Source organism: Girardinichthys multiradiatus, chromosome 1, assembly GCF_021462225.1.
Source record: "Girardinichthys multiradiatus isolate DD_20200921_A chromosome 1, DD_fGirMul_XY1, whole genome shotgun sequence".
Taxonomy (NCBI): Eukaryota; Metazoa; Chordata; class Actinopteri; order Cyprinodontiformes; family Goodeidae; genus Girardinichthys; species Girardinichthys multiradiatus.
Window position 1 is genome coordinate 27,145,357 of NC_061794.1, and position 72,089 is coordinate 27,217,445.

The 72,089-nt window shown below is 38.1% G+C and overlaps 3 protein-coding genes across 3 annotated transcripts; 1 reads left to right on the forward strand and 2 right to left on the reverse strand.

Annotated features, from left to right (window-relative positions):
* Positions 1 to 7,399: 7,399 nt before the first annotated feature.
* On the reverse strand, positions 7,400 to 18,040 carry kcna10a (potassium voltage-gated channel, shaker-related subfamily, member 10a). The gene is made up of 2 exons (XM_047360739.1): positions 17,913 to 18,040; positions 7,400 to 9,560 (listed from the first exon to the last, which is right to left on the reverse strand). The coding sequence occupies exon 2, from the start codon at positions 9,373 to 9,375 to the stop codon at positions 7,651 to 7,653; it is 1,725 nt and encodes a 574-aa protein (XP_047216695.1). The 5' UTR covers positions 9,376 to 9,560; positions 17,913 to 18,040; the 3' UTR covers positions 7,400 to 7,650.
* LOC124865409 (skin secretory protein xP2-like) lies at positions 17,493 to 38,343 on the forward strand. The gene is made up of 3 exons (XM_047360447.1): positions 17,493 to 17,613; positions 36,444 to 37,174; positions 38,338 to 38,343. Exons 1-3 carry the CDS (start codon positions 17,493 to 17,495, stop codon positions 38,341 to 38,343), a joined length of 858 nt encoding a protein of 285 aa, XP_047216403.1.
* Positions 38,344 to 51,820: 13,477 nt separating this feature from the next.
* kcna2b (potassium voltage-gated channel, shaker-related subfamily, member 2b) lies at positions 51,821 to 61,398 on the reverse strand. The gene is made up of 3 exons (XM_047360849.1): positions 61,105 to 61,398; positions 60,155 to 60,278; positions 51,821 to 58,184 (listed from the first exon to the last, which is right to left on the reverse strand). Exon 3 carries the CDS (start codon positions 58,065 to 58,067, stop codon positions 56,565 to 56,567), a length of 1,503 nt encoding a protein of 500 aa, XP_047216805.1. The 5' UTR covers positions 58,068 to 58,184; positions 60,155 to 60,278; positions 61,105 to 61,398; the 3' UTR covers positions 51,821 to 56,564.
* Positions 61,399 to 72,089: the final 10,691 nt, after the last annotated feature.

The following is a 72,089-nucleotide window of genomic DNA, read 5'->3' on the forward strand; positions in this document are numbered from 1 at the left end:
GGATGAAATGATCTAAATGTTTTTCATTTTATGAAGTTTGGTTTTGTTGTGTAAAACTCAGCTATCTTGGTGCTAGCAGGCTATCTGATCACCACTTGCTCAGTTTTGTGTTCTGTGTTTGTGTGTTTTTAAAGTTAAGACAAACTTTATTTAAAGGTGTGTGTTTGATTCTGGTGCTAAGCTATCAGCTTCTTTTGTTAGCTTTAACTGCTAACAGCTAAGAACACGTGCTTGCCTGCTAAAGAATATTTACCCAGAAAGGTTGTTAGTTTTCAATCCAGTAAATAATAGTTCCCTAAACATTATTTTACTAAACTTGATAACTAAGTAAACACCATTAAGCCCAATTTCTCCAGAGAGATTTGACTCTTTTCCAAAATATTTCCTTGAATATTTTACCACTTCCTTAATATTTCTTTGCATATTATTTTAATAAGTAAAGGCAGCTAATGAGACACCGTTGAGAATCAGTCATCCAGAAGGTTGGTTTTATTCAGCAAATCATTCTTTAAAACATTATTTTAATAAAATAATATTTTATCTGATCTTGCATTGTGAATGCTTGTCTAAAGGTATGCTGATTATTGCCTAAATTGGTTCCAAGACTAAATTAACTTCATTTCCAGATTCTTCAAGATAATCCTTGGTTCTCAAACATAAACATTGCATGGTAATGTTGCATCACTTTTTCATTCATGGTTTCAACCATCAACCATTAGTCTTCATTATTCTTTAATTCTGCTTGGTAGTTAGTTGGATTATTTTAGCATAGTAAAGAGTTTGTTGATTGAAATATGTTTGACTTTGAGTTGACTTATTTTTGTTAATAAATCATTGTATTTTAAGAAATTGTGTGAATTCATTCCATGTGTGTGCAGAGTTTTGCTGTTCAATAATGTCAGAGCTTGGCTCACCCTTTTCGATTTTGTCCTAATACCACCGCCTTACTGGACTGGTATTCACAGGATAATCCTTAACAGACCAAAATATTATTTGATAAAATACTAAAGTATTAATATTACATATTAAATAATATATTCAGATTCATAGTCACAATATCACAACAAATTGTGCAAAATGTCCTATCTGTTTTTTCTGTGTGCACTGATAAAAGCCTTCCTCCATCTGAGATGCTGATGTCAGTCTAGAGAAAAGGGTATCATGTTGACCCATTTACAATTTATAGATGGAAGACAACTCTGTGTCAACCAGAGACCGGTGTTCTGTTGGTGTCTGGATGACTTCCAATGAGGATGCAATCCTTGCTTTGTTTATGTGACCTCGATCTGTGTGTCTATGGCACTAACATCAGAGTGAAAGCGGACACAAATTACCGAATCTAATGAGGAAGTCTTATGTAACAAAGGGAATTTTCTTACCTGGAGGGGATCAGCAAAAGAATTAACGAATGTTAACCCCTTTTCTCTTTCTTCCTTTGTGTCTCTTTGGCAACGCTATGTCATTATAAAGGTTAAAATTCACACATTACACATAAAATATGTGTAAAGTTTGTTTTATAAAAACAGTGCACATTGCCAACAAGAATTCTGATTAACAAGGAAAATAATTATGTACTTTTTTTTTCTCTCTTCAACATTATATTAGTTTTTATATAGGAAGTTGGATTATAAAGCACTTACGCTGAGAACAACTTTCCAATATTAAAGAGGTTTTCAGAGCAAGGCCAAATGGAGCCATTCTGTAACTGTCCACTAGATGGCCTGTATTTGACTATGATTTTTCATTATTTATTTATTTAACTACTTTTTCTTTTAGCCACAGTTTGTTTTTGCTAATCCAATTACTCAGTGTGGAATTTTAATTTGTAACAAGTCAATAACCAGTTTACTTTTATGTGTTATTCTAAGCAAATAAAGTTTTGCAGAGATAATTGTTAACGATTCGGTTGATTGCATATTTAATTTTAACTTAACATAAACTATAGGATCCTGCTCTAATTATCAAAACTAACAAATTAAGGCAAGGATGACACAGAGAAATGATTCTGTGGTTTAATGCATTCTGTCACTTTTAACATTCTCTCAGACCATCATACAGGTAAGCAGCAGAAATAACAGCAATGTTTTATTTAACTTACATGATTAAAGAATGTCTTAACCAATAAGTCAGGATATTATGAAAGGGGAAAACCGACCTGTGTTTTTAATTTAAACACAATTACAAACATAGCGTAATTGGACTGCTTTTCAATCTGGATTTTCTGTCCCTTAAAACTGTTTGAAATAGCAGTATATGCAAACACAATTTTCTAAATTATTTTTTAAAAATTGTTGATTTAGCTATTAGGTTGTTCTAGGTTTAGGTCAGTAGCAAGGACCTTTCCATTTAAAACACAACAGCAAAAGGGGATGCAATTAACTATGTTAACATACTGATTTTTATTCACCCTTACTTATAAATCAGATAGGTTATCTGGCTAAATGCATTTCATGTGTATAACTTGGAAATAGTTGTTCAAACAGAGGGGTTATTGCTAAGGACCACTGATTTTTGTTGTATGTTACAGACGTCTATGAAAATAACCATTTCATGCAAATGTGATAGTGGTTTAGATGATTATGAAAGAATGCTTTCAACGGTTTCTTTTCCATTTTGGACAACACAGTTCTAAAATATTGAAAGGTTCTCTTTTTCTTATACCCATTCTGATTAATACGTTACATAATCTGGAAAACTATTATATACTAACATGTCGAGTCAATGGGAAGATGCTAAAAGAAATCACTGTTAGGAAGAACCCCACCTAAAACAAATCACTACTCTTCTTTAAATCTTTTTGAAGACAACTTTCCGTGTTCAGTCTGTAGATTACTGACTCTTAATTGACTTAGTTGCTCCTCCTCAGCATAATTTATCAGTACTGATTAGGCCTGGATGTTCCGACAAGGCTTTACCAAGACCTGATCCTGAACTGCTGACCTTAACATTTCTTCAACAGCTCATTGAGGTCAACTGGGGACTTTTTAGGACTACCGTATTTTCCACACTATAAGGCGCACTTAAAAACCATTAATTTTCTCAAAAAATGACAGTGCGCCTTGTAATACGGAGCGCCTTATATATGGATCAATTGGTTAATTGATTGATCCATACTGGTTGTACACGGCGCTCTGTCAAAATGTTTCAGTACGACTGGTAAACTACAAAGCCGCACCGCTTGCAGCATTACGGCTACCGTAGTCAGGGGTGTCGCCTAAGTAATAGCGGTAAACACCTGTACTGTGCTTACTCCTAGTCCAACACCACTTGTGTGTGTATAACGACCCCAAAATTGCACCTTTCAAGAGACACGCTTACGATGCTGAGTTCAAACTCAAGGCTGTCAGCTACGCAGTCGAACATGGGAATAGAGCAGCAGCGAGAGAATTCAACAGTTAACGCTATTATATTGTGAATGTACTAACGTTTGATTAAGTGCATCAAACTGTTTCTTTTACATGTTTACTGAATCAGGGAAAAGTTCCCTTTCACGTTTTTACTAACGTTTGATTTCAACTTCAACTTCGTAGACTCCAATGCATTCCTAACGTGAGGTATTCAATAGAATTCTATGTAGAGGAGACCTTACCATGAGAGTGAATGGAGTTATCAGAACGCTGGTTTGTAGTGTATTAATAAAGTTTGACTGACTGACTTATCTGACTGTTTTGTTGACATTCTCTTTAGCACAGCTCCATCTAGTGGATGCATAACGCAACCCCAGTCAAACGTTTGACTGCAGTAGCTTCTATTCTATGCGCCTTATAATCCGGTGCGCCTTATAGTGCGGAAAATACGGTACTTAAAATAAACTACTTTCCATTAAAATTTCACAGGAACCACACTGTCTAATGTGAACATTGATAATGTTGTAGTATAAAGAAACATCGCATTTAATTACGATGTCAGAAGTGGGCAACAAGATTACATTCAGACCAATAATAACACTGGTGTCTCAAGAAAAACAACACAAAACTAAGGTTGGTGTACATTACACTTTTTTGATTGTTTGTAATTGAGAGTTAGATGAAAAATAGATAAACATTTATTTCAGGATTCAATATGATTTGGATGTTTCTTCTGGGCCAGTAATTAGGTTATTTGCCTAAGTTTCTTATAAAGACTGTTTTCTTTCCTTATTAACAAACCATATTCATTGTGAAATGTATTTTAAAGAAGAAAAACACACAAGACAAAATCATACAGCATATTAGCAATATCAGTCACACTGAAAAAGTCTACCTTACAATAATTAATAAATAACATTGTAAGTCATATTATGGGTTATTTTGGTCTGATGTCTCTAACGGTCCCTTTAATACCTCTGATTAAACATTTGACTTTGGCTTCTGCTGTCTTTTTCTGGATTGTATATGCTGTAAAACATTCTTTTGTAGAAATTGCTCAGTTGACAAGTTTGTAATAATATATTGATACTAATTTCTCAACAGAGATTGGAATAAGATATACTTTAGATGTCTTGAAACATAGTTTGGGTGAGAAGGAAGAGCTTTTATATAAGTTATTTAAAAAAATCTTTTGCATCAAAAAATATTCAAAATGTAAATTGTGTGACCTGAAATGAAAAGCAATGAACTCAAATACTAAAGAGACATACAGGTCCTTCTCAAAAAATTAGCATATCGTGATAAAGTTCATTATTTTCTATAATGTAATGATGAAAATTTAATATTCATATATTTTAGATTCATTGCACATTAACTGAAATATTTCAGGTCCTTTATTGTCTTAATATGGATGATTTTGGCATACAGCTCATGAAAACCCAAAATTCCTATCTCACAAAATTAGCATATTTCATCCGACCAATAAAAGAAAAGTGTTTTTAATACAAAAAACGTCAACCTTCAAATAATCATGTACAGTTATGCACTCAATACTTGGTGGGGAATCCTTTTGCAGAAATGACTGCTTCAATGCAGCGTGGCATGGAGGCAATCAGCCTGTGGCACTGCTGAGGTCTTATGGAGGCCCAGGATGCTTCGATAGCGGCCTTTAGCTCATCCAGAGTGTTGGGTCTTGAGTCTCTCAACGTTCTCTTCACAATATCCCACAGATTCTCTATGGGGTTCAGGTCAGGAGAGTTGGCAGGCCAATTGAGCACAGTGATACCATGGTCAGTAAACCATTTACCAGTGGTTTTGGCACTGTGAGCAGGTGCCAGGTCGTGCTGAAAAATGAAATCTTCATCTCCATAAAGCTTTTCAGCAGATGGAAGCATGAAGTGCTCCAAAATCTCCTGATAGCTAGCTGCATTGACCATGCCCTTGATAAAACACAGTGGACCAACACCAGCAGCTGACACGGCACCCCAGACCATCACTGACTGTGGGTACTTGACACTGGACTTCTGGCATTTTGGCATTTCCTTCTCCCCAGTCTTCCTCCAGACTCTGGCACCTTGATTTCCGAATGACATGCAGAATTTGCTTTCATCCGAAAAAAGTACTTTGGACCACTGAGCAACAGTCCAGTGCTGCTTCTCTGTAGCCCAGGTCTGGGGAATGCGGCACCTGTAGCCCATTTCCTGCACACGCCTGTGCACGGTGGCTCTGGATGTTTCTACTCCAGACTCAGTCCACTGCTTCCGCAGGTCCCCCAAGGTCTGGAATCAGCCCTTGTCCACAATCTTCCTCAGGGTCCGGTCACCTCTTCTCGTTGTGCAGCGTTTTCTGCCACACTTTTTCCTTCCCACAGACTTCCCACTGAAGTCCCTTGATACAGCACTCTGGGATCAGCCTATTCGTTCAGAAATTTCTTTCTGTGTCTTACCCTCTTGCTTGAGGGTGTCAATAGTGGCCTTCTGGACAGCAGTCAGGTCGGCAGTCTTACCCATGATTGGGGTTTTGAGTGATGAACCAGGCTGGGAGTTTTAAAGGCCTCAGGAATCTTTTGCAGGTGTTTAGAGTTAACTCGTTGATTCAGATGATTAGGTTCATAGCTCGTTTAGAGACCCTTTTAATGATATGCTAATTTTGTGAGATAGGAATTTTGGGTTTTCATGAGCTGTATGCCAAAATCATCCGTATTAAGACAATAAAAGACCTGAAATATTTAAGTTAGTGTGCAATGAATCTAAAATATATGAATGTTAAATTTTCATCATGACATTATGGAAAATAATGAACTTTATCACAATATGCAAATTTTTTGAGAAGGACCTGTAGATATTGTCAGTATGTATGGCAAATCCAGCAATATACTAACATTGTGCAATTTAAGGCACTCCATTGTAATCCAAAATGTGGAGGAAGTTAAGCTATTGGTAGTGAGTATTTGTTATCTCTTTAAAGAAAATAAACATATAAATGATAAAATATTATTATATTATATTAAAATGGAGACACTATCCACAAGTACAATTAAAGGAAATCTGTATCAGTAGTTTAATTTTTGGGGGATTTGAGTTTGATGTTTTTAATTTTTACCACAATGGTTGAAAACTGGCCATCATTCCAATCGACTGTTTAACCTTTGTTTTAGGGTGACTACTGAAGTAGTGTTTCCAAACATGATATACACACACAACATATGGACAGACATTATCTGATAACATCTTGGTGTGTTTGGTCAGTTTATAAAAATGTGGGCTTTGCAGTATGATTTTAATATACAGTGCCTTGAAAAAGTGTTCACATCTAGTGGTTTTCTTTGTCACCACCATAGCTTACTGCATTGTGCTGTGTAATTTTTATGCCACACAGAATTTTGCATGTATGTCAAAAACTTACATTTTGCTGTTATCTGGTTGGGACACCTTCATGTTTGAAGTGTTCCTTATATGGTTTTGGCAATCTGTAAATAGGACTTGTTTATTTCAACAATGGCTTTCTTCTAGCTACTCTTCCAGATTTATAGAGGTGATGATGGAATAGTTGTCTTGTCAAAAGACCTGAGCTGTGGATTTCTGTAGCTCCCCTAGTGTTACCATGGGCTTCTTGGCTGCTTCTTTCATTATCACTCTCATTGCCTGGCTTGTCAGTTGATGACCATGTCTTGGTAAGTTTGAAGTTTTCTCAAACTCTTTCATTGTGTAATAGTTTGTTTTAGTCTACCATATAACGTTAAAATACACTAAGGTTTTAAGTTGGAACCTGAGAAAATCATTAAACTTTCAGGGAACATGAATACATTTGCAAGGCAATTTATACATTTAGTTTGTGATTAATGCTATACTCTTCACCTTTAACTACATTTGACGTTAAGCATCGCTGAAAACAATGTTTTATAACTTCTGTAAATATGTGGTCAAGGTTAAAAATAAAACTGTGTTTAAAATGTATATTGTTTGTAGAAGTGTGGTAATGGTAGATTTACACATCTAAATCTAGTACAAAGCGTGAAGTTAACCTTAAATATTGAAGAATGACAAAATACCTTAACATAAACAGGTTGAATTTACATACAAATCCACAAAGTGCCATTTTTATATAAAAACAAAAGAGGTAAGTGTGCTTGTTATTATAAAATCTATTTTTCACAGAAACAATAACAATTTATTCAGTCCATAAGTCCATTCTTTGGATTTCTTCTTACTAAAATTGTATTCTTATTATCTTCTCCACTGAATATCTTTGCTGCTTGATGGAAAGTCTCTCTGTTAGTCAACAGTTAATTTCTTTCACTCTGTCAGATACCATTGGCTTTATTAAGTGAATTATTGCTACCCCGTTTGTTACTTTCTTCAGCCTTTATGGCTTGCTCGAGAGCCTCTGTCATGGGAACCTTGTCTTCTGCTTCTGTTTCTCTGTGGTAGAAGTAGTTGAAGTTGGAAACAATGACGGGAACTGGCAAAGCAATTGTCAACACACCTGCTATTGCACACAAGGTGCCCACCAACTTACCCCAAAGGGTTATAGGACACATGTCTCCATAGCCTACAGTCGTCATGGTGACAACAGCCCACCAAAACCCATCGGGAATGCTGACAAACTGTGTATCTGGGTCATCTACCTCAGCAAAGTAGATGGCACTGGAGAAGAGAATCACTCCAATGAAAAGGAAGAAGATAAGCAACCCAAGTTCACGCATGCTTGCCTTCAGAGTCTGTCCCAGGATCTGCAGTCCCTTAGAGTGACGTGACAATTTGAAAATACGGAACACTCTGACCAAGCGGATGATACGCAAAATGGCCAAAGACATGTTCTGTCCAGAGCTCTCCTGAGGGGTTGTGGCCAGTTCTGTGATCAAAGTCACAAAGTAGGGGATAATGGATATGATGTCAATCATGTTCATGAGGTTGTGGAAAAACTCACTTTTGCTTGGGCAAACCACAAATCGAATGCACAGCTCGAAGGCAAACCAAGATATGCAGGCAGTCTCAATAAAGAAGAAAGGATCAGAGAATGTTTTCAGCTTTGCACCAGACAAAGAACCAGAAGGAGAACCTCTGGATTTGTTGATATGTTGTACTGCTGTGGGAACAACTAGATCAGAGTCATCTCTGAATTCCGGCAGCGTCTCCATGCAGAAAATTATGATGGATATGACAATGACCAGGACAGAAACAAGTGCTACTCCCCGTGCTGCATTAGAGCTTTCTGGATATTCAAACAGCAGCCAAAATTGCCTATGCATTTCATTTTTAGGGAGAGGTATGTCAACATCTTTTATGAATCCTTCATCTTCTCTGAACTGTTCCATGGCTTCATGTCCAAGCTCATAGAATACAATTTCATCAGCAAACACATCGAGGGGAACATTAGCTGGTCTTCTAATTTTACCGCCGGACTGATAGTAATACAAGATCCCATCAAAACTTGGTCGATTCCGATCAAAGAAGTATTCATTCCTCATTGGATCAAAGTATTCCATCCTCTTGAAAGGGTCTCCAAGAAGTGTTTCAGGGAACTGGTCCAGTGTTTTGAGCTGTGTCTCAAAGCGAAGACCAGCGATGTTGATGATTACCTTCTGGTCTCCATCATCCAGCCCTCTTTTATCTGCAAACAGATCCTCACAGCACTCCTTCGTGAGCCGTCTGAAGATTGTTTCACTTTCCTGAACTCCTTCACTATTTAACAGCAGTTTCCAGTTGGAGATCATGCTGGCACAACTACTATGACCCTTTCTGCTTGGGGATGGCATTGCTGGTGACTGAGGTACTCTTAGTGTTTGTGTTTGTGGAATGGGTGAAGATGAGGTGGATTCCCAAACGTAGGAGGGTTTAGGGCTGTAATGAGAAGGGGTGAAGCACAGTTGATTGGCTCGTAGAAGGTCGTTGATGTCTGGGCTATTTTGCTCAGGAGGAACACCCACTGTGAGAGCTGTCGTCTCATCAGCATAGGCGTCAACCTCATCTTCAAGGCAGCCATCAATGTCCTCCAGGCTTTCAAAGTCAACCAGGGCCACCTCCATGGCAGGGACTCAGCCAGTGTAATGCCTTAAAACTACCAGGATAAGAGTATCTCACACTTTGAAAAAACAGAGGGATAGTTTAATTGTCAAAATATGTAGCAGCATCAGCGTACCAATGTTGAGTCTTTTGGAAGACTCATGGGTCAAACAAAAGGCCACCTTTATTCTTAGTTTTCCTTCAACACCTATAGAAGAAAAAACAGAGACACAGATAATTTGTCAGTCAATGATTGTCAGTGATAAGGGACTTGCTCTACATTAGCTTTCATAAAGGAAGAATTATGACATCTAAAAGCACATTAGTGAGAAAATGCGAGAAAATATCAACATGACATTACAGAAGCAACAACAGAGAATGAGAAAATCAAGTTGAACATAGAAAAGCAAAACTTCGATTGAGATTTCTTTGCGGCTTGTTTCTACAGCCTTTTCGAAATTGCAGCTAGTTATTTTTAGGGATTCATGATGCAGTTATTAGCACTGTTGCCTTGCCTGGGCCATACTGCAGAGGTTTGCATGCTATTGCAGTGTGTCCGTGGGTTCTTTCCAAGTTCTCCATCTTCCTCCAAAAGTCTAAATACCTGCACATTAGGTTAAATGGTCTCTCTCTAAATTGCCTTGAGTGTGTGTGTGTGTGTGTGTGTTTGTAGATGGTTGCCTGTGCTTTGTGTCTCTGCGTTGCCCTGTGATGGAGAATTGACCTGTCCAGGTTTTACCCTGCTTCTACTGATGTGATGCTGTAAGGATAAGGAGATAAAGGCAATGGATGGATAGTAATTTTGATAAGATTTTAAAAAAAATAACTTCTTAAATTGCTGAACTGAAGAACTGCATGTATTTTCACACTTTGCCAGGGCTTATTTCTTGACAATTTGTTGACAACCTAAGTCTTCATCAGGTCAAAAACTTAACATTTTTTAATTGAAAAGTCAGTAAATAATCTGACAAAAATCTGCTGATTCTTTTTATTGAAATAAAGGTCTAGTAGCAATACGTGTTCTTCTAAAAAGGAGCAAAGGTGTACACTTTGCAATGACCCCACTACAAGTTACACGAGGACAGGATAGTGCAAGGCAACTAGGGCTTTGCATAAATGAATGCATAATTAATTGCTGTGAAGTGATAGCATGGGTCTCCCTTCTTCCAGACACGACATTTAAACTACACTGTGCCATGTGATTTCCAGAGGGCATGATACATTAAACCTTTGTTATTTGTGGTTAAACTTTACTACCCTTGATTGCATACCATTTAACTGGCCTTAAGATAGCAAAAAATAGAAAACTGAACATGAGGTTGGTCTGAATAAGCATTTCTCTGTGTGTGCATCCACTCAGTGTGTTTAACTGACTAAATGTGTGACTGAGATGTTTGCAGATGTTTAATGAAAGACAACAGAGTTGGATCAACACTGAAACCAGCACTGGTGATTCCAGCCCTGCTCTGAGAAATAGACAAAAGAGAGAAAATGAGGAGAATGACATGGAAATTGTTGGGAAGATAGATCTGGGTGGAAAGACTGAATAGGATGAGAACTGTGCTGCAAAACAGGGAAAGTGACAATGAGACAGAATGGGAGCTGTGATGTGGGTGGATGGATAGACAGGATGAGGAGAGAGAACCTCTGGCATAGAAAGAGGAATTATTTATCATGAGGAAGGGAAAATATATTGATTACGGCATGTAGGGGGCAAAACGATAACCTACTGCAGGATATTAAAAACCTTCTCTGCTATGCAAAAGTATTTTGTTTAAATATCCTAATGTTTTAATCATTAACAAACTTTTTTGCTCTGTGCTAGAAAATTTTAAACAGTATCTTATTTCTGGAGTGTAAACTCCTTGACAATGTTTTGTAGTATTTCTTGCCTTTTCAGTTCTGTCAGATCCAATTTAACAATCCTATTTATTCCAAAACAGTGCAATTAAAACCAAACCCAATCCTATACAATCTAGTTTAAAAATCCAATTTTATAGAGTCAAATTCAGCCCAACATTAATCTGAAACACTCAGAATAAGGAAATTATAAAATTTAGTTGATATAAAAAAGTTGATGGTGCTAATACTCTATTCCAATGATGTTGTTTACTTAGCAAGTGATTTATATTAAAATCAAGCCAATGCACTAAAACAAAGTAATCAGAAGTGTTACAATACATTTAGATTGAACCTAAAAAGCAAAATACAAAATAAGGAGGTATGCTTTACATGAAAAAGGTTTATCCTGGGATAAACTAATATACTTACATGTATAAAACAAAAATATCATCTGTGTGGAAGAAATATGTTAGCTACTCTGCTGTCTGTTAAAGCTGCAAGATTTCTGTGAAATGTCCATTTCTGATCTTCCATTCTTAAGAAATAAACACCACACTGAATCTTTTAAAAAGGTTGCAAGTCAGAGAAGTGCATAAGCGACACACTTCTTACCTGGTTTTAAAAGAAGATTTCGTCCTTGTAATATGCCTGAACTAAACAACAACAAAAATACACATATTCTCTGTAGGTTCTACTTCTCCTGCAACTTCCTGCTACTATTCTGTTTGAGGTCAGAATGCCTAGTCTTTCATGAACTACCCTGGGTAACCTTATGCTGAAGAAGAAACTGGAGCTTTTGCAAAGACCAAACAAACCCACACAAACTCTCATGCACGCACGCACACACACACCCAAACTCACATCCTTTCCGTGACATGTGGCTATGTATATTTACACGTGTGTCCAAACAAGTGATCATACATAGCCACAGAGATATTAACATTGAGGTGGATAGCTTTCTTAGATCTAAAATTGCTAGAACTGCTGTTTTTCTTTAGACGTGTGTGTGGTATCTTGTTTGGATGAGTGCCTGTTCATGCGTGTCATATGCTTTCTATCAGTGATCTAAGTGATGTGTTCAAGACTTCCTCGACTGGAACGGTGTTATTCAATCCTCAGATTTCTCCATGCTCGACTTACTTACATTACACACTCATGCCCCTGTCGTATCTGTATCTAACGTATTTACTGTATGACAATGAATATTTAATATCTAACCACTCAATGCACTTGTTCAATACTGGAGGATAAACAGAATAATGAAACTCTATTTGCAGTCTTTCACTTTCAATAGGTCCTTACCAGTATCTTTATGCCTTTAATCCTCTGCTTTGCACCTTTAGAGCACATTTTTAATGACCATCACTCTAAATTACTCTTTAAAATGTTCCAGCATTAAAGTGGAGAAACAGGACAACTAAGCTCTTAAAGGGCCTCTTCACATTTTTTGGCAGCTAAAGGTGAAGGATTTTGTATTGTGTTTCAACCCATAGTGACCTTCTCAACATAGCTCTCAGTCCTCTCATTGTAGAGAATATTTGTGTCACAGTGTGGTTTTGGATCGGACCAAAGTGCAGACAAGAGCTCGGCAGGATCACCTTTATAATTCATAGGTTTATTTATGAAGTCAAAACGTAGCAAAAACACTGCAGGAACGAACCAGAGTCCACATACAAAAAAACTTACAAAAATCACTGCAGGTACTCCAAGGCAAAGCGTAGCATAAGATTTCCAAGGTAAAGCAAAACAAAGCATAATCATGGTCGAGAACGAGGAGTGACGAACACAAGGAACCAGCAACAAACAAAGACACAAAACCAACTTATATACAGAGGCAGATAATCAACAGAAGAGGGAACAGGTGCGACAAGGAGGCAGGGAAGTAGAAGGAACACGTGAAACAAATACAAAGGCCGAGGATGGGCAAAGTAACTAATAAACAATAAACAGAAACACAGACCAAGCAAACCTATAGACAAAGATAAATAATCAAATGGGGAATAAGAAAACTAGAATAATCATGACTAAAGTAAACAGAGAAACTAAAGGGAACATAGGAACAACAATAACAACCTGAGAACAAACAAAGAACCCATATAGAAAACCTGAACACAAAAGTAAGCAAACCTAACCACACTGACTGAATTAACTGAAAAAGAAACAGAAAATAAACTAGTAAACAAGAAGAGTGCAAACAAACAAATAATAAAACACAATTAAACACAAAGATACTAAAGAGAAATAAAACTAGAGAATCCAGGGAAGACTAAGAACTCTAATAATTACAATAATAATAATAATAATAAACCATACCAAGTAATAAGAAAACAACAATAAAATAACTTAATGAGGGAGGAGAACAACCAAACACCAGGAGGCAATAGAGGGAGCAAAACAAACTAATAAACTTAATAGAAACATCTAGACAAAATAAACCATCACAAGAAACCATAAAACAAAGTCCAAAATGTCACTCCGTGACAATTTGCACAAAATGGTATGCATGGAACCTGTCACTCTTATTTTACAGTGATTATGTGCACACTAAGACACTATAGGTTCACATCAATGTTATTTTTATATCAATAATTTTAAATCTAAATTCTAAAAATACAACCTTGTTCTAAGACCTTAAATGTCACCTTTGCACAAATAAATTTAACTTTTAAACTGTGGAGTTTCCAGTCATTGTTATCAGTAAACAGAGTAATGCTGTCAAATTAGAAGGAAGAAGACAACTGTCACATAACTACTTTACCCTTTTACTATAAAGACAGTTCTGTAAATATTTACCAATAACAAAACTCAAGTTAGTAAATTCTCATGTTAGTTCCTAAATGTGTCCTAAAATGTGCTAAAACTGTGTTAAACATACCCCTTTCAGTGTTTTTAAAGTAAGTTTATATTCAAAATGTCCATGCATTTTCCAAAAACAATTAAACATTTGTTCTTTAATATTAAATTAGTGATGTTAAGGATTTTTCTGCATTAAAATATTTCTTCAAAACCCAGAATGAACAAGTCAATGAATTTTAAAAAACAATGCACTATGTGCTAATATTTTCTGTATTTGCATCATGAAATTTACTAGATTAGAAAGATTTGCTAAAATCCAGACATTAATGTAATTGTTAAATACACCAGGGGCCAGGCATTGCTAAAACCAGGAACTCAAAAGCAGTCTATTCAGAAACGTTGGAATCTTTTGAAGTAGGCTTTTCTCTTACTTGGAATATAGTATGCATTAGCATGTTAATGATTCCCCCTTTTTATTTATACAATGTTTGAAATTTCCCTTGTAGTGACTAATTTCTGCTTTTGGCAACAAAGTGAAAAGAAAGAGTGTCTGTCCACTTGACTCAACTAATATGCTTGTCGAGGATGGAGGATTTCTGAAAGGTAAAGATCCAATGTGATCTGTCACCAATCTCGCCACATGCTTGATCAGGATAAGGGTTAGCTGCCATGACAATGACTTTATGCAATCAGCTTGGCTTCCTTAGATGGATACATTTTTCACTGACATTTTAAACTGAACTTGACTGCACTATATTAAACTGCAAGGTTGCTCTTTGCACATTACTTTTTAAATACCAAACATTTTACATGCAACATTTCACTATTCTGTAAACAGCTTTCACAGGGTTTAGGAGTGTGTTCATGAGAAAACCAGAATTGCAACCGCCGCTCTAATTTATCCCGAGGGTATTTAAAAAGGTTAAGATGAGGACTCTGTGCAGGCCAGTCAAGTTTCTCCACAACAAACATTATACACCTACAGCCATGGAAGTGATTGGAACTCCAGAATTAATTGATTTGTGTGGTGTGACCCAATACTTTTGGCAACAGTATCACCATGTAAATCACTGTCAAATAAAAAGGGGCAGTGTTGCAAAGGTTTTTCCCTTCACACTCATGTGAACCACAATGAGAATTTTACTCTTATGAAGATAAGATTGTTTTATAACTAGAGCAAGCAAACTACGTGTGGCATATTTTAGATTTTTGTGTAAATACTGTGCTAATTTTACTCAACATTTTACTGTGAGAATCTCCTAAATATCTTGAACCCAGCTTCAAAATGTGTGAACTATCCCTTTAAATAAATGTGTATACATTTAATTCCCTGCGATGGACTGGCGACCAGTCAAGGGTGTACCTTCCGTCCATAGATATCGTGAGTCACTAAAGTAGTCAAAGTAGAACAAACCAGAGGATGAAAACAGACTCAAAACACAGGATGTAAACGATAAGTGAAGTTTATTCTTAGTGTAGGCTTGTCCAAGATAATCTGCAAAGAGGTGAGGTAGATGGTCAGAATCTTCATCCAGAGTATATGAGGCAGTAGATAATGAAATGTGCACTTTTCTCTTACAGGTTGGTGTTGTCCAGGAACCAGGGGAGGAAGATGGAATCCAGGAATCCAAGGTGAGAGTGTTGACGGTGAGTATATTTACAGTGTAGTCCTTAGGTGAGTATTTACAAGGTGCAGGTAGGCAGACAGGCAGTCCACATAACTGAGGTTATGTTCCAGCGAAGACCTGTTCCAGCAGCTGCCTTAAGAAGCCCAGTAAGCTCATCAGGAGATGAGCTGCAGCTGCTGATAACGAGCTGCCAGAACCAACCGGGAGGAGAGGAGCTGAGATCCTACAATAGACTACTGGAGATAGGCACCAGTTTCCCCGCGACCCACTATAGAAGAAGCGGTAGAAACTGACTGACTGACATTTAATTCCTCTGGCAGATGTAGGTTTAACTTGTTTTCATTCAACCAATAAGCCTGTTTCTAATAGGAAATGAGACACACATCTATCAATTAAGTGTGACCTTGCATTGTTTCATGGCTGCTTAAAAAAATCAAAGTGTTGTGAGAGGCCAAGTAAACCTGCAGTGGAGTAACTATTCTTGTCAATATTAATAAACATAGTCGTGGGTGGGGGGGGCAACAAAAAAACTCATGAACTAAACATCCTACAGCATCTGATCCACTAATACTTACAAACCCACCCCAGTGCTGAGCAAGGACTTAGGAAACGTCATGTTTATGGTGAAATATGGTGTTGTCTGTTGAGATGAGCTGTGCACTTTAGTAAGCTATCCTCTGTGAATTTATTACATGTGGGTAAACATGAGCAGATGTTCTGGCAAATCTAGCCTAAGCCAATCCCTTGCTAGCTGGCTTGCCTAGAAATACATGTTTATTTTCAGCACTTAACAATGTAAAAAAGTATATATAGTTAAAATAAACTTTTCTGCTTTGTTTAACCAATTTACTAATCTCTATTTCTGACACCCAACACCTTTCAAAAATCATATTAAAAGCTGCCAAAATACTTGATATTATTATTATTTTTGTCTGGGATGTGCAGGAAAAGATTCTGAGAAACGATGATGCCTCTTAGAGACAACAGACTGAAACTTAAACTAAAAGGGATGAATTAGATCCAGGTTTAAGTTTCTGACAGCTCTGATGTTCTTATTAACAAAAGGGGCTAAGATGTCAATCCCTACGTTTAGACAATAGTTAAGGCAAAGAGAATACATCAAACCTCTTTATATATTTTCAGTTTGTGTGTATCAGGTTCAAAATGAATAACTGGGAATTTAAATAATCAGGATTTTTCTTCTAATACACATAGTATGCTGTATTTAATTTGAACCATTTTGGATACAACGTTATACTATTTCTCGATTACAAAATATGATAAAAGAAAAAAATGAAATACATATAATTTTCATCATGTTTTGAAAAGCACAATAGACCTAATATAAGTTTTTTGTTATCACAGGGCAAAATACAGGCATATAGGACTGACAGCCATACATTCACACACACACACCACAGAGGCAAATCTGAGTGGCCAATTAACCTTACAGCCTTTTTTGTGTTGGATTATAGGATGAAGCTAAAATACACAGAGAGAACCTATGCATATTTATATGTTAAATACATTTTCTTGTTTAACAGGTGGAGGAAAATCTAAGAAAATCTAGAGAGATGGAGGTTTGCCCTGGAAAGGAGAGGAATGAAGGTTTATTCTGTCAGAGCAAGACAGAATACATGTGTGTGAATGAGAGAGGACCCAAGTGAAGCTGTGAGGTTGCAGGGAACAGAGATAAGAAAGGTGGAGGATTTTAAGGGTCAACAGTCCAGAGTAGCAGTGAGAATAGAAAAGAGGTGAAGAAACATGTTCAAGTTGGTGGAGATAAGTAGAACAGGTGGAGAAAAGTGTCAGATGAGAATGAGAAAAAGAGTACCAGTGAGAATGAAAGGGAAGCTGTACAGGTGAGACCAGCGATGTATGGTATAGAGACAGTGGCACTGAGGATGAGACAAGAGGCAGAGCTGAAGGTTGCAGAGATGAAGATGCTGAGGTTCTCTGAGGGAGTGATGATGATGCAAGGAGAAAGGATAGTGAGTACATTGGTAGAAAGGTGCTGAGACTAAAACTGCCAGGCAGGAGGCCTAGAGAAAGACCAAAGAGGAGATTTGTAGATGGAGTGAAAGAGGACATGAAGGTAGTTGGTGTAAGAGCAGAAGATGCAGAAGATAAGGTTAGATGGAGACAGATGGCTTGCTCTGGCGACCCCTGAAAGGGAAAAGCCAAAAGAAAAGGAAGAAATGTCATAATTTCAATTTGATGGTGGACCAGAGGTGCAGGACAAGCAGAGACAGTTAGTGAGATGATCACTATTTTAATGAAGTGAGCCAACTTACAAATTCCAGTGCAGGCTAAGAGGAGATCCAGGTAACAAAGTTCATGAATAACAGTCCTGGTTTCTGGATCACAGCACAAACTTCAACGTAGCAAGAACAAAAACAAACTAAATAAGACTAACGACACCGCATGGAACAAAGGACAAAGATGAACTTAAATACCGATGAAGGTGGACATGAAACATTAGGGCAGGTAATCAGGGAAAACAGACACAGGTGTGGATCAGGTGTGCAAGGAGACAAGGGGCAGGTGAACCTTATTAGGGAGGGATGAGAACATGAGGAGCCAGACAAGACAAACTGTAAACAAACCCAAGGAAACCAGAACACAGATCTGAGAATAAAACTAATAGAACAGAACCTAGAACAACTAACAAATAAGTTACCAGAAACAAAGACTGAAGAAATAAGTCACACTAGTAACAGAAAACACCTGACTAAATGTAAACCAATACCAAACCAAAAACACACACTGTGACAAGAAACACATTTTCCTCTTCTATAATATCTAGGAACCTTACAATCAAAGTCCAGATGTTAAAATTAAATGTTCTAAAAGGGTTTTCCTAAAACACCTCAGGTTATTTGTAATACATTTTCAGAAGAAGTTTTAAAAGCTATGGTTGTAGACAAACCCGCGTTTTTCCGGTATTTCCCTATTTCTGTTACTTTGTTTGGCAGACACAAATCTGCCAAATAAAGTAGCTGGCTAATCCCAGTAAATAGTTACAAAATGTGTTACCAAAATCCAAAAATCTTCTTACAATTCACTTATTTAAAGAGCAAGTGTGTCATGCTGGAAATGCATAATTTGCACCTAAGTTAAATGTCAGATACGTTTTTCTTATTCCAAGATTTACTATCTGATGAAAAGGAGGGCCTCAATATCTTATGTGGAGAGGAAGATACCCTTGCTATCCACATTAGATATAGAGGACATCTTTTTCAGATTTGTTTCAGATCAGACAGATTTGTTTTTATTGTTGCATTGCTGGCATTTTGTAAAAAACTGTTAAAAACATTCGCATTTTTCTCTGTTCTCTCTGCATACTATGCTTCAATTATTTGCATTCATGCTTACCTTTGCAATGTGTTGTGAGCTCACACTGCAGACATTAAAGTTAGTTTTCTCATACTTCTAATACTCATTCATACTAATAATCACACATCTGTCTTATTTGTCCCTGTGGTGGTCCTGTGACAGACTGGCACCCAGTCCAGGGTGTAGCCTGCCTCTCACCCAATGATAGCTGGGACACTGATGTAATGGCGTGCATGGGGTAAGGGGAGTCCCAAGTTGTAGGAGTGCTTTGGTTGGTTACGCTGGTATTTTTGGATCAGAATTTTGACCCTATTAAGCAGATTAATGCAGGATGGGCAGCTCAGTGCTATAAGCTGAGGGATCTCTTCCACTGGATCATCACAGAGCTGGCAAGCCAGACAGATCTGTACCCAGAGAAGCAAGTGATGAAAAGTAGATAATCACTGATAGTGAAACATGTTGTATTTTATATTTAAAACAAAAAAGGTTTCTTCCATTTCTACTTGCATATATAGAATCTTTGAATATACAATTCAACCCTGCCAGATCAGAGAGGGTGTGCTCTGCTACATGGTTTTCCAAGTGAGGAAACCAAAACATGACATTTAGCACAATGATCATCTACAGCAATATGGCACCAGGTTACTAAAGATTAGTAATCTCTTTTTCTCTGCATAGAACAATTAGAAATTGAACAAGCAACATCAGGGATGTCCTCAGATGTCTCATACTAGAATGTTAGCAAATGATCCCTTGAGCACTGTTTAATTGAGGGATGTGGTTTGCTTCCCTCTAATGCTTTCAAACTAAATGACATTGGCATCTGGGAGATTTGGGGTCATATTTAACACCTCAGAGTGTTTGTGTACTGCTAGGTGATGGGCAGCAAGCTTCAAAATTTTATAGTTGTGAATGCAAGGTTTTATGATTTCTTACCAAAATCTCAAGCAGAGTGCTGTTACAAAATTAGCAGTGTCACTATGTTGTTAATTGGAGTTAATTGGAAAAGCACAAAAATCAGATGGCTGATGGAATTGGTTGATTTTAGCTTGAGAGGTTCTGACTGGTGTTGAGCTTTCTGGAAACTCAGAAAGTGAAAGCACCATACCTCAGCACTGCCAGGACAACAACACTCTTTGGTTTCGGCGCTTTTACCAAATGAAGAAAGCTTATAGTTTGTTATTTTTAGTAACAGTGAGCTGTTCTGTATCACAGGAAGCACAGTGATATAAGAAGCTATGTAAAATAAAACTCATGTTTCTACAACCTGTTTTGACATCTGAGGACATTTCAGCAGATAACAAGACGGCGCAAAGAAGTACAGTAAAGATGGTGTGATTTATGCCTCTGAGATTTCAACATCTGTCTCATGGAAGATGCGGGTTGACTGTTGGCAGGTCTTCTCACAGTTCAGAAAAGGACCAACAACACTACACATGGCAACTGCTGTTAAAGCATCGGTTACCTTACTAGCTGGAATAATTGCTAAGATAGGATGGTAAATACCAGAAGTGTAGACTCGAGTCATTCGACTTACAAATAAGTCAGACTCAAGTCACATATTTAATGACTTTAGACTTCACTGGATGAAATCATAAAAGACTTTGGACTTGACTTCACACCAACTACACTTCGACTTGACCCCTTTGACTTGAAAACACTTGATGTCTTACATCGAACATAAAGTTTTAATCCACAATGTCACAGACTGTTTTTTAATTGCAACCCTGGAGACAATGAGGCGATTGCTGCCATACGGGATGCCAGAGCATGTGATGCAAAATCCACAGGGAACAACCTTGATGTCTTCCTTAGAGTCATAATAAAAGTGTTTTTCTCATAAAACAACACAAAGCACATAGAAGTATTTCCTATATTCAGATTGAACAATTACCCCTGATTATTATGTGTACACAGGAGATCTCTGAGCTTTGAGTCTAAACTATGTACAAGGAGATCTTTTGATGGTTGTCCTGGCAAACAAAATACATCTTAAAATTATTTAAAAACCTCTTTCACTCAAATGACTTGTTTAGGACTTTGTTTCTGCTGAAGAGTTGCATGCCTTGACTTTTGACCCAACTTGGGACTTTCATGCCTTTACTTAGGACTTGGGTGAAAAGACTTGATCTGAGTTTGATTGACAATGACTTGATGCCAGCTCTTCTAAATAAAGTTAACGCGTTAACTCTAATGATTTTGTTTCGGAATTAAAATATTAGTACTAATATTAATAATATTATTATCCAGTTTTACAGCAGCTTCTATCTCACACCCATTACACTACCTCTGCCCGTATTTTAAATATTTAAATAATAACCGATCACAGCAGGAAGACTGGAGCAAACTAAAATAACAATTACTAATGTTTTTTGGTTAATGTAGCTCAAATAACCTGTGTTAAAAGTTGCTGCACCTTTCACGAGTTATAAAAATGCTCCATTTTAGGCCCTCATTAAACTCAGATCAAGACTTTAAGTGTATGTAAACAATAAGTAATATAATTAAAATAATAAAACTAGCTTTCTTGTTCCATTCAGGCAGGGTATTAACAGCTGTGCTTTCGAAGGTGTTTTATTTTCGTCTTTCCTATTTGTGTGTGCATGGATATAAATAAGACAGATTTAAAATGATCAATTAACCAAACGTTAATGTTTTAAACTGTGTTAAGAAGCCAGTTTAACACTTTATTTCCCTCACAGTCAGAGCAACACCTCGGAACACAACTTAAAATATATTTTTTTATATGTTTCATCTTCTGTCTGTTTATTTTTTAGCATTTGCAGACAACCACAGAACAGGAAAACAACTCTTTAGCAGAAATAATAGCATTTGGCAGGTTTTCCCCTAATATCAGCTGTTTAATTTATAAATGCTGTTTGCTTTACTGCTTTACTAGCTTGTAAAATTACATAAAACGGTAAAAATGTCAAAACCACCCTTTACAGATTTCACCAGGACATTATGTATTAAATAGAGATAGGGGAAAATGTTGAGGTTTTTGTAAAATAAGTATTACTATTATGTTAGTAATCATTTTATTATCCTTACTGAGTATCATTTATGTATCATGTATATATATGTAATGTGTGGGTTTTAAGTATAAAAGGACTGTGATTTAAACACAGAGAAGAAGGTTACTGATCTTGTCTTTAGCCTGATTTAAAAAGATTATCACATGAAAAACTGTAGCCTGAGTACTACCCCCTGCGTACACCAGGCTACAGAGACAATCAAACATCAGGAATTCATCTAGCGGTTAAAATGGCTTACTACACACAAGTTTAGATGGTTGATACGAGTTGAATCAGAGAAAGCAAGCTCAATGCTATTTTCCTCTCAGTGTGGCTTTGCACTCCATATGTCTTTTGAGAACAGATTGGTTGGTTGACGTGTGATCCCTGTAAGGCATTCATAAGCTGTAAGCTGCTGATGTTGACATTGGTGTGTCTATAGGCCGCAGGCCAAGTCTCAGTGCAGAGCAGCTGGGACAGAAATCCTCCCTTGGCCTTCTGACAAGACATATACACACACGCAAATACGAAAATTTGCACAAGATAACAACATTACTTAAGAAAATCTCTTCCTGATAAATTAAAAGCTTCCTGTGGAGATCTATAATAGGTATCTAGAAGATAAACTGCTGTATCACTGGGGGCAATTACAAAGGATTACTAATAGGTTGGGTGGAGGTTGCACTCATTTGCCCAACCAAACATAACCTGCAAATTGAAAGTATAGAAGAGTTTTATTGAGGTACAAATAATCTGATGTAAAGTTAAACTGAATCCCCTGAAAGTAGTTTTGCTTTTTAACATGTTTGGATGTATGAATATTTAATATTATATTTAACAATACTGAAAATTAGAAAATTTTCAAATCTTTATGTAAAATGTCAATAAAAAAACAAAAAAAACAATCTAATTTCTTTTGATAATAAATGAGGACCCCTTCATTTATTCACTATGGTTAAAACCCCCCTCATAAGTATCATATCAGGTATGCATGCTTAAAACAATCTTACTTAGCAATCTGAAGGATGTTTGCCCTGTTTAAATCTCAGACATTTAGTATGGTGTACTCCTGACTGTTAAGATCAAAAGAGATGTCTGAGACCTTCAGAAAGAAGGCTGTGGCAGCTTATGAGGCTGGTATAGGGGGTATAAAGTGGTCTCAAAATCAGTCATTCCAGAAGATAAGTTACAAATAGAGAACATTCAAAATGACTACCAACATGCCTGGCGAGCAAGTTCACATTGACGGCAGACCTCAATATGTTAAAACTAGTTTCCAAAAACCCTGAAATGTGATCACAGGACCACTACAGCAGTCACTTGCTACTGCTGATATGAAAGTGCTTGCCTGCACAATCATAAAGGGCTGCACAAGTCTAACTTTGTCATTAGTGGTGATGCTTTGCAGAAGGACCTGACTAGGTGACAATCGCAGAATCTTCAATCACAGAATCCGCAATCGCAGACTCCACCATGAACTGTACCGTGCATCCTCAAAAAGCTTGAGCAGCTTGAGCAAAACCGGACCCTGTAACCTAGCACCCGCCCCTACAAAAAACAGTAAATCCACCAAGGACAGGCTTAGAATTAAGAAATGGTAAGTCCTGGGCTAAACCAAAGTCAAAATCTCGGTCTGATTGATGTGCTGTGAGCTGTGAAACGGGCTGTAAAAGGAAGTGAATCCTCAATCATCTCACAGCTGGAAGAGGGAATTCAATAAAACTTTCTTTAGACTGAGATCAGAGACTGGTAGATAACTAAAAGATGCATCTCATCAAAGTCATTTCAACCAAAGGGAGTAATACTACTACATGTTTTGTTAATATCGTATATTCTTAAAAAAATTAAAAAACACAAGAAATTTACTCTGTCATGGTCAAATAGTTATTATTGGTTAACAATATTATTCAGCTGCAACAATAATACATTTCTCTGTGTTGATTTATAGATAGAAAAGGCTCGTTGCTCCCATTTGGGTAAAAACACATATCAGTAATAACATCTCTAACTGTTTTGACAAGGCATCCTCCACTGCAGGCATTGACTGATGCGCCAGCGTGTGTCTGTCTGTTAGCACAGCTTTCGGAAAATGTCCACATAACCACCCAACTACAAGCCAAAGGCCAACAATTATAAAAACATTATTCCAGCTGCAACTCTGTATTTCTGACAGACAAGACAATAAAAAGGCAAGACAGACAAGACTTTAAACACTCCAATAGACTTAGAAATAAATCATGTTTTTCATTTAATGGGAAAAAACACTTATTGTTGCCACGTTCTTGCCACAAAATGAGTGTGGTCACATTATTTATATGAAGATTTCTTTCAGCCCTTCCAACATCTCTCAGATGTTGGAATCTGTTTATCATAGAGCTCTTAGACACTGATGTAAATCTCTTACCCATCATCGCACTTTACTTTTTCCACATGCAGACAGTTGGATTGTTCAATTGCTTGTTAAAACAAATGGGGAATCAGCCGGTCACATGGTGGCAACTCAATGCGTTTACACATCTAGAAGTGGAAAAGAGAAATTGCTATTGCTCCAATTGAGCATGAGCATGGAGAAAAAGGGGATATGAGTGATTTTGAAGATAGTAATGTTATTGGTGGCAGACAGGCAGATCTGATTCTTTCACAAACAGCTTTTAATGCACAAAATTATTTAGGGTTTACAAAGAATGGTCTAATAGAGAGAAAAATACAATAAACAGCAGTTGTGTGGACAGTTGTTTGGACAGTAGCTCAAATAACCACTTAAAAATGCTATGTGGCATACCATAAAACATGAAACACAAACCTTGAAGGAGATGGGTTACAGCAACAGAACCACATGCCACTTCTGTCAGTTAAGAACAGGAAACTGAGGGTACAATTTACACAAGCTCATCTAAATTGGACAATAAGAGACTGTAACAACACATGGAGTATTTGCCACTGTATATCTGAGTATTGTTACTGACTAAGGGTGAGCGATAAAATCAATTTTTTGACTTATTGATTAACAAATGTCAAAACTTGATTATCATCATGTTAATATATGAACTGATTTTAAGGATGGTATTAATTTATTTAATGTATCTTGAACTCTTAACTTTTTTATCTGAAGTATGCAGTCTCTATTATTGTTTAACTAAAGGATTTTGCCAGGGGATATGACCACAGTGCTTCTTCTGGTGGCTACTTCCACCAGAATAACTCATCATCTCATGAACCTTAAATCATCTCAAAGTGGTTTCTTGAACATGACAATAAGCTAACAGTTCTGCCAACAGATCTCATTCCAATAAAGCACCTACTGAGATGTGGTAGAGCGTTATTTGCCCACCATGAATGTGCAGCCGACAAATCTGCAGCAACTGTGTGATGCCATCATGTCAAAATCTAACGTCTTGATGAATCTATGCAATGAAGAATTGAAGCACGATTGAAGCTTAAGGGGGTTAAACTGGTACAAGCAAGATGTTTCTAATAAAGTGACCAGTGAGTGTCTTTTCATTTACAACTTAATAACTAGGTTACCACCACTACGTATAACCTACCTAAAGGTATTAAACAAAACAACTACAAACTCCACTTATAGACTTTTATTACAAATAGCATTCTTCCAGTACCTGCAAAGCTTGGGAAGAGGGCATTTTCCTACACCACTTAGAACAAAGCACAACAGGACCTGAAGCTACGCAGCTTAATTATAATGAAGGGTTTTAAACACAATTTAAGGATAAAGGAGAAAGCTTTACTAGATTGTTTGCAATGTATACATCTAATTTCTGCTTAACAAGATCGGTGTCTTGAATGTTAGTTTTAAAGCAGGCCTCTTTAAAAAATAAGTCTATATTTACTTGTATATATACATCTAAATATGTAAACCTGGGGGCCTGTGTCACATCCTTTCCAAAACAAAGTTATACCTGTAGGCAGGTTCAACCCTTGCCCCCCATTTGCAAATTTTTTTTATAAATATCATAAAATAATATATAAAATAAATTACACAAACAGCCACACCTTTGCCATCCTCTTAATGAGCTCCTTTTGCCTCTCTTGCCTCTTATGTAAATCAAAAACACTGTTTATTTATATATATAAAGTATTTACCAACTTATTCTTAAATTTGCCTGTGATCTAACAACGCTCATTTATTACAATGTGTCGACAAAGCACAGCTACAGGATTAAACAGCAGTATTTAATTTTACCTAAAAGCAATGAAGTATATGCTCTCATCTGTACCATCGTGCACCCAGGTCACCCAGCCTCAACCTCTGGCATCGGTCTGTCACAGATGGGATAAAGGATGTCTCATTTTCAGAAATGTTAAATTATTTTTCAGAAGCTTTTTTACTGTCAGAACGAGACGGGAAAATATGGACATCTGGTCGGACTCTATGACATATCACTAATCTCAGGTGGTGCCAAAGCTAGCAACAAGCATGCACGCATACACACAAACTGATGCAAAACTACACATTCACACAGGGTAGGCCACATCTGCTCCTACAATTACCATGTGACACATACTGTACTACTTTAATTGAGCCCCAAAGACTTCTCTGCATGCAAACACAGACACTGAGCAAGTTCACTAATAACTATTCAAATAAAAAGGCAACTACACAAGAAACAGCTGAATATACAATTTAGCAGGTGGTCATCACAAGTTTACAACCATTGTGTTTTCTCACAAATGTCTGTTACTTGGATCTCAGGGATGAATAATTAAAGCTGCAATTACACATGCAGCAAGAGACAGTTGTTTTTGTTTTGACTGAAACGTGGCTCAATGGCAATATCCCTGACTTGATAATCCACCCGAATGTGCTAACAGACAGCAATTAGACAGCTCCATTACATAACCGAAGTGTCCTGGCTCTGCAACTCTTCTCTGAGCACAGCAACAAGATGCTGAAAGAAGCGGCAAGGAAATACTGAAATCTCGTATCACTGAAATAAACATTTCCTCATCAAATAGATGCCATCTACTCTGCCTATAACACTGGAAGACTGTAGATTATAAATTCAGATCACATGCTGTTTTTTCCTTAGGCCTAATTTAAAACCGGAACATTTCAAATGTCAAAAGCCTGCATGAAGATCATAACATAAACTCTGCCCTTTGGTCCCACAAGTATTATTCAGGTGAACGCTGTGAGTTGTGAACCACTCTCTTTTGGGTCAACATTCTCAGGGTATCCTGTGTAGGCACACATGTACCGTGATCTCGCTGGATCGACTTGTATGGTATTAGAGGACAAAGTGGTCCATAATGGGGGTTAATGGCTGCATGTTTATTCCAAATATATGTTCTAAAAGGGGTTCAAGAGGGAATGTCATATTTAAAAAACGAACAAAACACAAAGTGCTTTTATTTTGAAAAGCTTGAATATATAATTTTTAGCAATGACGATGACGATGACTTAACGGCGACAGATAAGATGTGATAGGTAAATTAAGTTTATTTCATTCTGGGATTAACATTCGTCATTTATAACAGTTAAGTTTGACCATGAGGTCATAATGAAGATAAAGCTAACATGGAAAAATTATAAGCAATAATAGCTGATGGTCTGAATATCCCTGGCTAATAAATCAACCTCAACTTATCCTTATACAGAAACGTTAATTCAGAAATCTTTGTTTTTATGAATGGAATCCAACTCTGAGAGTTAAGATCTGTGCTCTGAGGGATAATGAAAAACATCACAAAGGAATAGCACAGACTGCTCCAAGCAGCAAGCAGCAAGTCCTTTACTTTTCAGCCTTTAAGAGATGTGACAAGTACTTCTCCCCTCTCAGATGTTGTTTAATCTTCAGACATCTAGAGGAAAATACCACTCCATCAAGTCATGAACAAAAAGAATATGCACTAGCTTCATTGGTCTGACAATTGGCTAATCTAGACAAGATAAAAACAGTTTGTTTCTTTATATTTTATTCATAAACAATAAATTACCAATAAAATTATTATTTTTTTGGTACATCAAAATCTGAATTCAAATGTGTGGGATATGTGAAAACCTATAAAAAACAGAGGTGATAAATGACAGCGATCAGTACCCACAATTCAATCATTGCCAAGCAGAGAAAGACACAAACCAAATAAGGTCATTATTGTGAATTGTGGTTGTTTTTTATGAGGGACCAAAAATGACAAAATGAAAAATAAATATGTAAATAAATAAATAAATACACATATAAATAAATAAATACACATATAAATGTATAAATAAATAAATAAATATTAGAAGAAATAAATACACATATAAATATATAAATGCATAAATTAATAAATCTAAAAATAAATAAATACACATATAAATAAATAAATAAACATATAAATGTATAAATAAACAAATACATAAATAAATACACATATAAATGTATAAATTAATAAATAAATATAAGAAGAAATAAATATTCATATAAATATATAAATGTATAAATATAAAAATAAATAAATACACATAAATGTATTTATTTATCTATTTATTCATTTATTTTCTCCTTTTTGTGCATTTATACATTTATGTATTTATTCATTCATTTATTTATACATTTTTCCATTTATACATTTATTTATTCATACATTCATTTATTTATACTTTTATTTATTTATTCCTACATTTATTTCTGTATTTCTACATTTCCACATTTATTTATTTCTGCTTTTCTGTCTCCGTATGTTAATGAGGTGGGTGGTTCTAACATTTGTCTTCAGCACCATTGGTTAGAATTGTGTGCATGATCCCGATCCTGCTGCTACTGCCTAGACTCCGGTACCGAAGTTCTTTTGGTTGGCACAATGGAGTGTTCTCTTACAGCCATTGCCAATGATTTAAGGTCATTGGCAAATGATATTGACCAAAATGAAGCTCACCCAGCTCAATGTCCCAGCCTCCACCTGTCAGTGGATCAACAGCTTCCTGACGGACCGACAGCAGCAGGTTGACTGGGGAGCATCTTCTCCCGATCCAGATCAATAAGTACTGGTGCCCCCCAGGGGTGTGTTCTATCCCCACTCCTCTTCTCCCTGTACACAAATGACTGCACCTCATCGGACCCGTCCGTGAAACTCCTTAAGTTTGCAGATGACACCACTGTCATTGGACTGATCCAGGACGGTGATGAGTCTGCATACAGACAGCAGGTGGATCGGCTGGTACACTGGTGAGGTCAGAACTACCTTGAACTGAACCCACTCAAGACTGTGGAAATGGTGGTGGACTTTCGGAGAACACCACCCCCATACAAACCCCTCACCATCCTCAACAACACCGTATCGGCTGTGGACCACTTCAGGTTCTTAGGAACCACCATCTCTGAGGACCTGAGATGGTCTTCACACATAGACACTGTTCGAAAGAAGGCCCAGCAGAGACTGTACTTCCTGAGGCAACTCAAGAAGTTCAACCTTCCACAGGAGTTGCTGGTCATCTTCTACACTGCCATCATTCAATCTGTCCTGTCTTCATCCATCTCAGTGTGGTTTGGCTCATCCACAAAACAGGACAGGTGCAGAGTGCAACGAATAATCAGAAATGCAGAGAGAATAATCAGGGCTGACCTTCCCTCCATCCAGGACTTATACGGGTCTAGGGTCAGGAAAAGAGCTGCTAAAATCTCTGCAGACCCCACACACCCTGCACACAAACTGTTCAGAGCTTTACCTTCAGGCCGCCGCTACAGAGCACTGTTTACTAAAACCAGCCGCCAGAGAGACAGTTTCTTCTCCCAGGCTGTTTCTCTGTTGAACATTCAATAAAGTACAAAACAACAGCATACAGATGTTGCAAATGCACCTTTTTATTATATATGTGTATATTGTACATTGTAAATTTGTATATTCTGTAATGCAAAAACAGAACAAAAGAGCAAAGTGTACCGGAGTCAAATCCCTTGTTTGTATGTACGAACTTGGCAATAAAGCTGATTCTGATTTTCGTTTTGCACGGGTCATGGAGACTTTCAATCAGCTCCAAACTGAGATGGATGTGGAGGTTGACTCCACTATATTGGACAGTCTGGAGGAAGTTGGCCGCCAACTTACTTCGGTAAAGTTAGAAAGATATTCACAGATTCGGCTTTTCCAGATCAATAACTCATCAGCGGAACATTGCCTCTAGAAAACCAACACCACTCTGCAACCACAGCAAGGCGGACAGTGAGCTACAATCGTATTTTCCTCAAAACGAGCCCAACACCGCGCTGGGAGACTTGCATTGTCCTCTATGCAGAGCTTGCTGCTCCTCAAATACACAAGGACTGTCTGCAAATTGCAACAGCAGAAAAATATGATGGAAAAATATTTAATAAAGTCGCCAAGGAGAGGTGTATTGTCATTAAAATCATTGTATGTGTATGTGATGTCACGTTTTCCATACTACATTTCTTGTATTGGAAATTAATATTTAAAAAAAATTGGAATTTCCCAAATACTATTGCCTAAATGGCCAAATTTTCAGTAAAATATGCATAAAATGGTCAATAACTTCACTATAGCCTGTTGTAGTGCCATCAAACTCATAGCACACATAGAGCACCTCATCTGGAATCTTTTGAATAAACATAACATTGCCTTTATTGATGCAGACTTGCTTATACTAACTTACTTACTTATAATAACTCTGTATTACAACCAAATAACATTAAACCTTTCCTTTACTGTTTGCAGTGTCACAACCTGAGATCAGACACCATTACATGAGCACACAAAAAAGTCTTACAGCTTGTTCATGCAATATGACATAAAATAAAATCACAATGAATAATAAAAATCCCAATATTAAAGAAGCCCTTACAGCTGCACACAAAATCCTGTTCACCTGAATACCATTTTCTGTCTTGTTTCTTGCTGTTTAGGGTATAGTATTTGGGAAATTCCAATTTTTTTTAAGTATTAATTTCCAATCCAAGAAATGTAGTATGAAAAACGTGACATCACTTACACATACAATGATTTTAATGACAATACACCTCTACTTGGTGACTTTATTAAATATTTCTCCATCATATTTTTCTGGTGTTGCAATTTGGAGACGGTCCTTGCACATTTGAGCAGCAGCGAGCTCTGCATAGAGGCCAATGCAAGTCTACCAGCGCGGTGGTGGACTCGTTTTGAGGAGAATACGATTGTAGCTCACTGTCTGCTTTCCTGTGGTTGCAGAGAGGTGTTGGTTTTCTAGAGGCAATGTTCCGCTGATGAGTTATTGATCCGGAAAAGCCGAATCTGTAAATATCTTTCTAACTTTAAGTTGGCGGCCAACTTCCTCCAGACTGTCCAATATAGTGGAGTCAACCTCCACATCCATCTCAGTTTGGAGCTGACTGAAATCCTCCATGACCCGTGCAAAATGAAAATGGAGGTAGTCATTTTGGTCAATTTAATTTGCCAATGACCTTAAATCATTGGCAATGGCTGTAAGAGAAACCTCCATCGTGCCTACCAAAAGAACTTTGGTACCGGAGTCTAGGCTGTAGCAGCAGGATCATGCACACAATTCTAACCAATGGTGCTGAAGACAAATGTTGGAACCACCCACCTCATTAACATATGGAGACAGAAAAGCAGAAATAAATAAATGTGCAAATGTAGAAATACAGAAATAAATGTAGGAATAAATAAATAAAAGTATAAATAAATGAATGTATGAATAAATAAATATATAAATAAAAAAATGCATAAATAAATGAAAGAATAAATACATAAATGTATTAATGTATTAATGCACAAAAAGGAGAAAATAAATGAATAGATAAATAAATACATTTATGTGTATTTATTTATTTTTATATTTATTCATTTATGCATTTATATATTTATATGTGTATTTATTTCTTCTTATATTTATTTATTTATTTATACATTTATATGTGTAGTTATTTATTTATATGTGTATTTATTTATTTACATATTTATTTTTCATTTTGGGTCCCTCATAGTTTTTGGGTTTTGTTGGTCTGTTTGGTTTTGAATCATGCTTCTGTGTGTTGTTTTCCTTTGTCGTCTTGTTCATGTTTTGTCAAGTTTGGTTTTCGGATCTGGTTATGCTTTTGCTTCATGTTTTTCTAGTTTCTGTTAGTTTGTGTTCAAGAGTCTCTGTTTTGCTCCAGCCACGTTTTGTTCTTCTGTCAATTAAGTTTATTCGGATCACCTGCACCAAGTTAATCTGTCTTCTTGTTTCACCTGGTCACACTCCATTAATACATACCTGTTCTGTCATTCGGCGCGGGATCATTTTCATGCTCAAGTCTTGTTTTCAGATTATGCTCTTGTCCTGTTACTCACGCCAAGCCTGCTTTGCCAACCTGCCCAACCTGTTTTTGCATATCTTGCCTGTCCGTTTGTTGTTTTGGTTTCTGCCTCCTTCTGTGAGTCAGTTTTTGTTTTTAAGTTATTAAATCCTTTTTCACCTACCGTCATGCTGCCTGCTCGTCTGCATTCTGGGGTCCTATTTCGCAAGCCATAAGAGTCATTCTCTTTCCAGCAATGCTAATACAACATTGACTAAAATTATGTTGTTATTTCTGTGTATTTTCATGACACTATGATAAAGGAACATATTTTAAACAATTAATACACATATGAAAAAGAAATAGCCAATCTTTGTGGGAAAATAAATTGCATTTCACTATTTGCAAACAAAATATTTACAGTCCTGTTAAAAAATCAGTATACCTCATTGAATGTTCAGTTCTTTATTGAGAACTGTTTACATATTTGTGTCTAATCCCATTCTTATCTCTGGAGAAAAAATACAAATAATTGCACTAAACCATTAAGTTTCTTTCACTCATTAAACAAAAACTATCAACAAAACAATTGTTTTTAGTTGAGTAAACAGATAGTACAGCCTATACACAGTAGCTAGTATTACCCCAATAGTTGTAATAACTCAATTGAGATGCTTTTTGTAGACATCCAACTGATGTCAGTCTGAGGGAAGTGTGCCCCACTCCTCACTTTCAGCTATCATATTTACTTGCATGCAATGCGTGTCACCTTACAGCATCTCAAATGATATCAATGTGGGCTTCAACGATGTGTGCAAGGACTCTATTTCTTAGTTTTCATCCAGTCCTTGTTGAACTCTTTGATTGTCATGTTGCAGGGTCCAATTCTGCTTCAGATTTGTTTATTTTTACAAATGGTGTCAAATTTTCCTAAAGCACCATTTTAAAGACAATGATGTTTCAGCCTGGCCATCCTCTGGAATATACAGGTCCTTCTCAAAATATTAGCATATTGTGATAAAGTTCATTATTTTCCATAATGTCATGATGAAAATTTAACATTCATATATTTTAGATTCATTGCACACTAACTGAAATATTTCAGGTCTTTTATTGTCTTAATACGGATGATTTTGGCATACAGCTCATGAAAACCCAAAATTCCTATCTCACAAAATTAGCATATCATTAAAAGGGTCTCTAAACGAGCTATGAACCTAATCATCTGAATCAACGAGTTAACTCTAAACACCTGCAAAAGATTCCTGAGGCCTTTAAAACTCCCAGCCTGGTTCATCACTCAAAACCCCAATCATGGGTAAGACTGCCGACCTCACTGCTGTCCAGAAGGCCACTATTAACACCCTCAAACAAGAGGGTAAGACACAGAAAGACATTTCTGAACTAATAGGCTGTTCCCAGAGTGCTGTATCAAGGCACCTCAGTGGGAAGTCTGTGGGAAGGAAAAAGTGTGGCAGAAAACGCTGCACAACGAGAAGAGGTGACCGGACCCTGAGGAAGATTGTGGAGAAGGGCCGATTCCAGACCTTGGGAGACCTGCGGAAGCAGTGGACTGAGTCTGGAGTAGAAACATCCAGAGCCACCGTGCACAGGCGTGTGCAGGAAATGGGCTACAAGGCGCATTCCCCAGGTCAAGCCACTTTTGAACCAGAAACAGCGGCAGAAGCGCCTGACCTGGGCTACAGAGAAGCAGCACTGGACTGTTGCTCAGTGGTCCAAAGTACTTTTTTCGGATGAAAGCAAATTCTGCATGTCATTCGGGATTCAAGGTGCCAGAGTCTGGAGGAAGACTGGGGAGAAGGAAATGCCAAAATGCCAGAAGTCCAGTGTTAAGTACCCACAGTCAGTGATGGTCTGGGGTGCCGTGTCAGCTGCTGGTGTTGGTCCACTGTGTTTTATCAAGGGCAGGGTCAATGCAGCTAGCTATCAGGAGATTTTGGAGCACTTCATGCTTCCATCTGCTGAAAAGCTTTATGGAGATGAAGATTTCATTTTTCAGCACGACCTGGCACCTGCTCACAGTGCCAAAACCACTGGTAAATGGTTTACTGACCATGGTATCACTGTGCTAAATTGGCCTGCCAACTCTCCTGACCTGAACCCCATAGAGAATCTGTGGGATATTGTGAAGAGAACATTGAGAGACTCAAGACCCAACACTCTGGATGAGCTAAAGGCCGCTATCGAAGCATCCTGGGCCTCCATAAGACCTCAGCAGTGCCACAGGCTGATTGCCTCCATGCCACGCTGCATTGAAGCAGTCATTTCTGCCAAAGGATTCCCGACCAAGTATTGAGTGCATAACTGTACATGATTATTTGAAGGTTGACATTTTTTGTATTAAAAACACTTTTCTTTTATTGGTCGGATGAAGTATGCTAATTTTGTGAGATAGGAATTTTGGGTTTTCATGAGCTGTATGCCAAAATCATCCGTATTAAGACAATAAAAGACCTGAAATATTTCAGTTAGTGTGCAATGACTCTAAAATATATAAATGTTAAATTTTCATTATTACATTATGGAAAATAATGAACTTTATCACAATATGCTAATATTTTGTAGTAGAAATTAAGGTGGATTCTATGACGGTAAGCTAGTCAGGTCCTGCTGCAGCAAAGCCTCCCCAAACCATGTTACTTCCAGCTCTAAGCGATAGTACAGGTGGAGGTAGGATGAGTTTCTTTTCTTATAATGCTATAATTGTTTATTTTCCTGTAACGTTTCTTGTCCTATAATGCTATAATTGGTTTATATCAAATACGTCAATTTTGTTTGAATTTAGAGAACATTGTCCCAAAAGCCTTGGTCCTTATCTATCAAACGTCAGTCTGGCCTTAACGTTTTTCTTAGAGAGCCAGGGTTTCCTCCTTGCATCTCTCTCATGAAAATTGTGCAGTCTTATTCGGATTGTACAGACATGCACTTTCATATCAACAGTAGTAAGAGCCTGCTCTAGGTCCTGTGATAACATTTTATTGTTTTGGGAGACTTCTCAGCATCTTGCAGTAGGCTCTCAGGGTGAACTTGTTTGAACTTGTTTTGAATGTCTTCTACTTATTGATTATTTTCCACACAGTTAAATGGTCGATTTTAAAGTCTTTTGAGCCTCTCTTAAAACACTTACACCAGACTCATACAAACAATCTTCTTTCTGAAAGGCTTAGACAGCGCTTTTGATTTTACTATGGTTCGGACCAGGGGAAACCTTCCCAATGCTGTTATCAATACTGTTCTAATCATGTTCACCTGATGTGATTTGCCTATGTGTCAGGATGTGAGGTTTTGGACTTTGTGTTTTGTTTTGTTCACTGTTTACTAGAGGTTTCTTGTTTATGGTTTTGTATTTGTGTTTTCTGTTTTTCCTACAGTTCTAGTTTTCTTCTGCCCCCCAGTGTGTTCTCTCACCCTTTGTTCCCTTGGCGTTGCTCTCTTGTTCTTTGAATGGTTTCATTATTATTATTATTATTATTGTTATTAGTCCTCCGGTCCCCTTTAGCCTTGTTCCTCTTGTTTATCCTTGTTCTTTATTTCCTCCTTTATAGGTTACCTTTAGTTATTGTTTACTTTTATTCTAGTCCTCGTTTCCTCTGCTTCACCCTCAGTTTTGGTTCAGTCAGTGTTTGTTTAGGGTTGTTTACTTTTTAGTCATGGTTCTCTTTTGGTTCCTATTCTGTTAAGTGCTCAGGTTGTTGTGTTCCCTTCAGTTTCTCAGTTTCCTTCAGTTCATGTTTATCCCTGATTCTTATGCTTTATTTTTATCTTGGTTTATAGTTTCATTTAGGTCTGCTTACTGTCTTGTCTTTAGTCCCTTTCCTCATGCTTTGGTTTTATTAGGTTCACCTGCTCCCTCTGCCTCCCAGCCTCCTTGTGTCACCTGTTCCCTGTTCCTTTGATTACCTGCCTTTGTTTTCTCAGTTGGTTTGTTTCATTATGTTTTGTGGGTTCCTTGCGTTACAACTCGACCCTCTATCCTCGTCCTTGCCATGAGTCTCCATGTTCCTGCAGTGTCTGTGAGGGGAGGAGGTGGAGATTTTACCTTCGCCTCTATTGCTGGAAGAGATGGAGGAGTGTTTTTGTGAGTCCGACTGGGCTGCTATGGCTTTTGAGCCGGGTCGGAACCGCTCCTGCCCAGCCCACGCCTCCTCCAAGCGATGGCGCTCTCGCCGCAAGCATTCCTCCGCAGCAGCAGCAGCAGCGCCTGAGCTCGTCACGCCCGCAGCAGCGCCTGAGCTCGTCACGCCCACAGCAGCTTCGCCTCAGCTCACGCTCGCTGAGCCTCCAGCGGAGCCATCCTCACCTCCGCCAGCCGCAGCAAGGTTTCCAGCTGGGTTTTCCTCCTGCCCGGGACGACGTCATTGCCGGAGGGCAGCCGCCACTGGGAGGTTTTGGGTGGACGCCTCCTATGCTTCCACGGAGGGTCCACCCACCACGGCTTCCTCGCAGATGTTTTCTCCGGCATGGGTCCAGTCCAGACTGGAGATGCCACAGTCGGAGCTCATGAGGCAGCGGGTGATGGGCTTCGCTAAGTACCTGAAGATCTTCCCTGAGGATTTGGACTTTGTGCACCTCATCCTGGAGTCGGAGTTCCTAGGAAGGGGGTGGCTTGACGCTCCAGCATCACTCTCAGCTGGAGGTCCCTTCGCACCCCTTCTCGAGGCCGTGAGTGCTGTCGCCAGGTCTACAGAGTTTCAGCCGGCCGCCGCCGGGTCTACAGGGCCTCAGCCGGCTGCTGCCAAATCTACAGGGCCACGGCCGGCCGCCGCCGGGTCTTCGGAGCCACAGCCGGCCACCGCCGGGTCTTCAGAGCCACAGCCGGCCGCCGCTGGGTCTTTAGAGCCACAGCCGGCCGCCGCCGGGTCTACAGTGCCTCAGCTGGCCGCCGCCGAGTCTACAGAGCCACAGCCGGCTGCCGCCGGGTCTTCAGAACCTCATTGTGTCCCTGAGGAGCCCGTGGGCAGGCTGCCTCCACTTCCTCGCCTGATCCGGGAGGAGCCCGTGAGTGGGCTGCCTCCACTTCCTCGCCTGATCCCGGAGGAGCCTGTGGGCGGGCTGCCTCCACAAGCAGGTCCGGAACACCTTTTGGTTTTTCTTTGGGGGGTGCTCCTGTCTCTACAGCCTGACATACACACACAGCCTGACATACTCACACAGCCTGACACACAACCTGACACACACCCTCATCACACACAGCCTGACACACAGCCTGACATACACGCACAGCCTGACACACAACCTGACATACACCCACATCACACACAGCCTGACATACACACACAGCCTGACACACAGCCTGAGATACACACACAGCCTGACACACAGCCTGACACACAGCCTGACACACAGCCTGACATACACACACAGCCTGACACACAGCCTGACACACAGCCTGACATACACACACAGCCTGACACACAGCCTGACATACACCCACATCACACACAGCCTGACATACACCCACATCACACACAACCTGACATACACCCACATCACACACAGCCTGACATACACCCACATCACACACAGCCTGTCTCCAGGTCCGACACAGCCTGTCTCCAGGTCCGACACACAGCCTGTCTCCAGGTCCGACACACAGCCTGTCTCCAGGTCCGACACACAGCCTGTCTCCAGGTCCGACACAGCCTGTCTCCAGGTCCGACACACAGCCTGTCTCCAGGTCCGACACACAGCCTGTCTCCAGGTCCGACACGACACACCCAGACACGCCAGAGCCTGACACAGTTCCTGGAAGGTCATCCATCCTGCTTGGCCGACTTCCAGATCTCCTGCCTCTGTCCAAGCCTCTGCGGGTCCCGCCTGGGTCCAAGGGGCTGGGGCTTCTGCACTGTGGCTGCTGGGTGGCTCCCCTGGGACTCTTCCCTGCTCTTCTCTGGAGGGGGTTGCAGTAGACCCGGCCGTGGTACTCCTGGGGTTCCTGTGCTCTGTACCTTTTAAACATAAGCCCACTCAACCCAAACCCACAGGTGTTCAGATTCATGTGTTAATAGATGCACAAATGTTCTATATTGAGCCGCAGTTACCACTAAATACATCTTGCATTCATTAGTACCATGCGCTTTTTGGTAACAATGCTGTTATTATATATTTTTCTGTAGGTGTAGAAGCAAGCAGGTTGTTATCTTACTATCTCTTCATCCTTCTTTCTCTCCTCCATTATTTTCTCCTTCTCTCCCTTCTTCCTTTCTCTTTCGTGCTTCTTATTTTTTTCCTTTTCGTTACAGTCTTTGTGTCCATAACAATTTAAATAATCCCAAAGCAGTTTCTAATAAAGTTTCTTTTATAAATATCAAGCAGAGCATTAAAGCGTTAGGCGTAATGCTCCTCTTGTGAAAGTAAATCTGTTGGGCTTCTTCTTGGCACTCAGACAACAATTCTGAGTGCTACTCTGCCTGACAGGACACGTATTTACTTTTAGGTGAAGAAAACAGAAATTGATTGACATGGTTGCTTTTTTCTTTTCAGTTTTTGCTTACAGTCTTTAAAGACTGGTTGTTAAGAATTAGTAACAACAAAACACGCAGAGAAAAGTATTTTGTATTGCTAAAAGTGCTTAAGACAATCTGAAGAGCCTTCTTGAGAAAAAAAGCTCCAAATGAAGAAAGTTTCATTTTATCAAAGAATATCTATAGTTATATACTTTCTCAAGAAGGCGCTTGATTCTCAGTAAACAAGTTTTTTGTGGTTCCGAGAGTTTTTAGGAGCGATATGTATGTCGTCTTCTTTGTGAAGACCACATACACACTCCTCAGCAATTTTATTCGGTACACCTGCTCAGTTGATTGTTAATACAAATACCTAATCAGCAAATAACATGCCAGCAACTCAATCCATTTAGGTATCTAAATCTGGTGAACTGCAAACCAGGCTTTAGAATGGGGAATTGAGGGAATTTATTGGTGCATGGTGGTTCTTTCCAGACTTGTTTCAAAAACTGCCGATCTCACAATATATAACTAGAGGGACTGGAAAACTAGGTTGGGCTTTCTGGTCCAGCACTTGGCTGGTTTGAGTCTTGAAGTCTTGAAGGACAGGGACTTTTTTCTGTCTGTAGGTAATTTTCCATCAGAACTGACCAAAATTACTTGCCCCAAGATTTCATCCTGAGACCCCTCCTATAAAATATCTACATGCTCCCCCTACCTCAAATCATAACAAACAACACAATAAATTACCATAACTATGCTGATGACACACGGCTCTACATTACAATGTCACCAAGTGACTTTGAACCTGTTCAAGCATTGGTTAAAGGCATAGAATAAATCAACGTGTGGATGTGCCATAATTTTCTTACTGAAGTACTTCTTTTGGCCCAAAGGAGGAGGGTTCAAGAGACGGTACACAGCTTCAGTTACTACAGGTAGAAACCACAGATCAGGCCTGAAAACTGGTTGTAATGATGCACTCAGACCTGAACCTCCAGAGGCACATAAAGACAATAACTAAGTTGGCATTCTATCACCCAAAGAACATTTTCAGGATTAAAGGACTAATGTCCCAGCAGGACCTAAACAAAAACTCATTCATGCATTTATCTGCTGCCCACATTTTCACTAAAACTAAGTAGAACATACCACCCTTATTCTAAATCCCAACACTGGCTCCCTGTATCTCAGAATATAAACTTTAAAATACCTCTGTTAGTTTATAAATCACAGAATGGCTTAGCACCAAGGTGCATTAAAGGTTTCAATTCAGTTCAATTCAGTTTCATTTATAGAGCCAATTCACAACACATCGTCTCAAGGCATTTTACAAAGTCAATTCAATCAAATAATACAGATGTCAAGTCAGGTACTTACATTCCAATTAAAACTAACAGAATCGGTTTATCATTCACATTGGTTACAAAGTTTTCTATCTAAGGAAACTCAGCAGATTGCATTGAGTCATTGACTTGCAGCATTCACTTCTCTTGGATGAGCATGTAGCAACACTAGGCAGTCGCTTGCATTGACTTTGCAGCAATCCCTCATATTGATCATGCCCGTAGCAACAGTGGAAAGGAAAACTCCCTTTTAACAGGAAGAAACCTCCAGCAGAGCCAGGCTTAGTGTAAGCAGTCATCTGCCACGACCAACTGGGGGTTTAAGAAAACACAGAGCAGAGACATAAAAAGAACACAGAAGCACTGATCCAAGAGTACTTTCTATGGGATGGGGGGATGGAGCTTGGTAGCTAGACAGCCGAGCTTGCTGAGCTGCGTGCAGTGTTTCTTTTAAGGCAAATGAGAACATCCATAAACTACACTTAATACAGAAAAGGAGACAGCAACTCCGTGCAAGAACAGTGGCATATACAATGTTTTCATTTGCACATGTTTAGCATCCCCGAGTGTAACAAAAACGAGTAGTTATACAATGCGTGTTTAGTGTGTTTTTACAAACATAAATAAAGTTTAAACGCTATATATCTATTATATTGTATGCAGCTTCGACCCGCCCATGGGTGATGTTATGGTTTGCGCAGAAGAACCAAGTGCCTGAGTTGAACCAGAGTTTGCTTGAAACAGATCACACTATGAAAATCACACTATGTGCTAAATTTCCCTCAGGTTCACCAAAAATGGTTAAAAAATGTTATGATGTTGGTTTAAAGGTGTTGGGAAACTTTTCTTGGCAAACGTTGAGCTCCTTAATACCAACTGAGTATATCTTAAACAAATGGTAAATCTGAAGATATATAGAGATTTTCTTGTCGTTCTGACCACTCAAAGCGCTTTACACTAGAGCCACATTCAACCAAACACACTCATAAATGCGCACGCATTCATACACAGAAGCACAGGTCAGGAGTTAACTTGGGGTTAATTGCTTCTACATAAGGGCACATCGACATGTGGCAAGAGGATAATGGAATCGAACCCAAAACTTTCGGATTGAAAGACGACTCTCCATTTTTGGAAAGGAAATGTGAGATATTCACAAATACCGCAGCCAACCTGAGTATTGCTGTTGACCATGTCCATCCCTTTATGACTACAGTGTACTCATAATGTTGCCAGTCAGTGTACAGTATATATAGAAACATCTGAAACATCTGCAAGTAAAGACAAGTCTGTTAGATTCCCCAAAGTCTGCAATATCTTACAGTTCCCTATCCAATAATGGAAACTAGTGTTATTCTGTTTTCTTCTTGAATACCACAAATGACTAGATGTGAAATGTTTCTATGGATAACCTATGTAACTAATCTAAACAGCAGCTGTTTTTAATTCAAAAAAATGCTGAAATTATAATAGGACAGAAGGAAACAACGCCCTCTGTTAAAAGAAGCGCAGGTAAGCATAAGGTAATTGAGCGATTGTTAATTAACTTCTGCAACAGGGTTATCCCTCCTCTCATCTTTCTGTGATTCTGATTTGATGTTTTTTATATAGTTGTTCTTTATTCGACGAGCCAATATTACCGAGATTGTAACTCTCGCTCACACATAAACCTGTGGAAGATATTAAAGTGGGCGCATTAAACTAAATAATGCTGCCTACCTCAGAGTGGTGGTCCTGCAGACGTCATGTATCGTCGGTAAAGTTTGCCCGGAGGCATGGTTAGTCTCTGCTCACCGGATCGCCACACCAAACAACGCTTCTAGCCCTCCCCGCACAGACAGCTTGCGCTGCCGAGGTCACTGGCCAATCACTCACTGGGACCAGATGTGAGTGATATAACCACTTCATAATTGCACCGTATTTAATTTGGCCAATTCTCTTACTTTGCAAAGTCCTTGTTTTTCTTCGTCCACCAACCGCGGCTGTGCGGTGTTTACGAGAGAGAAAGAGAGAGAGAGACAGAGAGAGTTGTGTCAGAACATCTGTTAGTCTTATGCTGTAGTAGCTGCATTATCCCAGCACAGTTGAATAGTTCAGTTTGATCAGGATTCTGAATTCACATTGTGCAATCTTCTGAAATATGTAGTGATGGTATTTTTGTATTTTATTTAGGTATTTTGTTTTCCTTTTTTGAATATTCTCTTAGATTAAAATTGTGGTCCTGGGCATCTTCTCAAAATATTCTTAAATAGCGGTTCTTTGCACAGCCGCCCTTGTTCTGTTTCTGTAAAAAAGATTTTACTCTATTTATCGGTTTAATGGTTATTTTAAATGTATTGCATAGCTTTCTAAAAATTGTGAAACGCAAACAACTAAAAAAGCTATGCATTACCATAACCGTTAAACTGATAAAGAGAGTGAAATCATTATTCACTACATTTGTCTGTTAAACACAGCAACCATACTGTCACTGCATCCATCATGTAGCAGCACCACACATGGACACCCATAGTGTGGCCATGTGTTATTGTAGGCTAGATTTAAAGCAATGCCTATAGACCTTTCAGTTTATTTTCCTTATTGTACTTTAACTGTTCCACCAGCACAGAATCTCAGATGCTGTTTGTTTTCTTTTTTTTTCTTTTTTAATTTTTTCGAATATAAAACAAAGGGGTCGAATGGTTGATGAAGGAATGACTGACTACAGGCTGTCATGCCACTGACCACTCTTTTATTTTACGTGTATTACAGAAACTGGCCAACAGACCTGCAAGCACCCTAAGTCTGGGGAGTAGAAACAACTGTTGATCAATTCAGTTCAACAGAGAATACTAACAAATGAAAGTAAGAAAAGGTTTCCATCTGCAGGCAGATGGTGATACTGCTGTTTATCGCTCAAGCAAAACGTCAAACTCTCTAGACTTATTTTATCAGTTCAGCATCTCAAGTGTACACATCCAGGGTAAAGTGGCAGTTTATGTAAGATTAAAAAATAGGCCAGGATATACCATTAACCAAATTAAACCATCAGTTGTAACATAACATGTCAACTTCAACCGGAGAACATATTTTTAAGGGAAACCCCCTAACACTTTGTTGAGTAACTATTTCACTCATATCATGCAGTATTCACTCTACTTTAGTAGGAGTCGTTAAATAGGGAACATCTTGACCACAGAATATTTTCCAATTCTCTTTTCTAAATAATCAACAGATCTGTCAGATTCTAAAGAACTCTTGTGAATATTTGGACTTCCTGTGATACTAAAAAATAAAAATCATTTTCTTCCTCTTTTTTCAGCTTTAATGCAGCAAGCTAAAGGCTTAACACAATGGTGACACAACCATGTTTTACTGTGGGTATAGTGTTCTTTTGGTGATGCTCTGTGTTTTTGTGTTTGGTTTTGGAGATTTGAACCAGGCCTGGATATTATACAGGAAATTGTTTTCACATGAGGAATACAGTCATGCTTGCGGGACATTTTTGCTGCTCGTTCAGTGTTGTTGTTGGTATCTTGGCTGCTTTGATGACCAGTTTCTGTTTTTTGATTTCATAAACTGTGGAGATATGTCCAGCTTTTGGGATGCTACTATCGTTGCAGTGTTTTCCCAATTATTGATGATGATTTCTTGAGCCATATTGTTTATCCAGCTGAAATCAGATACAATGTATTATTAAAATATATTTTTGAATATTTTCTTTTCTTTTTTCTCAGTGGACAATAACTACCGTCCAACTACAATCATAGTCAATAAATTAAAATATGCATTCTGATGAGGCTCCTTAGCTAGGTTAAAAGTGCCTTTGAAATTAGCAACATTTAAGCAGTTATTAAACATACTTTTCATTTAGCCTACACTTCTGCATTTAAAAATGTTTTTTATTTATCTTAAATGTTGTGTTTTCAACAAGTGTAAGCAGAAAATCATCATAATTAACATAAATAATGACTGGAAAACATCATTCTGACTGCAATTAATCTATACTTAGTGATTTCAAAATAAATAAAAATTTTAAATAATATTCAAAATTATTGTCTGTACAATCACCCTGCTTCAGGTCAGTTAGGATTACCATAATTTGCCAGAATAACGAGAGAAATTAGTTTTTGGGAGTTTTATTTTTATCTTCAACACTAGACATTTACATACATTAAGTTGATTATTAATATTACTTGGACTGTGAATTTCTGTGTTCATTAATTTGAGGTTCATTAACTCTTGGCATATCTTCTGTATTTAAATCACTCCTTAGTTCTCAGATTCCAAATTATATTTTCTGTACTTTCAGTGTTTTACATTTTAGTTAAGATTTTGATTTGAGTTGTAATTACTTTTTTCTTGTGCATATGTTACTTTCTGTTTTATTTTGGAGTCTGTTTTTCTTTGAGGTCTGTGCTTCTTTTATTTCCTGTTTTCTCTGTTTTGGAGTGTCTTTTGTCACCTTTTGGTAGGTATCTTGATTCCTTCTCATATTGGGATGTGTTCGTTTCTAGTTTGTTCACTTTTCTGGTGACTGTTTCCCTCGATCCCTGTGTATTTATTATGTTATTATGTTTATCTTTAAGTTTTGCTTCTCACAGCTGCACTGCATCAGTTAATCACCAACCCAGGTCCTTTTGTTAATACTGACTATTTTACCTGCCTGCCTCCTGTCTTCATTTTGTGTCACCGAGTAGACAGATTATGAAGTTATATGTCTTTAACTATTTGACACTGCTCAGATTTTGAAGTCATGGGTTTTAAAAACTCATCATATGTTAATTGACATTTGTCAAGTAATCTGGGGACACACTTGTGGATTTATTTTTTTAAAACTTAAATACACCTCAAATACACTGCTTGCTTGCATGCCATAATTAAACAAAATTAACTCTGACAAAATATGTTCTGTTTTAGATTACTAAGGGTCACCAAAATGATTAATGTAATCACAAATTTATTGTTAAAAGTTAATGCATTTCATCAGCATTTCTTAATTACCTTTTGAACTAGATAATTTTTGTTAAATAGTTTGGGTATCCTTCCACACGCTTCTCACAATAGTTTGCTTGCATTTTGCCCATTCCTTGTCATAGAACTGGGGTAACAGAGTCAGGTTTGGAGGCCACCTTGCTCACACACCTTTTAAGCTCTGCCTACAAATTTTCTGATGGACTGAGATCAGAGGTTTGTGATGTAAATTCCAAAATATTGACTTGGTTGCCCTTAAATCAGTTTGTAACTAAATCAGCAGTATGCCTTAGAACATTGCCCATTGAAAGATCCATTTCTACCCAACCCTGAACGTCCAGGTTGATGTCTTTAGATGTTGCCACATTTTGTTTTTTTTTCATGATGCAATTTATCATGTGCACCAGTCCCGCCTCAAGTTCACAGATTGGAGAAGTGAGATTAAATTACAAAAGCCAAGTAGCCATTGTACTCCCTAATCAGTCACTCAGTAATATCCTTATTGATCCACAATAGTAGACATAAAGGATAAAAAAAAGAGCAAAATATAAATTTGTGAGAGTATATTTTTGTGTGTTTTTCCAATGGGACTGTGAGACAACATCTTTCATTTCATATTAATCTGGATGGAAGACACACATCCAGAAATTGCACAGTTCTAACAATAAAGCAATGTTAGGCTTGTGAATCTAATGATCTAAAAACAGAAAACACTAGAAAGAGAGGGAGACAGAGAAACCGAAACCAGGAGGGATTGTAGAGCATGGTTTTAGAGCTTATGACTTATTTATGTGAGTGGGATATTTTAAGGCCATCACATTATGTCTGGGAGCGATGAGTTAGAGGGATGTACAGAGAAGAGAGCATGAAGTGAATATCATTGCCTTTGTTTTTACTGTGGTTACTACTTTGCAAAGCCCTCAGTGACACATACACACGTATGAACCCTTGATTCCCAGGCTCACATATAAAATTACAAAATGCCTATAAAAGCACAGAGACGGTGCAGTTATCAACATGTTTCCCTGTGAGAAATCCTGTGAATGGCTCATTTTCAGCATGACATACAAAATTAACTATATTTTTTTGTTTATTTGTTTCTGCACAAAATTACTTGAAGATTCATGTTTTCAGCTCATTTTTAAAGGTATAAACGTTTGTAATACTTTTGTTAAAAAGTATTTATGGTTGCTTTGTTTATAAGTAAAGCATATAACATTTAGTCTGTATCCTAATCATAAACAGACAGATGCACAGTATTGTAGGTTCCAGGCTTTGCTGAATAGGTTCGTTTCAATTAATTAGAATAAAAGTTACTTTATCTCAATATTTCCATTTCAACGGTGAAGCTCAAATCAAACATATTATTACACACAGTGATATATGTCAAATATTTATTTTTGTTCATTTTTATCCTTATGACTTATGGAATTTTATATAAGACCAATTAAAAAAGCAATTTTAAAACAGAAATGTCAGCCTATTGAAAAATAAATAAAAACCTATTCAATAAATAAGAGTATTATTGAAAAGTTCATCAGTCAGTCATCAGTCATTTTCTACCGCTTATTTCATAGTGGGTCGCGGGGGAGCTGGTGCCTATCTCCAGCAGTCTATGGGCGAGAGGCGGGGTACACCCTGGACAGATCGCCAGTCCATCGCAGGGCAACACACAAACAACCATGCACACACTCATTCATACACCTAAGGTCAATTTAGAGTGACCAATTAACCTAACAGGCATGTCTTTGGACTGTGGGAGGAAGCCGGAGTACCCGGTGAGAACCCACGCATGCACAGGGAGAACATGCAAACTCCATGCAGAAAGACCCCAGGCCAGGAATCGAACCCAGGACCTTCTTGCTGCAAGGCAACAGTGCTACCAACTGCACCACCGTGCAGAATAAAGTTCATTTATTTCATAAATTAACTTTTTATTATTCACTATTTTATGATGTTTTAAAGTTTTTTTTTTCTGTTAAGATTAGAATATTATATCAGACCAATAAAAAACATTTTTAATACAGGAATGAGGGCTTAATGAAAAGTATGCTTAACACCAGTTTAAAGGTTGTTATTTTCAAAAGGTACTTTTATTCTGATAAACGAGCCTCACCAGAAAGCATTTTCTAATTTATTTAATATATATATATTTATATATGTCTGTACTGGCAGTAAAGTTTAATGGCAGTAATTACCATTAAAACTCTCCACTAGGTGGCAGAAATGAAGGCGAAGATACATTACAACAAGCTGCACAGCTGATTAAATTGCTGCTCTCTGATTTTTTTTTTTTCTTTCTGTGAAATGTCTCAAAGTATAAACATGATGCATAAATATGTCATTACTTTCATGTTTTCTACATGACAGAATCAGTTTTATTTTTTCCAAGTTATTTGTGAAAAGCAGGAGGTTTCGAGATGTAATCGTCCTGAACAACAGATCCTTATTTGATATTTATGGGAGGTTTTTTTTTAGCTGGAAATACATTACTATGTTTACTCCAAGCCACTAGTTTATTTGGCTTGCATATGCATCACTGAAAATACACACATCTGAAAATACTAACAAAATAAACAAATCGACACTTGCAAAAGGTGGATGAGTGGAGATTATTCTGCAAAGTTACTGAAAGTGCTGTATTGTGGAAGATATGAATCTTAACAATGTGATGTAAAATACAAGTATAAACAATCATTTAGTCTGCCAAACTGCGATCTGTTTGTGAGGTTGTCATCATTCCAGGCGATTGTTGAGGGATCAATCTGAGTTTTTCCAAGTGTTTGACATATAGGTCAGTCTAAAATGTGTTTGATATACTGGTGAAATCAAAGAACACGATCCTCCAAGTGTTGTCTGCCTTGTTCAGATGACTGACATGTGCTTGTTTGATTACTTAGGTGGGACAGAAGGAGTCTCCCCATTACCTTCATGATGTGGTATGTCTCAGAGTAGCAGGTCTATAGTCATTAAGGACTGAGGAATTAACCTTTTTATGTACTAAAACAGGGCAGGATGTCTTCCACAACACTGGAACCTTCTCCTTGGTCATGCTAAACAAAACTTGTCAATAGATGAGATAAATTTAACTCCCTATGTTGTTTTATTCATCAATCTTCAATGTGTCTTTGGCCTACAGATCACCCCATTTACCACCCCAACTTTCTCTCTCACAGTCCCCATTGCTGCTGAGGTTGCTGTGTTTTTTTGCTGCATATATACAGCACTGTGCAAATGTTTTAGGCAGGTGTGAAAAAATGCTGTAAACAAAGAATTCTTTCAAAAATGTAATTGTTAATCAATCAACAAAATACAGTGAATGAACAATAGAGAAATCTAAATCAAATCAATATTTGGTGTGACCACCCTTTGCCTTCAAAACAGCATCAATTCTTCTAGGTACACTTGCGCACTGTTTTTGAAGGAACTCGGCAGGTAGGGTTTTTCTGACATCTTGGAGACTTAACCACAGATCTTCTGTGGATGTAGGCTTTCTCATCCTTCCAGACACACTCAATGATGTTAAGATCAGGGCTCTGTGGGGGCCACACCATCACTTCCAGTAATTCTTATTCTTCTTTACACTGAATATAGTTCTTGATGGCTTTGGCTGTATGTTTGAGTTTGCTCACTTAGCATTTTGTAAATTGATCAAAAATAAACAAACAATCGTTTATATTTCTGAAAGCATTTTTTGTTTACAGGATATTTTCACACCTGCCTAAAACTTTTGCACAGTACTGTATGTATATAATATACATATATATATATATATATATATATATATATATATATATATATATATATATATATATATATAACTGTTATAAGACCATGCAGCCTTCATTTAATCAGCCAACACAGTAGTGAAGAACACATAGGGAACGTTTCAGTCAAAAAAGGAGATTGATAAAAGATTAAAAAAAAGAGTGTCACCTTGTTCCAAGATAAACATGAATATAAATGTGAGCACATTAACTGCACAGCATCCCCCATAGAGAATTATGGGCCATAAAGAAAGTTCAGATTTACAGACCATAAAATATGTTATGTATAAGGTGGTAAATCAGTTCTCACTGCAATGGGAAAGTGCTCCCAGCATTCATTTAGCTTATTGGATATAGGCTCATATTACATACAGACACAAGTGCACTTGTGTTGATCAGGATGATTGAAGAGAAGAAACTGGTAAATGTATTTCAAATATATGGTTCAAAATATCTGTATTACACCCAATGGACAATTTTACTTTTAGCTGACAAGATGAAATTAATTTAATTTATTGTTATATAATAGCCAGAATATAAAATGTATAGAAAACCAGAAAAAGAAAGAACAACATGACACACAACACAAAATGTAAAACGCCACAAATGTGAGATATAACCTTCATATTGCTTAAAAGATTTGCAAATTCGTCCATGCCTGGACGAATTTTTTATACTTTACATATAGAATAGCCTGCTGCCAAACACATAATTATTGAATCAGCTGATTAATCAGATATAACTGAAGGAGACCCATAAAGATACAAAAAAAAAATAAGTCTGAAGTTAGCAAACTTTATTACGTAAGTAGGAATGTTTTGTATGTAAAAAAGCGTTTTTAATTTATGCCTTTAAAACTCTGAAATCCTGTGTTTTTATGACATAAAAAATATATTTTTTCAACCTACATAATTAGAATCTGTGGAACTAAACCCATTAGTTATCCCGAAAGCTGCCAGACTGCCTTTCTCTGCTAACATACCGGAACCCAGTCAACTGAGACGTCCAGAGGGAGTTCTGCACTCCACCTATTATGTCTGGAAGGAGAATCAGCTCAACCACTGTGCATTACCTAGGTGCTTAGAGTTGCTGGAGATGAAAGGAAGTGAACACAAGAGAAAATTGGTAAGAAATGAAGTGTTGGAGGGGCAAATAACTAAAAAGGAGAAGGAAAAAACAAAAGCTGCGGCAAGAGCAGGGGGATAAACTAAGATTCGGAGGTGAGCAAAACAGCTGGTAAAAAGTTTATGCACAAAGTCCCACTTAGAAATACACATACATATATCATCATGAAAAGGATTGTCATATTAATTCTGGCTTTTAACTATGTACTTAAAGCATTCCTTTTCCAGAGTGGACTGATGATACAACAAATAACTTCAATATATTTTTTAAAGAAGAAGAAAGATTTGGTGCACTAATTTAGATTTATTGAGGATTTTTTTAAACCACACCAGATCAAATTATATATGGATTCTCAGATATATACATAAACCTCAACCAATGTCTGGATAAATGTCCCTTATCTAGCTGCAGGAATACCATTGTTCAATTAACCACAAATTAACAACCTAAAAGTTGTCACTTGGACCCAAGCAAGTGTTCAAACAGGACAATGATGTTAATATGCCAAATGCATATTGACATTGGCTTTGGAATAGTTAAAGCAGGCTAACATTAGGCTTCTGGAATGGTCTCGAAAATTAATACAGAGGATTGATTCAAATTCTCAAAACTCCCTGAAAATTAACTGCCACTTGAACTGTTTGTGACGTGTCGCCTATCTCTTGGAAATAACTATGGACCTTTGCAAAGCATTTTAAGGCTTTGATTGCTGTAATGCAAATAATGCTAAATTGGTACTGCTTTTACGTTGATTTCTTATCTTTTGTAAGATGCTTACCAGAAACGTGTTGTGGGATGTGGATTAAAGCTGTTTTGTACCAGTGACTCAGCTTCACTAGTTAGAAGTCAGTGGAATGATGAGGCTTCTTAGCACAAGATGCTTTCCCCTACATAGAGGACTTAATGATATAATTACCTCTTTAGAAAGATTGGTTTAGAACCAGCTCTTACCAGTAAAACCCAAATGATTATTAATGTTATCATTGTAATATTGACCAAAGATTTTTAGATTTCTCAGAAGGATTCATAGATTTTTAGATTTCTTAGCATTTGTTTTTCTGTGTTCTTTGTGATTGTATTGTAATTGTATGTACAGCGCTTTGAGTGTCTTGTTAGTGAAAATCGCTATATAAATAACCTTACCTTACCTTACCTTACTTTACCTTACCTTACCTTACCTTACCTTACCTCCTTACCTTACCTTACCTTACCTTACCTTACCTTACCTCCTTACCTTACCTTACCTTACCTTACCTTACCTTACCTTACCTTACCTCCTTACCTTACCTTACCTTACCTTACCTTACCTTACCTTACCTTACCTTACCTTACCTTACCTTACCTTACCTTACCTTACCTCCTTACCTTACCTTACCTTACCTTACCTTACCTTACCTCCTTACCTTACCTTACCTTACCTTACCTTACCTTACCTTACCTTACCTTACCTCCTTACCTTACCTTACCTTACCTTACCTTACCTTACCTTACCTTACCTTACCTTACCTTACCTTACCTTACCTTACCTTACCTTACCTTACCTTACCTTACCTTACCTTACCTTCTTGGTTGAATGAAAATAATTTCAATTCTAAATTTGGCAGGGGCATAAATAATTTTGGGCTTAACTCCAGATTCGATACTTTGAAACATTGACAGGCTATTAAGCAAGAGTTGATTACGACCCATCAGGGTCAAATTTGATCAATTTGGCATGGGATAAAAATGTATGTGGCTTACTGTAAGAGTGCAAGCACATTGTCAAATAAATTAAAGAACAGATAAGTGTATGTGAAAGGTCATATCTGGATGTTTATGGTCACTACAGAAGATGATTAGTTAAATATTCATCATTATGGGATCCATGAAAAGAAACACAACAGTAACTTGTGCTTCTGTAGAAGTTGTTCTTTTTACTGATATCATCATTCAGACCACTGCATTCTCCAGATTTACAGTTTGTTAAAATAATGACACTGGAGTCTGAAGATTTTCCTGACTACCATATTTATGTCCATCGGAGGCCCATGTATGGAGCATGGCAAGCATTCAGACAGATAATTCTTCTTTAGGCAACAATATACAGTTTGTCTCATGGTTCAGTCTTTCCACACAGTGGTGAAAACAGTAGTTACACAGAAAACTGAGAAGCTAAATTATCAAGAAGCACAGAGTTATCTAGGTTTTATGAATGACACACAGTTGGCTCATGTTACAGAAAGTAGACATGTTAAGACACACAGTATTTGAGCAAGGCCTGTGTGTGTATCTTTAACAAACCTCAGTTTGTTAAAGTACATGATAAAACATTTTCTGGTAGCGCATTTGTTCAGTTTTTATTGAAATTATCTTTACTATATATCCCTTAAATTTTGATTAGATCAGCAGCATATAACTCAGTTTCCTAACACATAGGAGTCTAAACATGGCAGAAGCTTTAAGCATTTTTAGACAGAAGACATCAGTTAAAGCAGCTGCAAGTTTTAGATACATTAGCAAGGCTACGCAAGTGCAATCCCATCGGCAGTAGTAGGTCCTTTATGGCGTTCAGGTTGAACAAAGCCTCATGTAGGTTTTCCATCCTGATATCAGGCATGTCCATTAAAGTTGTTATCCACAGGCAGTGTATGAACACAAGCTAAATGCGTTCAAATGGTCAGGCTGTTGCATGTGTAAATATCCACTTATTTGTGTTGCTGACAACGCAAACGAGCTGTTTTCTGCAGTTCATATCCAGTCCTTGTCTCCTGTTGGATTCTTCAGGAGAAACGTTTTGTCTTGGCAGAGTGTCACTTCAATTGTGTGTTTGGTAACAACAACTGAAAGAACAGTGTTCAAGACCAAGCTCAAAGTGGCATACGTGTTCCACAACAGACAGTTTAGAGAAATAAGCAAAACCCAATGTATAAAAAAAGGAAACTGTGGTGTAGGCAGTGTTTATTTCACATCTATTATCAGATGTACTATATCTTCGCAACAGTTTTCTCCTGTTTCCTGTAAAATAGGCCTCAGCAGACACGGTAACTCATCCCACAAGTAACTCATGCTTGTGAATCCCATATCCAGGGTGTAATGGCATTTTTTAACTATTCCTATGTTTGACTTGCTATATGCATATGTTAGGTATGCAATGCACAGTATGTAAATGGTATGCAAGGATACATTAGAACACACTGACCACCACCGTCATTTGAGCTTGCAGTTAACAGGACTAGCTACAATGTTGTCTCTAAAAGCTCAACACTCAACTTATGTGTGTCTAAAAGCTTTCCATTTCCCTTGCTGTCTCCTGAACACACACATGCACAGATAAAGATCCACTCCACGCACCAAGCTTGATGGAACGATACGTCAGTGAGAGGAGCACTCAGATGTTTCCTTGGAGCATTATAATACACTCAGCTGAGCAACAACTCTGACTGACCCACTATGAATCTTGTTGCATCCACTAGGCTGGCAGCAGGTAGTAGCTGTTGAGCTTTTATTTTGACAGACTGCAAAACACTGAACTGCAGGGAGAAGGAATGAATATCTAACATCCAACAGTGGGTTATAGGTTTTATTCTCCTTGATGGGAAATCACCATAATTTATAATTCCCATATTCACCAACTGTCATGCTTTCACTGTTTCCTCTTATGAACTACCTGTAGGTTCATAAGGACTCATAAACACACAGCACCCTTTTGAAATGGATTGTGACCCAAGTGCCAGATCCTGAGGGGATATTGGATTATAATTACGTCAATTTAATATTTAAATGTTATTCATCTTAGGGCATACTAGGATTAGGGCTACAACTTTAAAGCGCATGCAGTTCTACGAAAGCAGGATAACATCAGTTAAGGAGGAACAGCAAATGGTGACCCTGCCTGTCCTACATCACTGCATTAATGTATAATAGACCAATACAATGACTGCAGGACTAACAGGATAATAAACAACAGTGATAAATACATAACACTTGGGGGTTGGTCCCCCACGTTGCTGTCCAAACAGCCCTGAGTTGTCGAGGCATGGACACCACTAGACTCCTGAAGGTGTGCTGTGTATCTGGTTCCAATGTGTTAGCAGTAGATGCTTTAAAGGTGCTTTCACAACAGGATAATCCAGGGGACTCAGTTTGATTAGAAAATGAATGCCAAAAAATTCATACCTCCATTCATTCTGGTTAACTTTCATTCTACACTTTTGGAAAAAGACCAACCCACAGGGATAACATCATACAGCTGCAACAACTGCTTGTTTGCGGTGGTATTGCCAAAATGATTAGGAATGATAAAATAAACATCTGCATAAATGGCAGGAAAAAGGGTTCCCAGCAAAACATTGCCCATAGCACCACAATGGCCCTGCCGCCTTGTTTGTTCCCATAGTGCATCTTGTTCCCCAGGTGAGCAATGCACATGCACGTAAACATCAAAATGAAAGAAAACCTGATTCATCACACCAGATGATCTTCTTCTATCCAGTTCTAATGTTCTGCTGATTGTTGCCACTTTCATCGGTGGATTAGCATGGGCATCTTGACTAGCATACAGCAATCCAAAATCATATGCAACAAACTATGACGCACTGCGTATTTTCATTCAAAGAATATACAGACCTGTCATTAACATATTCTGCAATCTGAACTACTGTTACCCATCTGTTGGATTAAGTCACATGACACATTCGTCACTCCCAACATGCAGTGAGCCTTGACCGCCCATGTCCCTTGTTAAACTCATTTCAATCCTTATGATGGCCCATCTTTCTTGCTTCTAAAAACGTTCAGTGTTATTCACTTCTCCTGTCATTGGTTATTGTGTTATGCCTGATTAGTGTATGTTTTTGCAGCCTAAGATACCCTAAGCAACATGGTAGCTTACATCTGAATAACAGCTGCAATTTGATTTGCTCCAGAAGAAGGTAGTTTACAAATTTAGACTTATTGCTTGGGAGAGAATTACAGGGGAAGGTATGACGTAGGTATTACGGAGTAAAACGTTACATAAATGTTAATTAATTAGTATTAATGTTTCCACTGCAGCTACAGTGCTGCAAAATGTTGTAAGCAAGCTCCTACGTATAACATTGTTTCTTATACTCAAACAACAAAACAACAAAAGTTGACACTGCAGGTAAATGATGGACCTTTTTACACTCAGAGTAACCTTAGTTTAACTCCTTCTTTGTTTGTATGTAGTTCTAAAACATAATAGTTTTGAGGGAAATGCTATATAAAGCATAACTAATTAAAATCATACATCAGGTTGGTTATAGGTAATATACATTTGGAATATATCTGACAAATCAGCTTCAAGGTACAGTACAGAATATATTAAAGTTTCTCCTTAATCTCTTTCTAACATGGAATGATAAGAAGTCCAGAATAACAAAGATTTATGTTTGGCAGTGGTGTCAAAATCTAACTTCACAGACATTTATAGGCTGGGGAAAGTCCTTACAAGGAGGTTATTTGAAACAGACATTATATGTATTTGCTGAGGGTGAAGCAATGTGTTCTTCCAGTCATTTTGATGCAACATCTAATGAACATTTCCTGCAAATTTCCAGACAGCTCCCACTTGAATTTGCGAAAATTTGCAGAACAATTTACAGCCCCTATGGGTTGAGCTGTACAATTTCTCTGCTGCTACTTTCATTGATGTTATAAAAAACATTAGGTTGCTAGTACAGACATTAGGTGTTTGTTTGAGGCATAACTCTTGAAGAGTTTAGGGGAAAAAAAAGAATAAAATAATTGCACATAATTACGAAAAAAAGGTTGTGCCCCGCTCTCCCTTACAGTCAAAGAGAATAAAGAATCAGGCTGTCTAGTTCAGAGCAATGCAGTGACAATATTCCCTATATCCTGTGTTTGAGCATCAAACATACTGATAAGAGATGCATATAACACATTAAAAAAATACACAAATATCAAAAATTAACAAGCTAAACATTCTCTTAGTTTAGAGATTTGTTTCTTATACTTGTCTGCTTGTCTGAATTGGTTTGGTAATCAACCCAAATTAGCTATGTAATTGCTTGTCACTACACTGACCTCTAGTTTATGCTGGAAGCAACAGAGCCAAGGCATGAATGCTAAATCTAATAAATCGGACAAAAAAAAAAAAAAACACCATTATGACTTCCTGTCTCTCTTCTGCTCAGATGAGGATTCCCAGACCAAATAGCTGTTATTCTGTATTTCTTTGAATCAGGGCCTCGGCAGTTAGAGTAGCGGATTAAAGCTGCCCATGAATGCTCACACAAGGCTTTTTTGTAATTACAAGCTAGGTTACAAATTAGCTTGTAAAAAGCTAAGACCAGAATTATCTTTAATGTCCATTTTCTCTGGAGCAGTTTAAGTAATATAGAATGTAATATTGATCCCTTTATGTTGCTATGATGATTTATTACTGATTTGGCTACTAGTTGGCTACTGATGCAAGCTGGACAACCACTGTTACAAACTGTTTCTACTGTAAGACTAACTCCATGCAGACATGAAAATGCCCTAATCACTGGCCGTTTTACTATGCGCCCTGTTTAGTCTGTATGATAGGAGAACGGGAGGTCTAGATTAACCCTTTCTGTGAGTTCATCTTGCTTTCATTTTGTTCTGTGTTCCTGTCCTTAGTACTATAATTCATGAGCAGAGAAAGACACAAATGTATCTTCCTGCTATACTAGCAATAATAGACCAACCACCGCAACAAGTCACATTATACATCAGTACGCATCTTAGTGATATTTACGTAATTTGTGTTGACCAGAGTGCAGTTTCCTGTTTTCTTGCCCTCTTGTCTAAGGTCCTCAGTGTTGTGGTTAACAGGCTCCTGGATCTCAACATAGTCAGACTTACTGAGGGTGGATCCACTCCCACTTCGACCACTCTTCTTCAGATCATCAGCAGAGCTGGCTTTAGGCACACTTGGAATATTCAGATACTGTGCTTGTTCCTCACCCTCTGTCTCTCTGTGGTAGAAGTAGTTGAAATTAGATACAATGACAGGCACAGGCAAGGCAATAGTCAGTACACCAGCGATTGCACAAAGAGAGCCCACAATTTTGCCTCCAATTGTTGTTGGTACCATATCTCCGTAGCCTACAGTGGTCATGGAAACCACTGCCCACCAAAACGCTTCAGGGATGCTGCTAAACTGTGAATGTGGCTCGTCTGCTTCTGCAAAGTAGACGGCACTGGAGAAGAGAATTACACCAATGAACAAGAAAAAGATTAGGAGGCCCAGCTCACGCATACTGGCCTTTAAAGTCTGTCCTAAGATCTGGAGACCCTTAGAGTGACGTGAGAGTTTGAAGATGCGAAACACCCTTACTAGACGAATGACACGAAGGATAGCCAAGGACATGGCCTGCTGGCCAGCCTGGCTGTCTTCTGGCCTCTCTGCAAGCTCTGTGCCCAGGGTGATAAAGTATGGGATGATTGCCACAATATCTATGATGTTCATTATATTGCCAAAAAATCCAGCTTTGCTTGGACATGCAAAGAATCTAACCAGGAACTCAAACGAAAACCAGATGATACAGAGGGTCTCCACAATGAAGAAAGGATCTGTAAAATATGTTGAGGGGTCATATGTAGAGGTGGAGTTGGACATAGATTTCAGTGCGTAATTGTACATCTCCTGATCTTCATTTCGGAAAAGTGGCAGTGTCTCCAGGCAGAAACTTACAATTGATATAAGAATCACCATGACAGAGATGATGGCAATGATTCGAGCAGGACCTGAGCTCTCTGGGTACTCAAACAGAAGCCACACTTGTCTCTGAAACTCATTTTCTGGCAGTGGTCGCTCCTCTTCCTTTATGAAACCTTCATCCTCTCTAAAAATTTCCATGGCCTCTTCACCCAACTCATAAAACCGGATCTCCTCAGAAAATATGTCCAGGGTCACATTGACAGGCCGGCGAAGCCTTCCTCCAGACTGGTAGTAATACAGGATAGCATCAAAACTTGGTCGATTCCGGTCAAAGAAATATTCATTCCGTAGGGGATCAAAATACCTCATCCTTTTCTTAGGATTACCTAACAGTGTATCTGGAAACTGAGATAGGGTCTTCAGCTGAGTCTCAAAGCGTAAGCCGGAGATGTTGATGACAACCCTCTCACAACACTCGTGGTCTGGCTCCGGATCGTACTGGTCATGAGGCTGACCTGAATGCGTTGCTGCTTCATCCGCAGGGTCGCTGGTGGCAACCGTCATTTTGGAGGAAGAGGGGGCCTGCAACTTTCAGACAGGGTGGGGCCACAGTGGGCCGTGAAGATGTGAAAGCTCTGCACACTTGTGGGATCAGGCACAGGCAGATCTACCTGCAAAAAGCTATAGGGATAGAAAGGAGAGAAAGGCTGCAATATTAATGTAACCACGTGTTGTGCAACACTTTATTTAGTGTTTATGAAAACAGAAGTTAACAGAATTCATTTTCTAGATTCTAAATCAGTACAGAGACAAACTAATCTATTGTGAACATTTCCAAGAATGTGATTTTAAGCCCTTCCTACAAACACACAGCAGAGAAGATATTGTCAAGTAAAGCAGAGTTTAGGGTTCTCGAGGTGAACCGCTGGAGTCTCCTTTACTCTACTGGGTTTCAGTGTTAGGTTATAAGTTCTCTCTCATAGGAGCACCCTGCAGTATCAATATGTTCAACATAATGTTGTATCCACTCTTACAGGGTGCAAAAGCAGATCTGATTATTATTAAATAAGTGCTCCTCACATTCTCAGACATGGATGCTCCCATTATGTATAAGTAATGTGACTGGCATTCTTCTTAAAAAAGGGAAGAATTCAATTCAGTTAGGAAGTAGTTTATATCACCTTTAAAATGTTATGCTAAATTAATTAAGCCTATTATGAAGCTCCCTTTAGGGCACATACGGGAAAAGCATTGGTGCACCAAAGAAAGGAATTTTTAAGGACATTAACTAGTAGCAATACAAATTATTTAAATGTCAATCAAGCTCGTTAATTTTGTAAAAGTAATGTTGGTTAATTCTAACAACCCTACCACAACCCTAATATGGCAACATTTCCGACCTTAACATGTTAATTAGAATTTAACATACGATGTTGGTTCAATCAAAATGTTATGTGTGGCTTTCAGCAGAGAACAGTAAGACTGACATGCTTAGGCATCAATTTGAATAAAAAGTTCAACTTAGCAAATGTTAAAAATTGCTATAAGCCTTGTGGCTGTGAAAGTTTCTGTGCTGAAGAAAACAGCACAGAAACTTTCTTTTTCACAGAAACTGCTTAAAGCTGTGTATCCAGCTTTAAGCCTGATGTAGTCATTGCCAACTGACAGCACATCTTAGCTGTGATTGTCGGGAAAAAGGCTTATATGTCACTTTATAAGAATAGACTTGAAAGATTTAATACTATTTCAGAAACACTCTATGCCTTCATCACAGACTAATCTCTAATGTTTCTTTTTAGTAATGAAGGAAAACCCAAATCAGTAAAATTATCTTATTAAATAGTCAGAATTTCACAAATTTAGTGAAGTGGCTTACATTTTAAAACTGGTTGAAATTTGACTGATTTATTTAGAGTAGACTGGGGGTTTGTGGTCACATTGCTGGTTATTGTAACACAACACAATAGTTAAGTCCTGTTGATTTGACCTGACAGTTCGTTATACACAATACTTTGAGGTAACGAGCTTTTTAGTAATTGACATGGTGAGAGTCGTTGTTTTAAATATTTTTGTATTAGAAACTCACACAAGATTGCGATTTGAAAGTAGACAATCTATTAAAAGCTAATAGCTTTGATTTAAATGAGTATTTTACTTGGACTCCAAGCCTGTGGTAATGTTGGTCAAGAGCTCAGTTGGGGATGGCTGTTCATCACATGTACAAGTATCACACGTGTACAAATGACTAACATAGCGATGTTGATATCTTAATTTCACTTCATTGTTCTCCTCATAAGTTGTACAGGTTAAATTAAAACAGTTCATTTTATTAGTGTGTCTGAATAAAATCTCACCGGGTACTCTGGCTTCCTCCCACAGTCCAAAGACATGCCTGTTAGGTTAATTGGTCTCTCTAAATTGCCCTTAGGTGTATGAATGAGTGTGTGCATGGTTGTTTGTGTGTTGCCCTGCGATGGACTGGAGACCTGTCCAGGGTGTACCCCGCCTCTCGCCCATAGACTGCTGGAGATAGGCACCAGATTCCCCGCGACCCACTATGGAATAAGCAGTAGAAAATGACTGACTGACTGACTGAATAAAATCTGAAGTTTATATGTTTGCAATTATATTGTCCGTTTACAGAAATATACCTTGATGACAATGGCTCAGGTGAAGGGTTTGGTCCAAAGTAAGTCTCCTCAGACAGATGGGCTCGTTTTTGAAGAGTTGTCAGCCCCCAGAAGACTCCGCCTCTGGATCAAGGCAGCAGCGGGACTACAGGAGGGGGGACAAGGTGTGAGGATGCAGGATTACCCCCCTCGACACTGTGTCCACCAGAAACATGCTGGGCAATAAGTAGTACAGATTGAAGCTGTTTGGCAGGGTGCTGCTGGGAAAGGTGATTTTTTTCTAAAAATAATCTGAAAATGCTGTCATCAGCAAAAGTGGAACCCCTTTTCTCTTCAGAACAACATGCCGACGCGACAGGCGGCAACAGCCGAGGTGATCCTCTGTAGCCTCTCATCAGCAGAGGTACTGAGGAAGGCAGTCTGAGCAGGCAGCGCTGCTGGCAGCATTTTTATTCAGACAGCCATGCTTCAGCAGATAATCACCTGTTTGATCCCCAAACAGGTTTCGCCTGAGAGGCTTTGCATTTATTTTATCTATTTAATTGTGTTTTGTTTTTTTTTAAAGCCTGCCCCACGTAAATTTTACCATCTTTCTTCTAAAGGTAAATATCCACGAAAAACACAAGTGATGTACATAACAAGGCGCATGTTCACAACCCATTCCTTGGATACGCAATCCTCCGATGACGTATTTTATCGCTAATAAGGACGTATATTTTTTTTCCATGACTTTTAAAATAAAGCAGCCAGGTAGGTTCATGCACTGGGGTATTCATACATTAAATGGCATCTTGTTTGGTAAACTCGGATTAGTTTGGAATGACAGGTGCCAGACATGCTCAAGCCATTTGCAGCCCCATCCTGTGTGGAAGGACAGCAACAACAGTCTTCATGCACTAAACAAAGCAAAATAGCATTATCCTTGCACTATAGGATTGCTTCAGAGAGGCTAATGGCATGCAGGAATTCACCGGGATTCTCTTGTTGCGTAGACGCATGAATTTTTATCCAGTTTGGCTCTTCTTTTGAGTTGCCTTCAGGTCGTTCTTCAGCTCCTTATCTGTCTCCAGCACTCATTTGACTGATTTGAACAGCGGCTGTTTTTTTTTTTCATCACGACTATCTGCTTTTGAACCGCCGGCTCGTCTTCTAGTTTCTCATATTTCACCATAATTCACCATAGTTGAAATGGATGGTCTGCAGTTGGGCATTGCAGCGCATACTAAAAGCTTCTTGCGCGCCTCGCCCTATCCCTCTGCGCTCCCTCTTCCCCGACTCTCCCGTCCTCAGTGGTTCACATTAAAGAGGAAGCGTCGCCCATAGCAGAGTGGGGAAAACACGCGCTTCCACAGAGTGTATAAAGCACAAGATCAGTATTCAAGACGGAAATCTGTGAAACTCGCAGATATTTCTCAAATGTAGTAAATACTTTAGCTGTTGTAACAGATGCAATTTAATAATCTGATGATAAGAAACTAAAAATATATGTTTTTTTTTCTATGCCGGCAATACGTTTGCTTACGTATACATTTACTTACATAAATATACATACATCTTAAAATTTAACTGGTTTGCATCATTTTGACTTTTTCTAATACAAATTATGAATTATTTGAAAAACTGGGCTGCACAGTGGTGCTGTTGGTAGCACTAATTCCTTGCATCAAGAAGGTCCTAGGTTCAAATCCTGACCTGCAGTGTTTTTGCATGGAGTTTGCATAATCTCCCCATGCATGTGTCAGTTCTCTCCTAGTTCTTCGGCTTCCATGGTTCAAAAACATGACTATTAAATGGTGTCTCTGTGTGCATGGTTGTGTTTCCTGTGATGGACAGGCAACCTCTCCAGGGAGTACCCTCTCGCTTAAATGACTTAAATGTGGCATGTATCTGTATTCTTTGTATCATCTTTTACTGCAATTACAGCTACAAATCTTTTGAGGTATGTCTCTAACAGCTTTGCACATCTAGAGACTAAAAAATTTGCCCAATATTTTCTACAGAATAGTTCAAGTCCAGTCTGATTGGAGTAAGCACATCTGTGGACATCTAACACATGAATAAGGTTTATTCTACACCATCATATTTCAACTCTGGTTGTCTATTTAGGGACATTGTCCTGGTGGAAGTTGGACCTCTGCCCCAGTCTTAAGTCTTTTGCAGCTTCTAACAGGTTTTCTTTCAGAATTGGCCTGTATTTAGCAACATTCATCTTCTATCCATCAATTCTGACCAGCTTTCTTGTACCTGCTGAGGAAAAGCATGCCCAAAGCATAAGGAATCCACCACCACAATTTTTTATGTAATAGAGGGCTTTTTTATGCAGTGTTAACTGTCATATATAGCATGTTGTATGTTGTCCAGTGTTGGTCTCATCATACTTGAGCACCTTCTTCTACATGTTTCCTGGGTCCTCTACATAGATTGTATCAAACCTTAAACATGACTTCTTATGTATTTCTTTCAACAATTAGTTTATTTTTCCCACTTTAATTTAAAAGACTGGCTTTTGTGAAGTGCATAACTGATAGTTGTGCTGTGAATAGATTCTCCTGCCTGAGTTGTGGGTCTCTGCAGTTCCTCCAATGCTACCACAAGGCTGTTGTCTGTTTCTCTGATAACTGTTCTCCTTGCCTAGCCAGTCAGTTTAGGTGGATGGTAATGTCTTGGTGGGTCTGAAGTTGTACTAGTCTCTTTCTACTTTGAGGCGATTTACTGAACAGTGCAACAACATTAATTACATTGAAGTTTGTGGTTGTAATGTGACAAATGTGAAACAAATCAAAGGGTATGATTACTTTGAAAGACCCTATTTAAGACATTTGGGCTCCTAACTGGGTAGTCATTTTACATGGTGTTGCCTCAGATAATTACAGGTATTATTTTCTATATGAAGCCCAGAGTCCCTGATGGTACTAAAAAAACATGTTTGTATTTACCAACAAAACAATGTCCTAAAACATATTATATCTGAACTATGGCTATATTGTCTCAGCCAATTATAATGGAAACATTTCATCCAAAAGGATTTGTCATACTCTTTATCATTTACAAAACTAACTTATATGACAGAACCTTTGCTTAAATGATTAATGCCATCTTCCAATTAGCCAGGTGCACGCAGAAGCATACTATTGAGTAAAAGAAATGATGCCATCTTAGTAATCCTCTCAGAAAGGAGATGATGCCCTTAACTATAATCTTCCCTTGTTTGTCTTGTCCATAGTTCTTGAAAGTAAGACAGTGGGGAAACCCAAATCTATCTTTAAGCTAAGAGCAACAATTAAACATAAAAAGAAAAAGATTCATACTCCCTGGAAAAGACTAAAGGAATATCACACTTCTATGCAAGTTCTCCACATTCTCATATATCCTATACTGTACAATTTAAACTTCTTACCCAATCATGCTATGAAAAATGTGTAGAAATAATAAAAATAAAGACATTTAACGAATTAAACAGCATTAGCTTGTTCTGCACAGAACAGTTTTTTCCACTTCATACAATGCCATAAAGATATATTTGCGCCATTGCAAATTTATCCTTTTTAGCTATTTTGACACTCCGTGGTTTAGTTTCAAAAACCACGCCTTATTATTTTCAGACCCATAGAGTCAGTGACAATTAGAATCAGCTTTATTGGCCAAGATTGTGTGCACAAGCAAGGAATACAGGTCCTTCTCAAAATATTAGCATATTGTGATAAGGTTCATTATTTTCCATAATGTCATGATGAAAATTTAACATTCATATATTTTAGATTCATTGCACACTAACTGAAATATTTCAGGTCTTTTATTGTCTTAATACAGATGATTGTGGCATACAGCTCATGAAAACCCAAAATTCCTATCTCACAAAATTAGCATATTTCATCCGACCAATAAAAGAAAAGTGTTTTTAATACAAAAAACGTCAACCTTCAAATAATCATGTACAGTTATGCACTCAATACTTGGTCGGGAATCCTTCCGCAGAAATGACTGCTTCAATGTGGCGTGGCATGGAGGCAATCAGTCTGTGGCACTGCTGAGGTCTTATGGAGGCCCAGGATGCTTAGATAGCGGCCTTTAGCTCATCCAGAGTGTTGGGTCTTGAGTCTCTCAACGTTCTCTTCACAATATCCCACAGATTCTCTATGGGGTTCAGGTCAGGAGAGTTGGCGGGCCAATTGAGCACAGTGATACCATGGTCAGTAAACCATTTACCAGTGGTTTTGGCACTGTGAGCAGGTGCCAGGTCGTGCTGAAAAATGAAATCTTCATCTCCATAAAGCTTTTCAGCAGATGGAAGCATGAAGTGCTCCAAACTCTCCTGATAGCTAGCTGCATTGACCCTGCCCTTGATAAAACACAGTGGACCAACACCAGCAGCTGACACGGCACCCCAGACCATCACTGACTGTGGGTACTTGACACTGGACTTCTGGCATTTTGGCATTTCCTTCTCCCCAGTCTTCCTCCAGACTCTGGCACCTTGATTTCCGAATGACATGCAGAATTTGCTTTCATCCGAAAAAAGTACTTTGGACCACTGAGCAACAGTCCAGTGCTTCTTCTCTGTAGCCCAGGTCAGGCGCTTCTGCCGCTGTTTCTGGTTCAAAAGTGGCTTGACCTGGGGAATGCGGCACCTGTAGCCCATTTCCTGCACACGCCTGTGCACGGTGGCTCTGGATGTTTCTACTCCAGACTCAGTCCACTGCTTCCGCAGGTCCCCCAAGGTCTGGAATCGGCCCTTCTCCACAATCTTCCTCAGGGTCCGGTCACCTCTTCTCGTTGTGCAGCGTTTTCTGCCACACTTTTTCCTTCCCACAGACTTCCCACTGAGGTGCCTTGATACAACACTCTGGGAACAGCCTATTCGTTCAGAAATTTCTTTCTGTGTCTTACCCTCTTGCTTGAGGGTGTCAATAGTGGCCTTCTGGACAGCAGTCAGGTCGGCAGTCTTACCCATGATTGGGGTTTTGAGTGATGAACCAGGCTGGGAGTTTTAAAGGCCTCAGGAATCTTTTGCAGGTGTTTAGAGTTAACTCGTTGATTCAGATGATTAGGTTCATAGCTCGTTTAGAGACCCTTTTAATGATATGCTAATTTTGTGAGATAGGAATTTTGGGTTTTCATGAGCTGTATGCCAAAATCATCCTTTTTAAGACAATAAAAGACCTGAAATATTTCAGTTAGTGTGCAATAAATCTAAAATATATGAATGTTAAATTTTCATCATGACATTATGGAAAATAATGAACTTTATCACAATATGCTAATATTTTGAGAAGGACCTGTATTACATCAGTTTACATGCTCACAGCGAATAGGCATTTTGTATAAATATATAAACTTTTGAGGAAATAAAATAAAGATAAAGAAAAAAATATGTCCATATGTGTATGTACACACAATTTGTGTACATTTATTTTTTAAAGGCAGGCATTGATTGTGCAAATGTGCTTACGTTGTTTCACAGTTAGTAGCCGACTACCCCGGAGGCTAGGTGTTTATTGTCCTCTTCAGATCAGTCAATAAAAAACCTAAATAGAACATGTCAGACAGCAAGAAGTAGGCAGAAAGATTTACAAAGCAACAAATTGTGACCTGAACTAATGAAATTTAAGCACAATGAGAAACAAAATTAGTCAATCAAGAAAGCGTTACAAAGCCATTTTTAAGGCTTTTGGACTCCAAAAAAAAACTTAACAGTGGTGATCCTTGTCAAAAGTGGCTGGCCAAGTCCAGGAGCCACATTAAATTCATGATTCAATAATAAAAAAGAGACTTGTCAAAAATGACATCCGTTACATCTGAGTCAAAAAAACATTGCTAACGAGAACAGAGAGAGACCCTTCTCAAATTTGCCTCAAAAAATGCTGATGGTCCCCAGAAAAATCTCCACCCTTTTTCAAGCCGTCATGCCTGTAGAGGTGAATGAGGGGAAGGGGGAAGTGAGAAAGAGACAAAATGAAGAAACTTAAGGTTATGACAGCAGACTGCAGGGAAGCAGCTTTGTCCTGGATGACCTCTGCTGGTGCTGCAGCAGGCATTCGCTCACCCACAAACAGCAAAACTCTTAGATTACTTAGGTAATACACTGATGTGTGAACCTACGGTTAGCCAGAGCATTCATCTGAATTCATAAATTCAGATAAATTCAGATAAATTCATCATTTATCTGAATTTCACAAAACACTGATAAAATTACACTCACTCCCAGCAACCCTGAAAAGCAGTAAGCAGGTATATAAAATAGATGTATGGTGCACAGTCCCTTTTCTGTTTATTGTGGTATTTAATTTTCATGTTGCAACACAGAAGAAATACAAGCTTGGAAAACCAACAGAACACTACATCCTAAATTTTGCATTTTGCTTGATGTGCATTTGGCCTGAAACATAGAAGCAGTGGTTAAAAATCTCAACTGATTACAGAATCATCTTCAGCAATGACATGTAACCATTATCTGTATAAGAGGCTTCCTCCCATCAAAGAAATTAAACCAGCCATACTTATTATTTATAAGACATTTATTTACTTATTGAATTATTAGTTCTATCTTATTTTAAAATTGTACTGTGCTTTAGTGGAAAGGTTGCCATGTTTGCTAGGTTGATTGGTGATTCTAAATTTAGACATAGCATGTTCATTTATCGTATGTGTCTGTCCTGTACCTCCACCCATCCATTATCTACACTCTGCCTCTCTCCAGTGGGCTACTAGGCCACCAGGGACCCTGAACAGGGCAAAGCAGGCTCAGGAAATGAGTATGTTAAAACAGGTTTCTGCAAATTAAATCTAAAACTAAACCAAAGGTATGTGAAAATCCTCATGCCAAGATATGAATCGAAAGAGATAAACAAAATTTATTTATTTTAGAAAATCAGAACATGACATCAAATTCTTTGTTTAAAAATTACTTTTATTGTCATATTTCTTTTTTATTTATTTATATAATTTGTTGACCATGTAGGGACTCAAAGATGTCACATAACATATGATTATTCTCTATAATGACTGTTGTATGTGGGAATTTGCACAATTATGTTTCCTATTTGAAACCGATTGCTGAGATTACTTTTTAAACACATGAAAATCTTTGATATCTAACTTTATGGCTTAAAGGTTTTAAAAACAGCTCTTGTTAAAATGCACATTACTCCTTCTGAAATAAACCATGAATCCAACTTTTTTCCTGTTTTTGAAGTTTCGCCTTTCCTTCTTTTACCTAACTTTCCTGTTACTGTTTCCCTCCAGGGGCTATCTATAAATAGAAACTGACCTTGAAAGGTCTCTACCAGGTGGCTGCATTCAGTTGGGCTGATCACAACCACTGCTTTCCTCAGAGATAATGTTTACTTTCGGGGGCGGGGGAGTACACCCGAATTGATTTAGTTTCAAATTCCCCTGGTCCCAAAGCTTTGGAAAAGAAAAAGAACATCAATACTTTTCCAATGGTGTGGCTCCGTGAAGACAGCAGTAATTTAATGATATCTGTGTTGGTGACGTACAACCAAATTGCAAGTATTACCCAGCTTTATTGATCAAGATTAACAGGTAAGACAACTTAAGTAGCAGTTAAGATAGGTTCACTGAACAATTTTATTCAAATGTAATTAATTTTCAAACTTCATTCTGACAGCAATTATCAACAATCTCCTTGCTGTAGCATGAATGTGTGGTCTTTTGCTGCTGCACCTTCCAGAAACTAAAAGACAGCTTTTATCCCTTGGGAAGAATAAAACTGCCCCGAGAGGAATAGGAAGACTAGAGGGAGCATGAGTGGAAAAAAAGATATATAGTTGGAATATTGTCATGAAGCACAGATTTCTACAACAGAGTGATTATAGGAAGTGACAAGGACATTAGCATTGTCAGCAGGACAAGTGTGCAGAAAATCAAAAAGAAGAGGAGTGGATGAAAGAAAAATAGGTTCAGAAGGTTGAACGAATAAAGGTCATGGTGACAGTGAGATGAGTCATTCAGTGTGGAGCATAGCAGCATCTTTCCCAGTGTTTTACTATCACGCTCTCCACCATTTATTTGTTGTGACTGCAAAAACTGCCATGACTGGCAGCGGATTGCCTATTTTCCACCACAATTAAAAAAAGAAAAAGAAAATGTATGTATGCCACTGATGAGTACTATTGAAATTAGCTATATATACACATTTGAACTGATGTCAGTGTATCTCTGAGAGTGATGTTTGTGCAGTTTGTGGGTATATTATCTGTCTGGATTGCCTGGTGCTGGTCAACCAATCGGCTTCCAGAAGTAATTGGATTTTTGTGAAACCACTAGCAACAGCATCAACATCCGTGGCAACATATTCTGGTCTGCACTGCCAAAGGCTGCTGAAAAGGGAAACACCACACAGAAAGTCACAAATCATTCCATTGCCTTGTATAATATTTGGTAAAAATTGAATATTTATGTCCTTGAGATGAAATTATAAATAGGATTGTAATTTTACTATACAATTTAAGTTTTAGATGCTGTCAAATAGATTGCATTTTCAATAATCTCATAAGCTAAATTATCACTACATATATATAATATGGAGAACATTTCCAATTGGTAAAAACCCATTTTCATAATACTATGAACAGTTTAAACACAACAATCTATATTTATTTTTATTAGAAAAGTGTCACAATCTACAGGTGTGTTTGGGTTTTGGTTTGTGTTTTTATCACTTCTGAGTTCTTTTTTATTGTTTTTTAAGGTTTTGCTGTACTCAGCTAATTTCCCCTTGTTTATTATTGGCAGTGATAGTAAAGGCAATATTGTCATGCCATTGTGGAGAGGTTGAAGTTTATTTAAGTGTATGGACAGATGTCTTTTATACAGATAACGAGTTCAAACAGGTGCAGTTGATACAGGTAATGAGTGGAGAACAGGAGGGCTTCTTAAAGAAGAACTAACAGGCCTGAGAGAGCCGGGATTCTTCCTGGTTGTTAGGTGATCAAATACTTATGCAATAAAATGCAAATAAATTACTTAAAAATCACACAATGTTATTTTCTGGATTTTAATTTTAGATTCCATCACTCACAGTTGAAGAGTATCATTGATCATCATTGTCATCATCATCAACTTTAATTCTAAAGCTCTTTAACACCAGCCACAGCTGAAACAAAGCAATAAAATAACAAAAAGTGATAAAACAGGAAAATTAAGCACACAATAATAAATTAAGAAACTTTCTACAAAACACAATAAAACAATGCAAAAACAGATAAAAACAATACCAGTACAAAATTAAGTAAATTCAAATCTCAGTTGGGTTGGTCAGTGAGTAAAAGTAAACGAGTTTCAAACGAGTTTTAAAAATGGGCAGTGAAGGGGCCTGTTGAATGTGCAAGAGTAGAGTGTTCCATAACTTCAGGGCCCTAATAGAGAAGGCCCTGTCTCCCCTACGCTTCCGCTTTGAGCTGGGAACCACCAGTAGCAACTGATCAGCAGACCTAAGGGACCGATTGGGGGTGTGACAGTGGACAAACTCTACCAAGCAGGGCAGGGCCAAGTTATTTAAGACCTTAAAAATGAACAGAAGGATTTTAAAATGAACTCTAAAATACACTGGGAGTCAATGAAGAGAAGCTAGGATCATTGCAATTTGCTCCCTTTTACGTGTTCCTGTTAAGAGACGTGCTGCAGCATTTTGCAACAGCAGCAGACGAGCAAGTAGGGACTGGCTGACTCCAAGATAAAGGGAATTTCTTATCCTCATTAAAAAGAAATGTAGGGCCATCCAAGCTTTAATATCCTCAATACACAATAAAAGAGGTGTAATGGACCACGCATCGCCTCGCCTTAAAGGCACATTTGAAGGCATCTCTTCCATCTGCATAGCAATGGAAGGAGATCCCATGTCTTCTGAAAATAGACCCCAGAGGAAGGAGGTACAGAGAAAAAAGCAAAGGCCCTAAAATTGAGCCCTGGGAGATCCCACAAGAGAACGTAGCAGAAAAAAATTAACACCCTGCAATTTTTACAGAAAATCTTCTGTAAAAATTGCAGGGTGTTAATATATATATATATATATATATATATGTGTGTGTGTGTGTGTGTGTGTGTGTGTGTAATTCGCTCACTTAGCATTTTTGTAAATTGACAAAGATAAACAGTCATTTATATTTCTGAAGGCATTCTTTGTTTACAGCATTTTTTCACAGCTGCCTAAAACTTTTGCACAGTACCGTGTATTCATATATTTATCTCTCTCTCTATATGTATATACATATATACAGGGGTTGGACAATGAAACTGAAACACCTATCATTTTAGTGTGGGAGGTTTCATGGCTAAATTGGAGCAGCCTGGTAGCCAGTCTTGATTGATTGTACATTGCACCAGTGAGAGCAGAGTGTGAAGGTTCAATTAGCAGGGTAAGAGCGCAGTTTTGCTCAAAATATTGAAATGCACACAACATTATGGGTGACATACCAGAGTTCAAAAGAGGACAAATTGTTGGTGCACGTCTTGCTGGCGCATCTGTGACCAAGACAGAAAGTATTTGTGATGTATCAAGAGCCACGGTATCCAGGGTAATGTCAGCATACCACCAAGAAGGATGAACCACATCCAACAGGATTAACTGTGGACGCAAGAGGAAGCTGTCTGAAAGGGATGTTCGGGTGCTAACCCGGATTGTATCCAAAATACATAAAACCACGGCTGCCCAAATCACGGCAGAATTAAATGTGCACCTCAACTCTCCTGTTTCCACCAGAACTGTCCGTCGGAAGCTCCACAGGGTCAATATACACGGCCGGGCTGCTATAGCCAAACCTTTGGTCACTCATGCCAATGCCAAACGTCGGTTTCAATGGTGCAAGGAGCGCAAATCTTGGGCTGTGGACAATGTGAAACATGTATTGTTCTCTGATGAGTCCACCTTTATGGTTCAAACGTTGTATCCTGAAGGCGGTGCCGTGTATCAGGATGACAGTGCACCAATACACACAGCAAGACTGGTGAAAGATTGGTTTGATGAACATGAAAGTGAAGTTGAACATCTCCCATAGCGTGCACAGTCAACAGATCTAAATATTATTGAGCCACTTTGGGGTGTTTTGGAGGAGCGAGTCAGGAAACGTTTTCCTCCACCAGGATCACGTAGTGACCTGGCCACTATCCTGCAAGAAGAATGGCTTAAAATCCCTCTGACCACTGTGCAGGACTTGTATATGTCATTCCCAAGACGGATTGATGCTGTATTGGCCGCAAAAGGAGGCCCTACACCATACTAATAAATGATTGTGGTCTAAAACCAGGTGTTTCAGTTTCAATGTCCAACCCCTGTATATCTATGTATGTATATAGATAGATAGATAGATAGATAGATAGATAGATAGATAGATAGATAGATAGATAGATAGATAGATAGATAGATAGATAGATAGATAGATAGATAGATAGATAGATAGATAGATAGATAGATAGATAGATAGATAGATAGATAGATAGATAGATAGATAGATAGATAGATAGATAGATAGATAGATAGATAGATAGATAGATAGATAGATAGATAGATAGATAGATAGATAGATAGATAGATAGATAGATAGATAGATAGATAGATAGATAGATAGATAGATAGATAGATAGATAGATAGATAGATAGATAGATAGATAGATAGATAGATAGATAGATAGATAGATAGATAGATAGATAGACAGACAGATAGATACACATTGAATTATATAGTTAACAAAAAGTGTAAAATAACATTTTTATATTTTAGATTCTTCAAAATAGCCACCCTTTGCTTTGATTTTTGCTTTGCTCTCCTGACCACATTCAAAAGGACAGCAAAAGCTCTAAAAATATGCTCTTCGACTTTGGTGAAGGTTTTTTTTTATAACACACTACTTTCTAGATTAAGCAGAATACCTTTCGATGTGTAGAGTGGCATTTCTCCCTAATTTCCTAAATGCCTTCTTTAAAGTGTGCATTTCTGAA

What these genes read in the sequence shown, in the direction of transcription:
- kcna10a (XM_047360739.1), bottom strand. Translation starts at nt 9,375, where the DNA reads ATGGAGGTGGCCCTGGTTGACTTTGAAAGCCTGGAGGACATTGATGGC.
- kcna2b (XM_047360849.1), bottom strand. Translation starts at nt 58,067, where the DNA reads ATGACGGTTGCCACCAGCGACCCTGCGGATGAAGCAGCAACGCATTCA.
- LOC124865409 (XM_047360447.1), top strand. Translation starts at nt 17,493, where the DNA reads ATGTATGGTATAGAGACAGTGGCACTGAGGATGAGACAAGAGGCAGAG. An exon ending in GCAAGGAGAAAGGATAGTGA is followed by an intron (nt 17,614 to 36,443) that starts GTACATTGGTAG and finishes TCACGCCCGCAG; the next exon opens with CAGCGCCTGAGCTCGTCACG.